This window comes from Megalops cyprinoides, chromosome 12 (assembly GCF_013368585.1).
Source record: "Megalops cyprinoides isolate fMegCyp1 chromosome 12, fMegCyp1.pri, whole genome shotgun sequence".
Taxonomy (NCBI): Eukaryota; Metazoa; Chordata; class Actinopteri; order Elopiformes; family Megalopidae; genus Megalops; species Megalops cyprinoides.
The window spans coordinates 5,553,250-5,625,338 of NC_050594.1; the positions used below are offsets into that span (position 1 = coordinate 5,553,250).

The following is a 72,089-nucleotide window of genomic DNA, read 5'->3' on the forward strand; positions in this document are numbered from 1 at the left end:
ACTATGATCGGGAACCAAACGTTATCATCCAGTACGCTCCTACGGGAACGGGACGCTACATTTTTCCGTAACCAGACGGTATTTCGCGTGAAGAACTACAGGGCTGTCATCTCAGTAGGAAAAAAGAGCGCAAGGACAATCAAATGGCGCACAGCATCGCCTCTCCCACGTGTCACCAGTAAGGGCAACGACATGGCTTAGGTACTACAACACTAACAATGATACTAATATCACTTCAGTCATATTATCTGTTATTACACATAATGGTTTGTGTAATAACAATGATTACAATGACGCGTTATTACAATTATATCTTAATTTTAAAGTAAGTGCTAGTATTATGGATGTTTTGCTCAGTATATTTAATGACACAACTATTTTGCACTATTACCATTGTTACTATTAATGCTGCAAATATTGTTGTTACAGGTTTTAAAATATTCTTTGTTATTATGGTATAATAATAGCGTTATTATTATTAATAATAATAATAATAAAAATAATAATTATTATAATTGTTGCTGCTATTATTTTCAAAACTTTTAGAGCCAGTCTGGTTTGCTGTGTATCAGAATGGGGAACATGTCCTGTATTATTTCAATAGCTATTTACAGACTGTGGACTCTCTGGTCTGGGCTGCCCATCAGTGTCACTAACTGCAGGCACTAAATGGGTCCAGCCCACTGTTACATTTCCAGGCTCTTCTCACAGTGATGTATAAAAAAAAAAACTTAATAGAGTATGGCTTCACTCCTGGAATGTTGGCAAATAGATGTTATCTACAACAAGTGCTTCCTGATGCCCATGTAACATTCACTCAATGCCAGGAACTCAATTTTGCTGGTTTTCACACACCAGACGAGAGACGCAGCGCCTAATCGAGAGTTTGGAAGTACTTTCAAAACCCGGCTCGCACATTATGTAGAGATGAAGAAAACTTTTAAATGGACTCACAGTGGTACAATAAAGGTGAACAAACGTTGAATTTCAATGAGATGTTTTTTTTTTTTTTTTACCTGTATGTTATTTGTTCTGGGTTCAGCTTCCATGTAGCTTTTATCAGATAAACTACATATCGTGGCTGTATTTCAAGGAATCAAAGGGCAGGCAATATAATTACACAACACTAGGAAAAGAGAAGCTCAATGCTTTAACCTCTATTAATCTGATGGTGCAGTCACCAACATGCATTATCATATTTGTTGATTAAACAATGATGAAATACACCTTTGTAAAAAATGTTTCCTGGGGGATATTTTGGTGTTTTTGTATTATTCCGATGTCCCCAGTATGTTGCTAGATTCCTTTCACATAACAGAGACTGCATGAACTGTTTCCATAGCGGCTGCTAAAGGCAGAGCAGGAAATATCAACCAGAAATGTAGAAGCAGAAGACTTTGTGTTGTTATGGGTACATGTTTAGAATGAAATGGAATATTCTCAGCCTCCATTTTGTTTAAAGAGGGCATTTTCAACATATGCAGTATGGTATTGTGGTGTGAAATGTGAAACAAGCTTAGAAATGACTTAGAAATGACTTTAAACAAGTGTTGAAGTTTTTTGATTCATTTCGGTGACCTTTGGTGAACCGCTGTGATTGATTGACAAGGAATAGACACTAAAAGATGGTGAAATCAAAAGTTCAGCCAGAGAATATAAGTGATGTAACACTGGGAAAAGTCGTGATTAAAATAAATATGCAGATCAAGATTGTAGAGGTGAAAACAGGAACAAGTATGCTTCCACACTTAGGGGTTCACAGGACTGCGATCCCAAATGTTTACTAACAGACCAATGTGGTGCCCTAGGCAAGATTTTAGCTGGTGCCCCTTGCATCGCAGCCAATTCCACCACCACGGTTAATTGTGGTTTTAAACCATTCTTTATGGTCAGAACATGACAAACACTTGCCAAACAGCGGAACATTTCACAAATCTGAGGTAGAACATTCAAAACAATTACAATGATAAAATCTTTTTTCAACATCAAAATATGCATGAGTAAAATTAAGTAAAATCCTTTTCAGTCCCTTTTCCTCAACAAAACAAATATCTTAGAAAAATTAAGTACTGCAGTGTGATACAGAACACATGTAAGATGGCTCAGACTGCAAAGTTTAAAAAGTGTTTTAAAGGATAACGTCAATAAATAAATAGACAAAGAAATTTTAATTCTGGTCAGCATGTCAAACCCTTTGTACAGACGGGTTGAAACAGTCTGTAAGTGTTTTAGCTGACAATGTAAACAAAATAAATAGACAAAAGAAAAATCTCAACTATGGTCAGTATCTTCTGTACAAGTTATAAACAAGCAAAGCCATTATCCTACAAGTTACGGACAAGAAAGACACGTCTGTCTACAGTCTCAAGTTTTAAAGCTACCCTGTGACAGCTGACAGCTTCTTGAATCCCTCATTTTCGACAGTGCTAATGGGAAGCATGTCTTTTGCAATGCAATATGCAATTGCATTTGTGATGTCTTTGTGTCTTTTTGTTTTTTTGTCGTAAGGCACGGTGCTGGAAAATGCTGATACGATCATTTGCTGCTGGGTAGTCGCACTGGGTACTGGCCTGGTGCTTGTGGAGGGTCCACTAACAACACTCATTTGGGACTGTAATTTCTTACGTTCTAACGGGTGATATTGTTTGAAATGATGACACAGGTTTGTTGTATTGCCTGTCTGTGATGGCAGGTGTCTCCAGCACAGTTTGCAGTGCATGCGTTGCTCTGTTTTTTGTCAGATGTAAATAGCCAAAATATCTCCGAACTCCTGAAGTTGAGTGGCCTTTCTTGTCGACGATGTCTTCGTTCTTGGAGGTGGGCACGGGCACTGCTTTTTCTTCGGTGTCACTCATTTCACTTATTTTGCTTATTCCGCTGCTACTACAAGCCTGTCAGCCACTGTGTCTGTGAACAATACCACGTGCTGACCTGAATTTATACCTCTCACCGTGCAACCTAACGTGCACAATGCATACCTCTATTCCTGCGACATGATTGACAGTTCGTGATTCATTTCTGTGCATGCTATCTAAGCATGGAAATTAATTATATTGAACATATATTGGACGTTTGTTATATTTCTATCGAGTAAAATTATATCGCAATAATTATTGTTATCGTTTTATCGCCCAGCCCTACTTAGAACTATTAATTACAAAAGGGGATGGAAAAGGAAAAGCATTTTAATTGACTATCACAAGCAGGGCTAACGTTGGCTGACTAAATTAAGATGTCAGTAGAATGTATGCCTGGTTTTTTGAGGTGGATGGTTCATGCAGCACACTTAAAAAAAAGTGTATTTCTCAAAATTATGTTGTAGATTATTCTTGAAACACCTGAATAGTCTTTCCAGCTTTCCCTAATGAATTTAAGGTGGGAGTAACTTAGGTTAATTCTAGCTATTTATTAAATTAGCAAACGTTACTATCGTCCGAAGTAAGATAGTAACACTCTGCTCCAACGATTATTTATTATATAGTAGTTAAATATTCATTCATCACATTACCTCTGTCTGCTTTCTGGTTTTCCTCCTCTTTTCTTTTTTTTCTTCCCCGTGTGCACCAAAGGGCATTGCTGTTTTTGACATGATATACATATATATTTGAATTAGGCTACTGATGTTAATCGAATCACGTTTCATAGTCAGTGTCACTCATTAGTTCAGATAATTCGCCCATCCCCCACATTCAGGTAAGTCAGGTAACTAAGAGGTAACTAAGAGCGGGGGCCGGGTGGTGCTCCAGGGTGATGCTGCGGGCAACCCAGAAAATAGGCTGTGCAGTTATGTTGTTGTGGACTTTTTTGTAGTATTTCAAAGTACGAGTATTAGTAAAAAAAATAGTAAAAGTTAAAACTTTTTCATTTTTTTTCTTCCCTCATTTGGGGTGCCCCTATGGATGGACAGCACCTCTGGCATTTGCCCATACCACCTATGCCATGGCCTGGCTCTGTTTACTAATAATTAACGTGTACCCAGTTATAATGGGAATGTGTCATTAACATTTGCAAAAGAAACCCGCTTTCTGATGCTTGGACTGTCCATGCAAACACTTCCTCTGGGTTACCCTGTCCTATGTTACTGTTTGAAGTATGAAGTGTGACTGCGAGATTTAAAAACAATGTTTGAGATACTAATAATGGCACTGGAAGGAGGAAGGTGTTGAGGCATTCATGCACAAAACTATAGGGTTTAAAGGAAAAGGCTATGTTGTCATTGCACTTTTGGAAACACTGATTGTGGTTTTAGAATTGCATTCTGCATTTTACCTTTGGTTTTGGAATGTTTTTTGGACAAGATGTTGAACGTCATAATGCTATATCGTGTTTGGCCTCAGTAAATTTAAAAAATTATACATTAGTACAGTTCATTTTCTAATAAAATCATTTTAAAATACCTGAGTGGGATGTGCCACTCTAGAACAATTTAAATTTGTTCAAAAACAGGAACATTTCGATGGGTGATTTATACAGGTCTACATCGATAGATACTGAATGTACAACATCATCTTTATCATCATTACCAGACCAAAAAAAGTAAAGGGAACAAATTTATTCAGTTTTTTGGTTTGTCTGGGCAATTACACTTGGAAAAAAAGGGGAAAATGACCTGTTCTCTGTAAATTCTCAATAGGTATCATGCATGGGAAAATAGATATATTTATCCATTTAAATCAGTAATAAAGCAAACCTTAAAAATATAACAGCGGGACTGCACATAACTACTCATGGTAACACGGTCAGTTGTTTGGGTAACAGCTGTGTGATCTGTGGCACAGCCTCAGCCCGTGTCTGTAAGGTATGGGGGCGAAGCCCTCCGGCAACTGCTGCACCGAGATAGCCCTGCAGACAGATTGTGAGTCACTTTGAAGAGGTAGAGGCCTCAGAGACCTTATGAAAGAGTCAGGGGTCGTAATCTGGGATTGTAGGTGACATGTGGGTGTGGGTGAGAAGTGACATCACCAGTGTGCCTGTTCCCTATTGCCATAATTAGTCCCAAAGGCTATCTGGCTCCCTCATGTCAGACAGTCCCGCATGCTATCTGTCCTCAGGGAGGAATATTAAGACAATAATCCAAAACAATGTATGTTCTGAAGGCCCGCCTCAAGATATAAAATGCCAGAAAGTGATGTGATTTGTCGACTGGAAGGGCGTCGGCAGACTACGACTCCTGATGTTTAATCTGTCATTTGTGCTTTTTGCTTCCTCAGGTGGGAACAGTGTGCTTCTGTGTGATTGCACTCTGAACAGATACCCTCTCTAATAATCTTTTTACACCCCTTGTCTACCTGAAACGTTACGTAAGCATTGCACGCGCCTGAGCACTGCCATAGATCTAGCATGCGTGCCCTGTTCAGTGCTCGGAAAGGCTACTTAAAGCCCTGCCCTTTCTGGGCTGCCAGTAAAAGTTCACATCTGCAAGGTGAAGGATGATCCTTTTTTCAGTTCATCTTTGCTTTCCCAGTGTATGAGTCCATGTATCCATTACTTTCCCTCATCGCTGGCTATAGTGGGCATTTTCTGCATAACTGGGTGATCTCTCTCCTTCAGATACAGGGATGCAAAGAGCCGGCCCACCACTTCCAGCACCTCCCTCCGCTAACTAACACTGGCTCCTCTGGTGAGGAAGTGTCTCGGTTTGGTGCTTCAGGTTCTGTGAACCGGTCATTGGGTCACCTAGTCCTGCTGTATGTGCTCACTAGGTCCAGACACAGAAGAATGTCGGTTTTGAGCTAATGGAATTGGTTCTTTTCAGAGCATATATTTCAGAGCTGTATTTGTAGACCCCCCCCCACCCCCCTCATGGTTTCAAATATCCACCCCAGTAAGCAATCCCTGTTCCTGGCCGGCAGAGTGCTGCTCCATCCTCCTCCACCCACATATATACAGCATGTGTTCATAGCATCACTGCAGAACTACAAATATTATATCACTTTTTAATGCATTACCCCATTACATGACATTACATTAAATGTTGGTTTTCATTGCGTTGGGAACAAACAGCCCTTTGAGAAGAGAGCATCCTTCTAATTGCGAAGAGTGACCATTCATTGATTTTACAATTGGCATAAAGCTGGTGATCGCTTATGCAGCTCTCAAAAAATCAAACCATGCAGAGCACAGTGACTCAGCTTGTACCTCCCCTCAAGTAACCTGTCTGAGCACTACTTAAGCAATTTCCATAATTTTACAAATCTGCAGCAAACACTCTCCGGGCAGGAGGTCGTTGCAGTAGGAGAATTCATTGTTGTGATCCATGTTCCTAACATTAAGGAATAACTAAACAGGTTGTAGACTGCTTGCTGAGGCATATATGATTGTCAACACGTGGAGCAGAACACATGCAAAACATATTTTTTGCCTTTTTTGGGGGACAATGATTGGGGGTTAGGTGGTATAATGTTTTTAACACAGTCTGCCTGCAATAAGCTGGAGGCAGAAATCAAACAGTAAATGGAAAATGCCTCCATGGCCCTGTTCTGGTTTTTTCAGTTAGGCCTCTTCCCCAGGGCTGTTAGGTGGTCTAACCAACCTCCTCCATGAAAATTGCTGTCAGTCAAATCACCTCTGTGGCCACCGTTGTCAGAGGCACGCTGGCTGATGATTGGTAGACAAAATCACGTCAGTTAGTCCTCCAAAACCACCATATCAGAAGCACAGGCTTGGATTTGAGGTGGTTTTTACCTGTACTAGTGTAGCTGAGAGCGGTGTAACCACCCTAGCTTGAGCATCCTGTGGTGGGCACTCTCATGAGGCAGTCTGAAGAGAGGCGATTACACCTCATCTCCGTCCGGTCCTTCTGAGAGGTGTTGGGACAATAAGCTTTTGATCTTTTCATCTTTATAGATGTTGACTCAATTTCCACATCTTCTCTCTTAGGAATGGTGTGGTAGCCACCAGCTGGCCAACCTCCATCTCTTCCCTTAGTCCATTAGAGCTACAGAAGGCTACAGCTGGGTGGGCTGTTGTGTTGTAACCAGGCCCTATGCTCCCACTAGAGGCCTTGGCCCCACTTCAGCTGAGCCAGGCTGTTGACCTGCATATTTTTCATGTCTCCTTCCTCCTCTGGATATCAAATGCAGGTCACAGGCTCTAGCAGTCTTGTCGTGTCCAGGCTTCACTGAAGTCTGGCACACATAACATGATTCTGGAAATTCGCAAGTAATTGTGCTGTGAGTGAACCAGGAAAAAATATGAAATGAAAAGGTCCACTGTTTGATCAGTGGACATGGGAGTGACATACCACATGCATTTTGGGGATCGGCAATGACTTCAGACCCAGATGTTGCCACCAACTGGTCAGTGATGCTGCCTTACAAGATTGTGAGGCAGATGCTATATCCCTAGCACACATGAGGTCAGACTGTTCCTATGATGCTGTAAGGTTCTCTCTCTCCTTTTTTGGTTCTCTTTGTGCATAGATGAATAAAACCCTAATATTGAAAAGTTCTGTTTCTATCCCATGAGTATTTTTGATTTACTGTTGGCATATTTTCATTTTCTTATTCCATGGTTTGTATTTTTGCTGTGGTTATACAGTAAACACTGGCAGCTTATTGAAAACAGTGTTTTCCTGTTTATACATTTTTCTACAAAGATGTTAGTCTGCTACTAAGAGGTTAGTTTTCATTGGCTGTTTGCAGACTGTCACTGCTTGTGAAACCCAGACATGAAACAAAATGGATGAAAAACATAAGACTGCTTGATATTCACTGAAGGTGTTTGAAAGAGCAATTAATTTCACCACGAATTGTGACAAACTCATATCCAATGGCAATTAATAGGGTTAAAATCAGGGCTAAAATTGTATTCTGTGCACTAGGCCTTAGTGGACCTCCCTGCCCTCTTTTCTGAAGTGACACTCTACCAGGGGCTGGTAACCTCATACGCATGGCCGTGAGAGCATCCAGGGCTGGCGTTTTCACAGCTACATATGGGAAGAATGCCCTTGACTTTTCAGCGCTGACATCCATGAAGTTGAGACTGCAGTGACATTTAAATGGTAACTCTAGGTGAGAGTCCTCCAAGCACAGCTCTCGAGAAGGGAAAAAAGACTAGCGGACATCCCCAAGTTTCCACCGGCGACTTATCGTGTCGAGAGGGCTCAGAGCGTTCTTCCTCCCACCCGCTCATGTGGGGGAAGCCGGCGGACACTTCAGCGCATTACCTGCCTCAACATTCCTCACGTCTGCCTCTTCGAGCTGCCTTCACAAGACACCTCCAGGATGAGCCCCAGAGAGGCCTGCGTTCTGGCTGAAGCTGCAAATGGGAGCAGCTATCCAGGGCTTGTTCAGCGCTCCTGACCGTCGCTCGGCTCCACAGCCACCACTTTGACAGGCGAGTGGTGTGCACCTCCATCAGCAGCCTGTGATCTCTTCTCTCCCTTCATCCCCGATCAACATACCACAATTTGTGCTGCTGCTCCCTCTGGTGCTATACTGGCATTCTCTGACTCAGGATTCTTTCTAATTAATCTTTTTTTCCATTTTTAAAGGGGCGGGACGACTTTCTGATTTCTGGAAAATTTACCTATTGGGAAAACTTTTGACGTTCTATTATTTTATCTTCAAAAAACAGTTGCACTTTTCCAGTGTGGCTGGGGAATCCAGCTCTGCATTCTTACAGGCAGATACTAAGGAAGTGATTTAGGTACAGCGCCTTGCTTAAGCGAGCAACTGCCGAGCATCATCCAGGATTAGCTCCTGCCACCTTCTTGTGAAAGGGCCAGTTCATTAACCACTTCTGCTGCATGGTTATCATCCATGGAATAATGGTATGCCAATACCCAGGTGAGGCAGACACAGAGAAAACCAAGATTACTTTAAAAATACATTCAGTCTAAATCCTTTACAGGGGTAAGGTTTCATGCAGATATCCAAATAGGGAGCTTTTTGTACATTCCATCCCAATTAAATTGCTTAACCAGGTAATTTATATAAGCAGTGTTACCAGTGTTTCATTTGTGCATGCCTGTAAAAAAAAACAAAACCATGGTGTGTGTGTGTGTGTGTGGAGGAGGAGTAAGGGGGCATTTAACCAAATTCCACATTTGTTTCCACTCTACATGCTACGCTACAAAGGAACAGATGACACGGGTAAGTAAAATTTCCATTCAGTTTAATAACCTGTTAAGACAATCCAGAATGCTATTTTTTGTAAGACAAAACAAAGACAGAAAAACTAAAACAAATATAAGATCACACCAAAAATTAGAATACCCCAGGGGTGGATCCAGGGAAACTGGATTAGAAAGGAGAGGTAATATTAGTTTGGCCCAGCCACTGTTTAATCCAGGGATGCTGGATGCACAGTCCATGTCACATTTGGAGTGACACTTAAAAAGTCCGTCCCTGGGAATCAAAGAGAGGGGTCACGGCAGAGCACACACTCAGGGTCTGTCAGTGACTGCTGTTCAAAATGCACGTGCATGGACAGACAGAAGGAAAAAAAAAAAAAACTTCTCCTTTCCCGATTTCCTGTGGAGTCGGCCTTTTGATTGATGAAACCTCTAACAAATCGCTTTGTAAATAATGTGACCTGAAAAGTTTCACACTTGTCTCCTGCTTTAAAAAGTTGCATGAGTCCCATTGCAAAAACAGCTGGTGACAGGATTCTAGGGAAAATGAGTGATTAAGGCCTGCGACCTGTTGCGTCTTGACTAAAAATACTTGCAATCTGTAACTCAGCATGATCAACCACCAACAGGCCAATCTGCATCATGTGCTGTATGGAACCATCTGGGTAAGGAAAACAGAAAGACAGGAACAGATGCATGTATTCCTTACTCAAAATTCAGTGGAAATCCTGCAGCCTCGACATTAAAAAGCTATATTACAAAAGATGGTCACAGTGAAAACTCAGTCACACATTTAAGGCACCCAAAATATGTTAACAGATTCTGCCTGTATGTGTGTCCATAGCTGTCTCCAGTATTTCATGGCTGATGCTGAGCGGGAGCATCGGTGTATCATTTTGTGCAGCGTGTTGAGGGCGAATGTCTGTCTTCAACAGTACGTATGAGGATAGGATGGGTGGTAGATTGAAACAGACTCTGTTTGATTTGCTTGGCTGATGGAAGACCTCATTATCATTGACCGCAACAAAAGATGAATGCAGAAAGGAGCGGACCAGGTGTTCGATGGGCTACCCCGTTTAGGCTCGGGCGAGAGCGATGTCCCCCCACGCTCTCGTGAACCCCTGTCTCTCCCGAACAGTCGCCCATTGGTGGGGTGGGGAGGGACAGACGAGGGGCCTGGGGACTCAAAGCCCGAAAAACCTGAGTGGTCCCCGGGAGACGGCGATCAGGCTATTGTTGACGGCCCCCTCGATGGCTCCGCTTTGGCTGCAGCCCCCTGGCTTTGTCCTGATCCCAGGCGCCCCCCTCCCCTGGACAGGGGCCTCTCCAAAAGTGCTTCAAGAGTGTCACGGCGGACAAAGCGGCACGGCCGTCTGACTGACCACAGCAGCAGCACGAAAGCGTCTCCCAGGGGCCTTTGCTGCCGGGACGCATACCAAAAGGGAGACAAAAGTGGACACCTTCTCTTTTTCGGACAACTTCTCCTTCTGTGAATGCAGTTATGCAAAAGAACAGAAATATATTAATAGGCCTACAATATTCACAGCACATCAGATGTAGTACCAAAGTACCATTGTGAGGTATTTCAGGGGGACAGGTGTTTAAAAAGTCATCTCATTTTGCTGTGTGTTGGCCTCTGTAAATCTCTGCTTACATCTGAAAACAATGTTGAAAATGACAAAACAATATAGTACTTTATACCAGCTGTGCATTCACAACAGGCACAGATTTGTTTTATATAAGAAGATCACTGTCATGATTACACACACGCGCACGCACGCGCGCGCATACACACACACACACACACACACACACACACACCATTAACTTATTTCGTGTTCCAGGGCCCATATTCAAATGGGGAATGGTGAAATAAGCCACAGTGCAGACACCAAGGGGGCTGTTCAAACATGAGGAAAGTAAAGAGGTTTCCAGAATTTCATGTTATTATTTCAATCTTCCTCATCCTTGCCATCTTAACAAATGGTCATGATAGCTATATATATATATATATATATATTTTTTTTCCTTCCAGTGTCACAAGGTATTATTTCTTTTCATATTATACTGAATATCCCTAGGAGGACATAATGGATTGGATTCTCTGACAAAGATATCATGGGTCATTTTTGAGCAACTCCTTGTATAAACACAAAAACTGAATTTAATTTAATTCCCCTTGAGATGAGATGAAAACAATGTTATGGTCCTCCACAAAGGGGGGGCGAATACACTATACAGCTGCTAAAACGAGAAACTTCTGCACCTGCTGCGGTGAGAAACACACTCGTAAATGATCTTTAGGAAGCGTGACTGACCCCGTACTGCACCAAACGGAAGAACAATGTACAGCTCAATGCTAACAGACAAACGGCTGTTACTGGACGCGTAATGGGGAGGACCATATTTCCTTTGTGATTCAAATGTGGTCTCCAGATTAGCATTCAAAATATACACGCAAATAAAGAAATATTGTCATTGTATAGTTACTTTGTAGGAAATATGCACTTCGTTTTATTTCGAAATAAATTAGATTTTATTGAAAAGCTTCCTTAAAGGCAATTTAATTTCAAATAAACAATGCCCAGATAATTAGAGGCGCTTAGCTGAAGCTGTGCATATTTCCAGTATGATCGTGCTTTAATTTCCATTTAAACAAAGATGCAAATACATATATAGTATTTTTGCACTTCTCTTTCGAGAAAGAAACACCATTGAGGCTTTTATTACAAAGATGCACAGTGCAGCGGAATGTTTTAAAATTGTGGACAGTTTTAATCCATTTTATCGCAAAATGTACGTCATGGCAACACGAGCTCACAGAGAAATTAAGAGCACGACGGTTGTAAACTGTTCTCGTGTAAAATGTTCCGTGATTTTCAAATCAATACAAATCACAAGCAGGCATGCGTGAGGCGGATCTTGAAATTTTATAAATGGTAGATATAAATTTGTATAGGTTTGTAAATGATAAATAGAAAAGAATTGTGAGCATAAGGTAAACAAAAAGGGAAAAACTACTCACTGACTCCCACTGTCATTAAGAGAAGACAAACAAGAAATCAGACCGTGAATGGAGTAAATTGTTTCTCCTGGTGGAGTATTACCTCTAAAAATATTGCACCTTGTTTCTCTTGATCTGGCGTTGTCCTAGAGGAGTAGCTATGTGGAGCAGTAGCCTATTTATTTATCAGATGATTCATAAAGCTCTGTATTTCTGTTTGCGTTTTTCTGACATATTATGGGATTTCTCTACAGAGGAAGCCTTCTCCGGAATTCATAGTTCTTACTTTATTTGTAGTGACTCAGCTGTTAGTCATACTGCAAAATACGTTTATTTGGTCCTAGACAGATTATTACCAGTGACACTTCGTCATAACCTCACGGGCAGATTAACCGACTGCGGCCAGCTTTAAGTATGAATATATTCAATCCGTCCATGCTACCATTCTCATATTATTTGCATTTCCACATTCATTTAGTGGACATTGCTTCCTGTGTGTTTGTAATTATTGAAGCGAGGGTATTGTTCAGCTAAAACAAGGTAATCAAATAGCACAATTCCGTGTGTCTAGGTAATATCGTGGCCTGCCTTTGACACCATCAGCAACATTAGAACAGTACATGAAAATACAAACATACAGAACAATATAAGATTGGTATAAAATAAGCTTTTATATCTGCTTCCTCAACAGGAATAATAGAAAGGCGGATGTAAGGAACATATCAGACGGGCTCCTCCTCCTCCGCAGGGTTCGAGACAGGTCACTATTTAAATTTGGTTTACAATATGATAATCGTAGAACTGTGTTTAGTTTGGTTCACAGTTGAAATCTGTGTACTTAACACTTGGTCTAAACCGGTCCTATATGTAGCAGCGCGCTATCCGGACTAGCTATAAGATTTAAATGTCCGTGAGGAGAGCGCTGCACTTGTCCTCATTCAGCGGGGCGCTGTACTATTTACAGGGATGCTATCAAGGCAAGTAAAAATTGAGCTTTAATAATAATAATAAAAAAGTGGAATTAACCAAATACATATAGGCTACACGATCGCAATTCAGTGGCAGACATCACCAACGGACTGAGTGAAAAACACATTTTAACCTGGTCACGACCCCTCTGTGCAACTGAGTAGTAGGCTAATTCTCCAGTAAGCGAAATGCGCAGGTACCCTGAAACTTAAAAGGACACGAGTGCACCCTTACGCCTCCCAAAACAGCCTTTCCGTTGTAAATGAAAACAAGACAACATGCACAAACTGGAATGACCTTCACATAACCTAATCTACAAGCAACAAGTGCACGGCGAAAATCAATACCCACCGATAAAGCAAGTTATTTTCCACTGGTTACCGTGCTCACTTCCTAGAAGACAAGACAGGTAAGAAAACACTGTACAAAATAGGCATATTAAATTCTCTGCATAGCATTGCATCCACCAGAGTTTATATTCATATTATATATACTTTTGTGAAGTACATTTACTTTTGTGAAGAAAAATGTACTTATATCAGTTTGTATTTTTGTGATATACACAAGCCTTCTTGCCAGTAAAATCCAAGCATATGTAAAAGGAAGAGGGAAAATGGTACAATTCTGTTTTTATGTTTCAAGCTGATTGCTTTCTGCACGTCTCAATGAATCTATTCTTGTCACTTGGTAAGTCTCACTAGGCATCATGATTCACAGGTAAGGACAGAGTAAAAGAAAAAGATACAACAAAAAAATGCACTGAAGCCAAATGCATTTATTGCTCTTTGTTGGTTTTTGTTTGTCTCAGTAATGATCAAGACACTGCGGTTACTACAGATGCAGAACGTTATTTGTACCCACTCTCACTGCCTCAGGACTCTTAGGGTTGCTCTTCCATTATATGTAGTGTATATATTACGAAGCTGACACCAATCACAAAAAATGAGGCGGACACAGGATGTAATAATAAATGTCATTTCTCAAAAGGTATGCCATCTGCAGCTTCTCTAAGCACACACTTAATACAGAGAATTAAGTGATTAGAATTTAATGATAAAATTAAAATCTGAGAAATCAGACAGGCTTGCAGTGTAATGGTCTGATATAGTTTTACAATTGTAATCTAAGATGCCTGTTACATTTAATGCATGAAGGTTTCCAATTGCTTTCATGTGTTGTAAAAGTAAACGTTTCAGTTGACCTAGCACTTCTGTGTTGCAGAATATGCTCTAAGCAAATGTTACTTTTCCCAATATTTGCAGAACATCATGAGTTCAGCAGTCCCTGAAATTAATCAAAGCTGTATGAGCGAAGGACAAGTCACGTTCGCACACATTGTCTTCTACATTTGCCTTTTAGCCAATGAAAATCTGGAGAGGTTGACATGTGCACATCAAAATGGTGCTAATGCTGGAAATTATATTTATTCAAGATGTTGTTCCTCCAATTTATACGTATAACATTACATGTGTACACTGTCACGAAGTAGAGCAGTGTTTCTCAGTCCTACTCCTGGAGCCCCCCTGTCCTGCAGATCTTCTATCCATCCTTGCTCCAAACACACCTGATTGAAATTAGTGTGAGCTCTTGATTAAATCAGGTGTGTCCAGCTAAACAAAAGTGCCACTCATGAGTTCATTCAGGTAGGTAGAGCAGGGAAAGATGGAAAACGTGCAGGGCAGGGGGCCCCCAGGAGCAGGATTGAGAATCAGTGAAGTAGAGGATTAGTAGAAACATTCATCTGGTCATGTGAGGCCATTCTAAACTAGGTCCTGGGGTATGCCCATGAATGTTGGTTTTTGTTCCAGTCTTATGATTGAAGTTAATAAAAACATGCATGTGAAATGAAATGCTTCTGTGATATTTTTGTTCGCCTTAATTCAATCATTTAGAAATCCATTGCAATTTCACTAGCAAGCAAATACAACCTTAACGACGTTATTGGGCACAGTGCACATTAAGGAAAAACGAAAGCTTCAGGTGTTACTTGTCAGAGCTAATATTGATTAGCTAGTCCTTAAATCACATTTATGGTTGGTAGTACACATCTCCCTTTGATATATTGCGGCCTTAGAACAGAATTATTCTCATTCAGATCAGGCAGCTCAATACATTTGTGGGACTGCAATTGCAGGTGACTGAAAAATAACCCAGAGATAGAGCAGGACCAGAGTTTTACAAAGGCCTGAGCTACACTTACATGGGCTGCAAAGAGAGTACAACACTGTCCAGTACTGATGTGAGCTCCAACCTAAAGCACCCAGAGAATGTGCTGGTGGAGGTAACCAATGACATACAGAATAGAAGGATGTCCTGTGGCTGTGAATTCACAATCTAATAGCCACTGAGGAAGCCGCTCAGATGCCTATTTGGTGAAATAAAAAATAAAAGGTCATTTTATGTTTCTCAGTACATATTTTCTTGAGTCCAATAATAATAATAATAATAATAATAATAATAATAATAAAAATCTTTACACTTTGCCGAACCAAAGCTCTACTCTGTGCCACAAAACAAAGAAATTTAAAATGACTATAAACTGGTTTCAAATCAATCTTTGCATTTCTTTCAACGGGTTCATTTTAAAGGAAAATAAAAACACACTTTGCCCACTTATTTGCATTTTTGCATTTTCATGCTAATCCTGTCATTATCTAGTATTGATTAAAAAAAACTGGCATGAAATATGCCAAACGCATATTTTTTAAAGCCAACTAGTCAAGGGAAAGTGCCAAAACATCAAATTTGGCTGAAAATGCCAAATGGGCAACCATAGTTGGAACTGGCCATTGCCCTTGTCACAGAAGCAGCTTAAGATCCTGAACTGGCATCTATTCAAATATAACTCAAGTTTTTAAAAAGTCAGCAAACACATTCCCTGCAAGCAATCACAACATACAGCACACAACCTGGCTCCTCTCTCCCACTAGGCCTGACACACCTGCATATAAAGGTAGCTATGATTGTGCACAGGTTATTCAAATTACCTCATTGCCTTTATGCCTTCAATTGTCCAACATAAAGACATTCATCTGCTAATTATGAAAATGACCAAAGACTTGGATGAATGTGTAAATGACACAAACTAAAGAATTGCAAATAAGAAGCAATCTTATGTAAAAAAAATATCCAGACTTGAACAGTTCATGCCATACTTGCAGGCCCATGCATTTCATTCATATGAAGGCTCCTACACAGTCAAATTTAACATCTAATACTAAGTGAGACAACCATACTGAATGTGATGGCAGCACATGGAACAACAGGTGAATCAAGTTCACATCCAATTAACTGCACTAATTGAACTAATCAACTGGGACAAAGTCCAGAATCCCAGAAGTCTCCACAAGGCACCACTGTTCCACATTGAATTGTATTATATACTTTTAATTATTTAACTTGTCAAATAACAGCTACGTCATAGATGCTTGGTAGATTTTCTATGTAACATTTTGTTGATATTATAGGTACACATATGTTTTAAAAGCCAGACGTCACACTGCAGACTTTGAGTGATGCCTGGAAGTGCCTCAGATTTAAATTTAGCACAGCGTGCAGCCGGAAGGCTACAGATGGTGTTATGGACACATTGGTCCTGTTTACAGACAGCGTTTAAGTTGTCATTTTTAGCACAAGGCCAACAATGCGTAAATGTGCACGCCATCTGCCCATGATCACATTTCATGCGTTCCTGCCGTCTGTTCTGTTGATCGCGGTGGTAGAGCAAACAGAACGCGGTTCTGAATCGTAGCAGGATTGCGCCGTGACAGCGGCGTGAAAACTATCTCAGGACTGCGCGTATTGTTAGCGCGCTCTCGAAGAGTGCAGCTACAGCGGATCCTGACTCCACTCGCCCGGTGGGAGTCAACACCAGGTGCCCTTCTCTGCCGTTGACTCCGTTGTCTTAAATCTTAGGAAGGCAACATATGTACTTGACACCACTGTCATCGGCGCGGCGAAAAGCATTGCGCGTTTTCATTTGGACTGAAGTGGCAGCTGGGCCAAAAGATAGAGGTGGTGAAAATATAAAGTATTATTCTAGCTGCGTTTAAACGCGCAGATGCGCTGGCGTATCTGCGCTCAAAATGGCTTAAGATCAAAGTGGACGCCTTCGTCAATGAAGTCGGCGTTGCAGCAAACCACCATATCTTCACTTCCAAATTAAGATTGTTCTCCGTTGCAGTGAAACATTGGTAGCTACGATAACAATCTACAGGTTATAAACAGCACATCCCATGAACCTAGGACGACATTATGTCGCCACTGGGTTACTCAAAGTTCACCTCTGTTTTAAAATTGACCTCTTCCCGTATGCAAAGTTGTCTGATGTTAGTCTCAAGAACTGTATTTATTGCAACCTATGAAATAGTGTAATTCCTCTGTTTTAATAATAGCATAGCGGTATAATAGCAGTGTAAGCTACAGCTCATTAGAAATTGACACTTAAATATGGTACATCTTTAGTGATCGTCTGACAACCTCGCATGTTTGCAGATTGCAGTGTTGATTGTTTCGTGTTATTACCTAGCCCGCCTTGTTCCATAACGGTTCAGTTACATTTTGAATAAAACATTCTTTTTAGAGCATGTTGAATATAATATCTATTATAGATGTTTTCTCACTTAAACACCACTTTTAACATCATGTATTTGTTGTCGATACCACATATTGTGCTGCTTTCAGCACACGCTTATTGAGACAGTTCTGAAGGAGCACAGAATTTGTGGTGGTTTTTTAAATTGCAAGCGATTACTGAATGCGTCTCTTGGCTTGTCAAGAATACACGTTGCCTTATATGTGTTATATTGTATTGCGTTGTATTGTGTTAAATAATAGTTCTACACAATGCTCCAGTGTGTTTTAATGTTCTTCCTTGGTTTTTCATTCCGGGAACCAGACTCGGAGTGTATGATGACTCATTGTTATCGAAGAGTGAAGCCAAATAGCGGCTGTCAGCATCTCGAACACCGTGCGCAACGTCGTCGTCGTCTCAAGCATTGTGCGCTCATTTCGTGAAGAATATGTCGCAATCCATTTAGCAAACCACATAAACACTTGGCTCCCAGAATACGACATCTGGAGTTTTCTTTAATGCTCGTCTTTCTGTAGAGGCAAACCTTGAGAAGATTGCCTTCATTATTTCAGACAACCCGAGTCCAGAGGTGAAACACACAGACATGAACTAAATGATAATGTCTCACCTTAGCTCGGCTTTTGTTTAATATTAAAGCGTGCTTATGTGATGAGAAGAGGGTAATGCCTACCAGGCCGCTTCGAGAAAATGGAGACATGAACTGATTTGGTACTCCCAATGGAAATAACTCTTGATTACCTTAAATATCGATAAACCAGATCACTCGCGTGGTAAAGTGAACAGGTGAACGTATTTTCACTTTTGTGCTGAAATAACATGTCACCACTATAACAATGCAGGTGGGCACATAAGTAAGTAGCTATGTACTAAAACACACTTATATAGCAATATATATATATATATATATATATATATAGCAATAGCCCTTGTTTTAAGAAAAATATTAAAAGTAAAGCTTAGTACCATGGCCAAAAAGTTTATTCATTGCAAATGATTGTGTTTTGCGGTAATGACAATTTGCCTTCTGTGTGAAACCAGAAATGACCAGGCCTTAGATTTTAATGGGAGTGCTATGTGGAAATGTGCAGTGTCCTTTTATACATAATTTTAATGACATGGGAAACCGTAATGGGGCATTTTGTTTGGTGATGGCCTTCTGAAATGCTTTTCCTCCTTCATGCAACCCCATTTTTTTGGAATCATGAATTGTGCATACTGTACTTGTGCTTGTCTGTACACTACAACCCCTGTACTAACAGAATAGTGCTGAGGCCAAACAAATGCAATCCTCCAATACACTCACACACAGCCGACGGCCATTTTCCACACAGCAGGCTGCAGTGCAGTGGTGGATAGGCTCTGTGCCGCCAATGTCATCCAAGCAACTCGCCTGGCACGTGCCTGAGAGCGGTCAGATGAGGAAACCCCCATCCCCCCTAGTCACCCCATCCCGGGCGGAGTAAAGCCAGTTTGTTCAGCCACTGTGGGATTTTGGTCATTGTAGGCAAATGACACAGCCAGGAAGTCACAGCAGGTGATCATTGAGGGTTCCTTCACTGGGAAATATTATCATACAATGAAAAAAATGTTACCCTCTTATTTACCAGCAACAGTGCACAGGTACACGTGACTACATTTTTCAAGCTTTTCTGCCACGGAGCGCCGTGTGAAGAAATGGCAACGCTGGTCGACTCTGACACGAGCTCCTATGCAATGCTGTGGTATCTGGGTTGGCACAAGCATGTAGTGGCCACAACCACATTTCCTCCCGGAGTCACGTGTCACAGTTGCTTTGTGGAATGTGATTCACAAGAGAGAATTTCATTCACTTGTAACGTAGATGCCACACCGGGCAGGGGCAGTTTTAAATCCCGGTGCATTGAGGAGATAGCATTTCACTTGCTTTTATTTGAGTGTGGGGTGAAAACTTGTAATGCTGTAAGTAGCCCATGGTTGAAAGCATGCCATATCTTAAACAAGAAATAAATCACACTGTGTGTCATTTATTGTGTTTTTAATGCCACTCGGTGTGTGTGTGTGTGTGTGTGTGTGTGTGTGTGTGTGTGTGTGTGTGTGTGTGTATATGTTTGTATACATATAGTATATTCTCCTCAGGTTTTGTATAATATATGTAAGAGTTAGGAGGTCACTTCAATTTCAGGTCAGTCAATTCAGGGAATAACTCAAAAATCAATTCATAAATTGAAAATTGCCCATCTTTTGCCATGAGGATTTCTCAAATAATGAATTGAATTTCAGTTCATTTCTGGAATTGACTGAAGTGAAATGGAATTGATGCCAGCTCTGATATATTTCTCTCACCGCCTGTCTGTCCCTGGCCTCGGTGTCTCCCCTTGAATCCACAGAATTAGAACAAAACCCTCCAAAAGCTGAAAGTGTTCCTTGTGTAGGGTCGTCTAGTTTGGCTTGCCTCTTTGTTTTGGAGAGGACACAGAACATACATCTGGGTTTCTGAGGAGCTGGGAGGCTGAGGGGGAGGAGCCCAGACGCAGAGTCTCCAGGACCGTGAGTCTTGGTTCCCGTCGCCAGGCAGGGCCACCACTGCTCCAGACCCAGGCTGGGTCCGCAACCCCTTGACCTTCGACCTGTGAGGCGCGTCCTGGAGCCTTTCCCACCGCTGAGGTCACGTAGGTGTCCATTTAACATAAGCCCTCGTAAAGACAGAGGAGTCCACTGTTTTTCTGGCTAAATTGTGCCGGCCCGATTCCATCAGCTGGTTATGTTAGTTGTGTTAGCAAGGCCAGTCTCTGAGGCCAAGTACTGTTGTTCAGATGGCAGTGATATGGGGAGATCTATCTGAGTGTTGCAGTGGACACAATGAGGTGTAGAGGTAAGGAGCAGGCCTTGTAACCAAAAGGTTGCAGGTTTGAGCCCCTGCTTGGGCACTTCTTCTGTACTGTTGGGCAAGGTACTGAACCCAGAATTGCCCCAGTAAATATCCAGCTGTATAAATGGGTAACACGTAAAGTTGTAACCTGTGAAAGTCGCTTGGGATGAGAGCGTCTGCTAAATGACATTAATGTAATGCTGCGGTTGCATTGAGAGTTTTTCTGTACCCTTAAGTGGTCCCTCTTCACTTCCTCTTCCTGTGCTGTGCTTTCACTGAGCAGAAGGAGTGGCAGCTGTTCTGCCTCCCAGTCCGGGCACCATGCTGACGTCAAGAGAAGAAGGTCCTACTGAGGGGCGGAGCCAAAGACCAGGACTGGACTCTTCATTCACCAACATTTGTCCCCGGTTTTCTTACTCAAATAGCATGCAATCCTGACAGGAATACAAACAAATGTAATAATACTTGTATTTGATTGTGGCTCAGAATTGAGGATTTGGGGACTCGAAGATATCTGTAGATGTACATCACAACGAGATTTGACCACTCCTGACCGTGCTTGACTGTGTATATATCTGTCCCACCGAATTGCTTTCCTGTGAATTGAAAAGAACTACAGATATAACATGCCATTCGAATATAATAAAAAGACAGCATGAGCAATGAGATCAGATACTGTCTTCATCAACCAATGAGGCATCAGTCATGTGATCAGGCTAAATGTCATGTTATTAGGCAACAATGCTGTGCAGTGGTAAGGAACAGTAACCCAGTGGTTGCTGGTTCAGTTCCCAGGTGGGACACAGCTGTTGTATTCTTTGTGCATAACCTGAACTGCAAATATTCAGCTGGATAAAGTGATAACATGTAAAAATGCAGGCTGTGTAAGTCACTCTGGATAGGAGTTCCTTCAGCAAGTGTAATGTAGTACAGCTCTTCATTTGGATAGGATTGATGTCATTCACAAAATGAAACAAGTGCCAGTGCATAAACATGTCATGTGACCTCTTGCGACTGTTTAAGCTGGAGCATGATAAAAAATTATCCAAGTCTTATGTCAGTGACATGGATTGCAATGGTGTGAGGGTGAAAAGGACACAGTAACTGTGAACTTTGACTTGGAACCAGAATGTTGCTGTAAGTTTACTAATCACAGTTGCTTCAGTGCGTGTTCTACTCTGTAAGTGGATATAATTTCATTTTTGATAAGGGTGTCTGCTTGCAAGCAAATGACATTAAAGGTTGATTTATTTCCGTATATATTTATTACAATTATTATTCACAGCAATCATCATTATCGTCATTTTCATCATCCACGTCATTATCAATAATTACAATCATCATCAATAAACAGCATTCAATAAACAATTGAGTTACTATTAATAATATGTCATGGTGTGTAAAACTGTATCCCCATGTGAGTAGGAGTCTTCAACTGTCACACCCTGATTTCCAGTCCTACTACCTCGCTGCCCTGCCCGTCAAGCCAACTGCGTGCCAAGAACCGGACATTATAGGATAGATTTTATAATTATGTCTATGTCGTTAATTACTGCTGTCTATCAAACTCAAAAGTCTTAAAGTACATTGTACAACTTTAAGACTCTCTCTAATTCTATCTGCCCAGTGCTGGCCAGAAGCAGATGGGCTCCCCTTCTGAGCTGGATTCTGCTCAAGGTTTCTTCCTGTTAATTGGGGAGTTTTTCCTTGCCACCGTTGCCTTGGGCTTGCTCTCGGGGGGTCTCAGGCCTGGGATCAATGTAAAGCTTTTGTGACAACTTGTGTTGTAAAAAGCGCTATACAAATAAAATTGAAAAAAAAAAAATTGAAACTGTGTTGATGAGTAAGACACACAAAAGGGAAATCTCAGAATATTCCCTGGCTCTCTGCCTCAGTGACTGAACAGCTTTGTACTCTTCATTACAGAATGAAACTTAAGTTGAGTGGAGCCTTGAAAATGATAAATTGTTAGAGTAAAATGCCATCCATGTTGTAAGCTGTATCGTAGATCCCCTGTTTTCATGGGAAAATAAAACTATTAAATGACATCAAACAATTAATTATGGATGTTAATTATGTATTGTTGATGTCTAATTAACTATGCATACAAGTTCATTACAATATAAAAAATACACTTGGGTTTATATAAATACATTCCTGCACTTAGAAACATCCACTTACACAAAAAGAGCCTTGTATTCAATAAAACAGACATTTCTATTTAATGTACCTTTACATTTAGAAGTTTTTTTTTCCTTGTCTTTAACTCAAGATATGTTGTCCTCAAACGAAAATAATAATAATGAAACTTAGTTAAAATAATCACATAAGAACAGTTTTCTCACGTTCATAAACTGTTTAATAACATAATCAGAACAGGAACATCATTCCTGCTATAAGATAAATATTTACAATGATCCACGTTTTATTGCAGGAACATTCTGTTCTGTCTGAGGGGTGTTTTTGTGTGCAGTGTTCCGAAAAGGACTGAATGGAGCAGCAATGGTAAACGCCGATGTTGTGTCCGGTCAGCCTCTGTGCAGATTCGGTGAAGAACTCTTGAGAAAGCACGCGAGGGCGGTCAGGTGTATCCTTGGACTGCAGGTTCCGCGGAATGCCGGCTCCGGGATAAACAGCCCCTCAGAGGGGACCGCGGTCGCCTCAGACTCGTAAAGAAATGCCAGGAGACTAAGTGAGCATAGAATCAACACTGGGCTTGGAAGGCTGAATCGCTGCATTGTGACGCCGTGTCATGGTTAACGAGACGGGGGCCAAGTCTCGGAATAGACGCGTCCTCAAGAGCGGCTGAGATTGAGGTCGCCGAGTCACAAAGCCCGCGGAACAGCCCCAAGAACGCCGTGCGCGGGAACAGGACAGACCCGCTCTTTGATGGTAGCCTTGCGCGACCAATGGCATGTTCATTTTCTGCGATGAAAGAGATGCGAAGGGGAGAGCTTGCAAAGCATCCCTGAGAATCTGGTTTTCATTTCCATGGCTCACTTTGAAGAGATCAATAGCGCGGATGCAAACCTTTGGTTTTGACCGTGCCGCCCTCCGAACCTTCTTCACTTCCACGACTCCGGCGGAGTTAATGCAAGCACCGAACAATTTCTCCTGCCTCTGGAAAACTTTATCGTTAGTAATATCAACAGTTTAGTCAAAATGCATTTACAGACAAATAACTTGCATTTATGGTATTCATTATTTTCAAATAATGTGGGAGCAGGTACATGGAAAGACAGGAATTGTAATCATCTTGAATTACGCCTGGGTATCAGGATGAGGTTTTTAGACCTGCTGTAGGCAACAGAACATTACATTACACGCATTTAGCAGACACTCTTACCCAGAGCAACTTCCATTCCATTAGAGCATAAAAGAACATGAAAGTATACATTAGAGAGGTTGAGGTCTAGTGGAGGACACTTCACAACAGTGCATCAGATACATGCATCCATTTTGGAGTAAATGCATGTATGTATGTATGTATGTATGTATGTATGTATGTACGTATAAGGAGTATATGTCACATACAGGAGTGGCTATCATCATGCCTGGCCTACAATCTGAACAGGCAGCATTGTGGCTCAGTGATAAGGAGCTGGGCTGGTAACCAAATGGTAGTTTTTTTGATCCCCCACTGTGGCACTACTGGTGTACCCTTGGGCAAGGTAATTAACCCACAACTGCCTCAGTAAATATCCAGCTGTATAAACCTATGTAAGCCGCTCTGGATGGGAGCGTCTTCTAAACGACAGTAATGTAATGTAAGGTATGGCACCTTGCCAGTTGGAATGATTAGGGTGGGGCAGTAGTAGCATGGTTGCCATAGCTACAGGAAAAGCATAGTATGGAGAGCAGAGTAAGGTGAGACAGAAACTAAAAAAAAAACACAAGCAGATAACAACAACAAAATAACCAAGGCAGGAGTAAGTAAAAAGAATACTGGGAGTGACCACAAAACAATGATGTTATCTGGCCGTGCCTAAGCACCCCCAGATGGTCCTCAGTGCACCCCCAGTTGTCTCTTTACATCCCGATGTCTACATAGTATTTATTACGGGTTTTTGAAAGATATGACTTTTGAGGACCCCCGTGGATTGCAGTTGCACCACTCTGTATTTTCTGTTAGTGCCCAGCCTGGATGGAAAGTAGAGTTAAGGGAAGTCATGATTGACAGAAAACAGCTACGTCACGAACCATGTCACGAACAATATCAGTCTAAAAGTAATGCGCCACAACCAAGGAGAATGGATACCTAGAGATGACAAGCGGTGATACGGACAGCAGTGAGTCACCAAGGCAACATGGAGGTGACAGAGTGACAAAAGTCAGTCGTTTCCAAAGGTGACAGAGAGGTGGGGAGAGCTCAGTGCTTTTGTTTTTTGCTGCCACCACAGTCTCGAGGCTACAGGATGTGGAGAGCTCTCAGTTGACCACTTCCCTTTTTCAGAAAAACCCGGGACTTCCAGTGGACTCCGAAGTTGCATGATGCAAAAGTGAACATTTTCCCTGATCTGAAAAAAAAAACTTTGAAAGAAATTAGTGCTATCACAGGTTAGCCAGCTATATGAATCACATATTGAATTAATGTCACAGATCCATCTGTCCAAGGCTGTACCAGCTGTTCTAGCTGATTGAGGTTGCTAACTACATAATTTTACACTTCTCAGTTTTGTGAAATAACAATGGCTGCCAATGTTCATTTATCCTGGTTGGCAAGAAAGGAATTTTTTTTTTTTACTTTTTTACTTTTTGACTAGGTTGCTGGATATTTTTTCATTGATTCATTTCATTCAAGAACAAAAGCAGAAACGACTGTAACAGTTAATGCTGTAGGCAGGATGAGTGAGCCTGCTTCAAATTCTCACTTGTGCTGTTACCACTGCCTTTCACTGCTTTGGTTCTGCAATACCAGCAACAACCTGTTGATTGCGTGCTGCCTTCAGTGTATTCTAACCATGAGAAGTTCCCTAGTAGTCTGGTAGCTGCATGATCCAATATGGTAGTTACCACAATATGAGCAGCAGCAAGTCCAGCAGTCTAGCTGGTGGCTGGTGTGGTAGCCTCACTTACCAGCTGTCTGGTCTGAGAACAAGTCTGATGACAGTTATGCTCTAACCTGAGATAATGTATGGACAAATGCCAAGCTGTGGATAATTTACCCATTCATTCATCCCACGGTAGATTCCCATTGCACAAGGTGGGCAATGCTCCTCCCTGTAAACCAGCGAGGTCTGTGCACACTTACCTCAGTTAAGTGTGTGGTTGTCAACAGATATAAGCAGTTTGGTTGAATTGGTTGCTTGTAGTAGGTGGGGTACACAGCAGGTAAAATAGACTAACGCCAAGAGGGCTTTGTGACCAAGGCAGAATGATACCAATGGCCTCTCCTAGGAGACCTCAGAACTTTACACTTGAAAACACAGAGTTTGATGCAACAATACCCTCCTGGAGTAGAGCAAAAAGGCCAAATTCAGTGGTACAAATGCTTGTGTTCGCAGGGCAACAAGGAGCCAGAGGCAGGAACTCCATGAAAAATGCCATTGGATGGGAACAGCATGAATCCCTGAGGGAACATATGTAAGTATGACAGATACTTACAATAACTGTTTGAGAAAAACTCTAGCTGAAAAAAATGGGGTGGGGGAGCCGAGTGGCTCAGACAGTAAAAGTTGCAAGCACAAGATGAGCCACACAGCCCAGATCTAAGTACAGCTGTGTCATCTGCCGACTGTCACCGGGAGCCCATAGGGACAGAGTGCGCTGGCTTCACTCCACTGTGGTAGAGGTGGGTATGGTGGCCAGGGTTCCCTGGTCATGCTGCTGTCAGCACCCTGCAATTTATTTGGGCAACTATGAGTTTCTCAAATGAGGCCACAGAGATTCATCTATCCTCCAGATGGTGTCTGCTACCTAGTGCACTTTGGGACTAGTGGTGTGATTCCCACTGCAAGTGGAGACAAGCCTAATGTATAATGCTGATCACTGAAAGCGGGGGAAAAAAAAGGTGAAAATTAAAATGCAAATGCAAAGAAACATGGAATCTGATTCATTATAAAGTTTACTAATAGGAAGTTCTGTAAATACTTTAAAACTGACGTTGTGATTTGAAAATAGGCCACATTTTTGATACACAAGTAGAATCTTACCAGTTGTTTTTAACAGCAATTGTTTCACTTACTTCTTCACTGCAGGGCAAAATCACAAACATTTTAAAAGTAATATATAATTTAACAACTGAAATGTGTAACACTAAATATAATAACTAAGACAGATAATAGAGAATTCTATCTATGAACTGTATCTGAATAAGACATAAGTGAATGTAATAAATAAAATATGCAATAGCGAGTTTAATAACTAAAATATGCAGCAGAGGCTGTAATAGCTGAAATATACTATACTTGCAATAACTAGACTAGACTAAATAGACTGCAATAACAGGAATATGCCATACACTGCTAAAAGCACAGTGTATCAGTGAATGTAATAACTCTGTAATGCATGTTGCTGAAGCTTAGCACCTGATGTATGGCTGAACGGATGAGTTTCATCATGTAGCCACAGAAGCGTATTTATTGCGGCATGTGGATGATGGTGGTACAGTGGTGAGCACCCTTGTGCTTTTGATTTGAACCAACCAAAGAGACGCTGTACGTCATAGCAACATGTGCTGATTGGTTCAAATCATTGAGCTGCCAATGACACACGATAGCTCCACACAGGGACATGGCTCAGCCCGGGACCCTGGTTCTGAGCGGAACCTCCTGTATGGATGCCGAGGCAAAGCCTCCCAGCTGTTCGGTGAGGGTGCTGCTTTCCGCAGAGGGATCCTGTTGGTGGTGATTTAAGCCTCAGAAGAACAAACATGTACACTGCTTCCATTGCTGATAAAAAGTGTAACACCTTTACAAACTGTTTGATTGTGCAAGATGCTGGGGAGGAGAGAGGAAGATAGAGGAGGTGGAGCGTGCACCTTTGGTTTTGGACACCCCCCACCCCCCACCATGTTCGGACAGGCGAGCCTCCATGCTTTTATACCCGAGCTTCAACAGCTGACATACTGCCATGTTCCTCGGGAGCCACTCTCTGACTGCATGATGGTATTGGACTCCACTGAGCATGCTCCTGGGCAGCTCCAATCTAGCCATCCAATGCAGTCATGACTGAACAGTGGCTCTGTGTGCCCATCTGCCTGATACAAAACGAGAGGAAAATTTGGGATCGTATCCAAAACGCTGTACTGATTAGGGATGCAAAGGCTGGGGGGGGGGGGGTATGTGCTCAATGACTCCTATTTTAAGTCACATCTGCCTGTGTGAACTGTTGAATCCATGTGAAATGTGAAACTGCCCATGAAATGGCAGGCAAAACATAAAGATTTAGAATCAACTGTAAAATCTGTGCATTGATGATGGAAGGAATGTATGTAAAAATGACATTGAACAAATGCTACTAAAAAAAACCTTAAAAACAAACTGGAAAAACAAAACAAAATGCACATATATATTATTAACAGCATTTATGTCTGTAAGAGAAATATTCACAGTGCAAGAAACATCATACTAAAATATCATGTCTAACTTTAAACTCTACATTTTGCAAATAATCAAATAAAGACATATTTTATGTTCTTCAAATGTGTCTACTGTTGCTAGCTGGGACACACTTAAAACATGAGTTCCTCAAAAGAACAATGAGTTATTCTGTGTGTGTGTGTGTGTGTGTGTGTGTGTGTGTGTGTGTGTGTGTTTGTATGGGCACCTCCACATCTCCCCCCTTCAGTGTAAATATTGTTGTCTTCATCCGACCCCTGCTGCTTTCCAGCTCAGCTCTGTCGCTGTCTTTTAGGCATGGCTTCCGATATTGAGAAATAAAAACAAATAGCCGTCACCTGGAATTTCCATGTCATTACTCTTCCTGTCACCTATCAACATTATGAGCTCCACAGTACATTTTAGGAGGTGAACTGAATGCTGATTTAAATGTGTTTGCATGATCACCTACAGAAAATAACTGCACAATAGTTTGTAGATGTATTGTCATTTTTTTGTGAAACACGTGATTTTGTGTACACGTGATTTATACTGTACATGTAAATGTATTTATTGCAAAGTTATTGTTTATGTCTGTTATATTCAGCTGTCACACATTTACTGCTGTTTAATAGCATTGTTTATCTCTCCACCCATACAGAACAGCTAAAAACATCAACTTATGCACACATGTTTTTTGGGAGAATAAAGCATGCAGATGTGGGGTATTATTTTTTAAAAGTGTGACTGACTGATCATTCATAACTGACTGATATACTCATGTGGCTGACTTGCATAAGCAAATCAGCATTGCCTCAGTTGTCAAAAGTCAAGACAGAAATATACAATGAAAGCAGCCAACAGGTCCTCCTAATAATGCCTTCATGCCACAGGTATGTCCAAGAGAGGTGCATCCAAGTGCACTGTCGATCGCTGAGAGCCAGCAATTCCAGGTAAAATGTCACAGGCCAGCAGAGTCAGTTAATAAATGGACACAAGAAATAAAAAACATTATCGGAGCCCGTCTATATCATCCTTTAGCCACTACTGCTGCTATTGCGTGAGCAATCGCATGACATTTTTGCTTTGCGGACACTCTTATCCAGGGCAGTTTGCATAACTTAACTCATTTACACAGCTAGACATTTATTCAAGTGATTCGGGTTAAATATCTTGCCCAAAAGTACAATGGCAGTGCCCCACCAGGGAATCAAACTGGCAACCTTTGGGCTCCAAACCCTGCTGCTTACCCACTACAGTCCACCCACTGCCCGGTACTGGCCTCAACAACACACACGTCAATATTTACTTGTCAAGACACAGCTAAGCGGTCCTTGTTTGAGACTGGTTGACCACGCAGGGGTCAAGTGCTCACCGACGTTCATCGACGGGACAAGGACACAGCGTCAGCGACACCTGGCGTGGACTCGCCAGCAATCGAGCAAAGTCCTCTTTAGCCATGAGTCATCGTTTCGCGCCCACAACCCCCAGGGGTGTCGGCGAGAGTGGCGGGGACGCCCACAGCAACGCGCTAATTGTCGCTCCCCTGCAGACCAATGTGGGCCAACTGCTGGTTAGATCCAAGTGTGACTGTCTGGAGAGGAGTGTCTAGTTTCTATGGGGGCCCCACTTGTGGTGATGGCAACCTGTTAGCACGCTGCTATGCTAATGAAGTCCTGGGACATCATACGCAAGCTCGTCCCAACATGACAGCGTTGAGGAGGGACACGGCGAACCCTGTCACGCTGCCTGTGTAACAAAATCTTGCCACGAAGGTGACAACGTAACCAGAATTGTGCCCTACCAAGCATTTGCGGAATGTGCTGGGGTGATGTCTGGCATCTCAAGCTTAGATACTAGCAATTGGTAACATGCTTGTCTGGACTCCACAAGAAGACCACAGCTGAGCCTCCCAAAAGACGTTAACAGCACCAAGCTGGTGCAAGGCAGGTGTCACATATGTACAGCTTGTTTTGCTCCCAGTGATGACAGTAGACTGCCCACCACAGAAGGTCGCTTCTTGACTGACAATGTCGATGACAGGTGATAATCAGCAAAATGAAGTTAGCTTTAGTCGCATTAAGTAGCCAAGCAGGAGTGTAATTTGATTTAATCTGATACAGACAACATGATGCAAAGCTCAGAATGGGCAGCGCATGGAGGGGACAGCAGCTTCACACGCACCGAGAGTCACGGTGAACACCTCTGAGTGACTGTTTTTGTGAGTGTAGAACACCCAGGGAGTTAAGCAAGCCCGAAACAGCACTCTTGCCTGCATGTGCAGGTATAAGAGAACAAATAGTCACAGCGAAATAGTCACAGTTATTCCTCTCACGGTTTGCTCTCATGAATTCTTCAGTATACAAATGGAAGCAATTTACTGTTAACTATTATTGTGAGGATTTCTTTGGATTTTCAACATGCCCCTAAAAGATTAAACTGAGAAACTTTTTGAGGGTGACAGGAAGGCACTGTTTTTCTTGATATGGAAGAAATGTTGTTTTTCCATGTTCTTTTCTTTTGATTTTGACCAGGCTTGACATGCAACAGGTTAGGTTTACACCCTCACCTGTGCTCAACCACCTCTACAGGTAATGAGGTGATATAATGTTTTTTTTTTTTTTTGCAACAGTCACAACCACCCCAGCACGCGGACACTCAGAAATAAGCTATGCAATGAATTAGCGTTTTTATATATAAATATCAAAAATATGCATTGTTATACAAAAAAAAAAATAATAAATAAAAACGCAAATATACTTGGATTAATTAAACATGACGCTAATCTGTCTATTTATCTATATATGCTACGGCTTCTCTTTTCTCTCTGTGATGGCGGCTGTGGCGGCTTCTCTCTGTGATGGGTTTCTGCAGTGAGAAGCCATGCGGTGAGTAGTAGTTGTGTAAAATGGTTACATTGGAGGTGCATTTCCTCTGAAGGTGAGTACGCTATTTCAAGATCGGATGATATCTTGACATTACGGTTCCTGTAAGCAGCAATCATCGCATGAGGGGTTTCAACCTTTACCGGCGGTCTCTCACTCGAAAAAATAGGCCTGTCTATTCCCTTTCTATACACAATGCGCTTCTCTTTCTATGCATCAATTCGGTCTGTGCTTGACACGATCAGATGAAAGCGACCGTAAATCAGAGTTCTATTTACAACAGCAACTTCACTGGCTTGTTGCCACAAGCTTCAAACGCATAACAAATGGATGATGTAAATCAAGGTCCTCTGGGTTGAATAAATAGCTCGTTGAAACTATATCGAGATATATAGCGAGAGTGATTACAATAAAAACAACCTAGGGTAGACATATTGATAAACACGTGCTTTAGCAACGTTCCTGTCTCCTCGTATAGGGCCTCCTCGCCCAGGGTGCTTCCATTCGTGTTACTAGGGCGCCATCTCGTTTATTAGCGTCCAATTTCCTCGTCTTGAGCCTACCTATCAAGAGTGGAACAGTGGCCATAGCCTCCTACAAACTTTGAAAACGTCAACATTTCCATACCCAATTTTCTTGTCCTTACTTTCTTTACCATAGCATGCTTAATTGTGATAGTACTTCCGATATAACTTGTTACTGTTTATATCTGAGCGATATTTGCAATATATGGCGTATATTTTACTATAAAGTATGCCTACTAGGATTAACAACAACAACAACAATAATAATAATAATAATAATAATAATAGGTTAATACCGTTACTATGGCCTTCGGTCACAGATTTTTGAAATAAATTCGTAAAAATTGCAATGTCTCCAGACGTAAAACACTTGCGTATGTAGTCTCCTTTACACCAGTTCCTTTACAAAAATACAAATGTGTAACTGAGCTCCAAACTCTGCAAGGCATAACATAACTAATAGCACTCGCCCTTTATAAGGTTGGATGAATAATAATTGTTAGAAATGCTAAATGGCTTAGCCAATAAAGACCGACACATGTTCCTGTATGTAGTGACAGGTGATTTATCCAACAGTCGGGAACACTATACTGTTCGTAGCCTATTAAGGCGTGTCATTAGTTATTCTTTTAATTCAGTTCAATAAATAAAACTTATGACGGGCATGTCCTTCGCGTGCCATGGATTCGGTTTCACTCCAGCTCTTGCGTTGGCCAATTGCGCCCCTCTGCGGATCTGACTGACCGTTTTCCCGTTTTCGTCCGCGACCTTTTCCCTTGCGGTGCACCGCAGTATGTGTCTGTGTGCTTCAGTTTAATTGGTTTTACAGAATGTATTGCACGATTATTTTAAAGATCACTCTCTTCGTTTTGGTTATATTTGTGTAGAATCTAAATAATTACACTAACGATGATTAAAAATCATAATCCTTGTGCGTTAAATCAGGCTTACATTGTGGTATGTCCGGTTAGGTACTACAGGCTGTTACAGTGCAATAATATAAAATGCTTTGCCCATGAAACAAATCTAGTGTTAAAGGTAAATATAACTAAATGAGGTAAATAGATGGATTATGCTCAATAAAACGTATCACATACAAATGGTAACTTTCTGTATTAGTAAAAGTGCATCAATAGATAAAACCATTCATCTTGAGGACAGACACATATCTGAAGTGCGAATCCCATTAGAAGACCTCTGCCGCCATCTTGTGGCAGAGAAGCGCAAAGAGACATGATTTCCTTCTCATTTCGCTTAAGTCTTGCACTCTAATATCTGTGCCAAAGAGGTAGGCGAATCTAATCTGGATCTTATATAAGGCAATAAAAACTAGATTGCTTCCTTTAAATGAAAGCCCTGCTTATTATAGCTCAGAGATCCTCGTTTATTTGGAGATATACATGATAAGGAATGATTTATATAGAGGTTCAGAGGGTCACCACTGCGAAGCTCCATGGAGTCATGAGTGCATATTTCCTGAAATATTCTATTTTAAGGCGTGCCATACAATTACCCACTCAGGGCGTGCTCGAATACTCTATAAGCTGTTTGTTTTGCCTCTTTTTTTTCTCAAACACATTTTGCAACAGAAACCAATTTCAGATAAACAACGACGCGCGACTGCAGGAGTTGTGTCGAATCTTAAAACGTCTAGGCTGACATTTCTTCTCCGCAGTAATATTCACGCGTTCCCTCCATGGCCCCCTCATCACATATCATAATAAAGTAGCGTAATGAGAAAGGGCTGTAAATTATCATGTGCTTAATACGATTCACCAAAAATACTTTCTTTTCTTTCAAAAATAGGATTGGTAGCACCGATTTTGTTGTACAGTCTATTTTCTAGGCGCAGTAGTGTACATAAAAACGACATTTCCAACAAACGTGCTAATACAGACTCGACTTAAAATGAAACATTTCGTTCAATTTAAACACAATATAAGAACATGGGCTCAGATAAAATGGAAATTAATCTGAAGAGGTTATGAGTCAACAAATCGAGATTATTCAAGCAGCTATAATCCCGCGGCAAGAATCCCTAATTTAAGAAATAAATTTGCTGTGACGAATAAACACTAAAAAATCTGAAAGGCGACTAAAAAGCGTGACGAAGTCGTAATTCGGCCACAACTTTTCGGTTGTATGAATTACATGGTGTGATTACTGTTGTTGACATAAGGTCTGACATGCACATAGGTCTACATATTAGACGCGCATCAGCCTGTCGGACTGACAGTTTACGCCTCGGAAATTATTGTTTTTGCGGACGTTAAAATATGTCGCATGCTTGGCTTTTTAGGCCTGTGCGTTGCAATGTCAATAATTTCGTCAATCAAACACCGTGATGGGCGAAGAAAAATAAACACATACACACTAAAAAGTTCTTAAAAGATCAATGACTATGAGTGTCGTCTAACTGAAGCCAATATACGTTTATCTTTCATCAGATCGAAAAACACACCATTAACACAATAAAACCAATGTTTTCGGAACGCTGGAGACACTAGGGTTAAATTATTTTAAACAAAACTCGTAGGTATTATTTACATTATTTATATTTTTATAATACTTACTATTTGGCACACATTTTGTAAACCACGAATTACCAAGACAGTTAAAACAGGAAGCAAGACAGCATGAAATGACCCGTTCTAAAATAGTTCATATAACATAGCGGCACAGTGGACGCAGCCGTTCGAGAAGAGACAACAATCTTTCTCTTTCAGCGTGGAAAGAAGAGCGAGAGAGAGTAAGAAAAAAATGGAACAACTGTTATTAGCATAGCTATATCAAGGAAGAAGGACTCCCTGTTATCAGTGAATGGGTTTTATTTTTTTCCAGAATATATATAGCGTGAATTTTTAATTCGTTTTTTTTTTCTGAGAGCGAGAGACAACAATGCCGTGTTTGAAAGCTGGGCACAATTTGCGTTTTGTGAGGGATCCTTTTCTCTTTCCCAGAGCCCAGCTGTCCATATGGAATAAAACGTGTACAACAACGATCACAATGGCAGCAACTGACAAGCACGACAAAACCCAAGGATACCTCTTTCCCCCCTGACTCGGAGATGCACTGCCCCAGATAAAAGAACTGAATAGCACCAAGAAAGTGTGACAGTCTCTGTCTCCCCTCTCTCTCCCTCTCTGTCTCTCTCTCTCGGCACTCCCACTTCGCGTCTCGTTAATATGCACGCCTCTAACATCCACGACTACCAGCCCCTGGCCTTTGTGTGTTTATTATGCTGTGCACTGTATATTGTGTAGCAATAGACTACACAAAACGGTTCCGTCAGAGTGTTAAATATGATGGCGGCGGGGTTAGGGCCCCCATGAAGGAATCAACAGATTTTTATTGACTTGAGTGGAATTTGAACGGTGCCACTACTGATGCGGCAATTCGTCCGTTTCGCGCGTCAGAATCACCCGCAGCAAGGAGAAAGGAAAACGTGCCTAAACGCAATGAAATCGAACTTAAGCTCTCGATTTCTCTTTTGGGTTCGGTTGAATCGTCCAGATGTTTAACGCTTACATTTTATACATCTGTTATGCCCGCAAAGTGGGTGGCATGGCCGATGTCACAATTGTCTAAATTCAGATATATTGGAAGATTGTTTAGCAGTTTAAAAATTCTGCCTTGAAACGAACCTTTTTTCGAATAAAATGTTAATTCCAATTTCCGATTGCGAACCCTGTAGGCTAGCTGGTAATACACGCGTTTTCTCAGCCTTTGTCGTTTTCGTTCACAACACAAACACTGTTTGTTATATATGGTATTACTCAATATAATGCGGATTAAGACTAGGTCGATAACTACAGAAAAGTTGTATTTTAAATTCACCGAACGGGAGATCCAGGGTTAGGTTTAAGGACTATATGTTGACATGCAAATTGAAACGGGAAAAACGGACAGGGGGAATTCAGGGATTTTTTAGTACATATTTTTGGTAGAAGAAAGAAACAAGGCAAAAAAAAAACATTCGCAATAAGTAAAATTTGAAATTAAATATGTATCGATTGTCAGCGTTTTAACAGCGTCTATAGTTCACGTCCCTTGCATGTACAAAATGAATTGTTTTACTACAATGACCAAAAAAGCACAGGCCCCTAGAAATAGAATTCTGTAAATAATTAGCAATGCGTGTCAATTTAGCAGTTTGCTCAGTGATAGCGAGAATGACAGGTGACATCTGTTACACTAAGACTTCTCTGCCGGGACAAACACAGTTCAGTTAAGTTTTCACGGAGGATAATAATTATTTACTCTAGATATTGATTTAAATCTGATAATACGCCAATACGTGCAAATCTCAAGGGAAACCCAGCGTTGCCATTTGTTATTTGTTTCCTTTTTGGGATGTGTTTACAGATATTATTCCATTAACATAAGAAACTGCTGGGTTGCTCAAAAAAAGTTTCGATCAGTGTATATATGTATACAGTATATAGAATATATATACGTGTGTGCTTAAAAAGAAACATGCACACGATGTGTTGAATCGTTTTTCTGTTTGTTTCTTATTGCCTCGCAATCATTTCCGAAGTCTGTGGTCGATTACATAACCCTCGCATTCGGAAAGAAATCGGAAGGGCAAAAACAACGACGCAATAACGCCCAGCAATGAATTAAACTTTTTTTTAAATGGGTCTCTTAAACACCGGAATTGTTGAGCGCCTCGCGTTCTTGAAAGGCTGAGCTTTTGGAATACCCGTGGAGTGTGAAGCCCCTCAGTTGGAGAAGCACTCTTGTATTAAGTGAGTGGATTTTTTACCCCCATTTCACGAGTGACTTTATCCTTCTTAGCTCTGAAGTATCCAAATAGTTAAAATAAGAAACGATAACGGATTTATTTCGATTTGAAGTGACCATCCTAAGCGCGTCGGAAAAGCCAGTCACTGCGCCATACTAATATATATTATATAACAGCTTTCAACTTATTCAAATTTCACTCCGAATAGCAAGCAAAAACGAATTTGTTTCTTTTTTTTGTTATTGTTCTTATAATAATAGTAAGCACATAACAGCCGACGAAGGCGCTCTTTCGCGCTGTAGACATATTTATAATAAGACGCAGTTAAGACACGCAACCAAAACGTGATTTCTGAAACACAGCATTTTATTAAAATTCTTATAAAAACCGGGAATTCCCCCATCAGCGCGCGCTTAAACTGCTATTCACATAATTATAAGGGATCTATACCGACAGTCTTGACAGTTCTTTCACCAGCTTGTTTTTTTTCAGTCGGGGAATATTTTGCATCCAACTAACCGCCCTGAAAAGTGATCTGCATCGCAAACAGTTACCACAAAAATATTTACAAAGATCATAAACAAAATAATAAAATAAGCTAATAGTTGCCAGGGTTTTATTCATGGCCATAAATATTTTAGGTTCAATGTAAAAAGGAACAGGAAATAAAAATCTCTATAATTTTAAAGTGGTTTTCTGTACGTGCTTATTACACGAGTGACAAAAACAACGAAAAAAAACAAACAAAAAATAATATTAATAAAAAAAATATTTCTACAACACACAAACATACTATACAAAATTTCACAAGAGCATTGACATTCTTAGTTCTAGGGAGAGGCTGGACCCGGTTTTCATGACGAAAACGTGTAAACATGGCGCACATATCAGTCCCAAATAAAATGGTAGATATGGGTCAAGCTGCAAAATGCTTTAAAAGTCTTTATTGTTGTTTTTCTTTTTTACTCCCTATTATGGTCTTTAAAACGGCAGCTCCCACAAGTCTCTAGTTGTTCACCAAGTCCACTGTTGCGTTTGCACCAAGTGATGTGCTGTGGGGAACTGTGGCGTAGTGGCGGCCGTGTACTGCGCATTGTATTGCATATGCTGTAGAGACTGGGCGCTATATGCCGAGAATGGAATTCCAGCCTGAAAAGTAGCCGCCAAGTCCTGAGCTTTAAGAGTATGGCATGGCTTGCCATCCCTGACTAAGACAGGTACTGCCACCCGCCGAGGAGAGGGGAGATGTGTCACTTCCATACCTTTCTCGGCGCGGGCTCTCTTCATTTTGTACCGGTGGTTCTGGAACCAGATTTTCACTTGGGTCGGCGTTAGGCGGATCAAGCTAGCAAGGTGTTCCCTCTCGGGCGCCGAGAGGTATCTCTGTTGCCTAAATCGACGCTCGAGCTCGTACGTCTGCGCCTTGGAAAACAAAACTCTCCTTTTTCTCTTCTTACCGGAGTCACTGCCGTTGCTTGAAGTTTCCTTGTCATTGTCTTGCGATTCGTCGGCGGAAGGTTCTGGGGATTTGGCGGAGGAGTCTTGTTGGGAATTAGCCGACAGACCATGCACTGCGTGGGGAAACAGATACATTTTCAGAGTAAACATTTGTGTATTTGCATATCTACATTCATTTTATGCGGTCGAATCTAACCATGGTTTAACGCCGCTGCAAACCCCCAAGGATATGCAAACCCTGAACATATAACAATTTGTTTTCACGCGACAGCTTTATCATTCCTCCTACGACACGGTATTAATGTACCGTCTTTAAGAAAATGATTCACAGTGATACCGATGTCTGCAAATTACTCACAGATATAAAATGTAAATAAAATAACATAGCCCACAAATGCAAATTACACAACTGAGTATAAATTATACGTGTAGCCAATAAATCTAGTTGTGTAAATAGTATTTTAATCGAATAATTCGCATTTATTGCCATTTTATGCGCGTTATTATTTTCGATGTTCATTTCTGACAGTGCGAAGCAACGTTAAGCGATGCGTTTCAGACATCTAATCGACCGGGAAGGTCAAACACATTCGACATTTTTGTGCATGAAAATCTACATTTTCCGCAGATGTAGACGGCTATTCTTACGGAACTGCGCACCACAACGAATGCAGATAAGTAGTCAGTATTATTTAGCCACCTACCGATCTTGCCTTCTTACAGATACAATAGAACTATCCTTTAACATTCCTGCAATAATGACAAAAGGTAAAATGCATTGGGCGTCCAGTTATTTGCAGATAAAGAGAAGAAACCATTTCGAGACCATCGGGAGATTAATAAGAAAATAATCTAGGATACTTAAACGGTACTTACATGAATATTGAATGCTGTCCGTAGTGGCAAGCCATCTTGTGTAAGGATTATCACTATTATCGTAAAACGGGTTCTTTAAAGGCAGGTTTTGAACATTTTCTAAGGGACTTTGCACCAAAACTCCAGTCGTTTTTGTCGTCTCCGATCCCTCCGTATCTTCCTCCGCTCCTGTGATAGATCCTTCTTCATCATTTGTGTCAGGGAGGTCCAAAATGTCCTTTACAGAAAAGCCCGTCTTTGTGTTGGTCAACGACATGTTCTGTGGAAATTTATGCAGGAAAGTTGCTGCACCAGTTTGGCAATCCGCTGTGTCGAAAACACACAAAACAAGACGGAGGTGGGGGGGAAAAAAGAGATCAGTTAATACCGTCTGAGGTTTAACTAGCGTTAAAGCAAATCGTGAAGTGCGGCTGATAACCATAGGTTAGTAAAGTAGCGAAGGAATCAGTTCTGTAAGTCCAGGAAGAATGCGAAAGTGTCTGAAGTACTGTATCAGGCTCGTGGACGCTGCGCTACTGCCGGGTGCAGGGGGGAAATAAGCCATTACCGGTCTGATCAGTCCATATAAGGTTGGTCTCAGCACATGAACCTGCAGTGAAAAAGCATTAAAAACGCAAAAGGTTGGCCACGTGTGGGCGGGTCTTCGGAGTCAAGTGGATGAAGACAGTGTTTGCAGATGTGAAATTGTGGGTTTTGGGGAGATCCGAGCCTCTACCATTGGTGCTTCAGAACATGATGAGTGGTATAACGTGTCAATTAATTACTAAGATGGGGAGGGCCTTTTTTATACCCTATTTACATACAAAGGACCTCCAAGTAGCTTTATACTCCGCATACTTGAAAGCGCGTTTTAACAAATTGCGCCTGAAAAGGGTTTGCGTTAATATTCTCCTCGTATGCAGAAATATTAAAGCAATAAGCTGGAAAATTGCTTGTTGGCAGTTGGGGGGCTAAACTGTGGTCTGAACGCCCGTTTTAAACTCTGCTTATTTCAATAATAGTTTCTAGTCTAAACGAAATGCTGTTGTTTAAAATGGCAAGAGACCAATTTATGTAAACCTTTTAGGTCAATATTTTGGCTGAGGCTTAAGGACAAGGGCCAGACATTAAACACGGAGTCATCGACTTTTGTTTGTTTCGAAAGAACCCCAAGTGCCTTATCAAGAAATTATTTTAGACTCGTTGTTCCTCTCCTATTGCGGACTGTGAGCTATAAGCTCCGACTTAGGATCGGATATACAAATAAATCAATTTGTGCAACAATCCGTTAACACCAGTTTAGGAAAATAAACAGGAAATCTAGGTATTTACATAGACCACTAACAACAACATCAATAATAATAATAATAATAATAATAATAATAATAATAATAATTTTTAAATTATGCAAATAATTTTTCTTGTTGAAAACTTTTCTTTTTGGAGAGGTCGAACGGCTATATAGTAGCCGCCCTTATATTGCATGAATGTATGAATGCAATAAATGGACCGCGAATAATTAGTAATAATTGTTCAAGAATTGAAATAATGCAACTATTTTAAAATGTAATGACTTTTTTTGCTAATTTAATTTTATTTCGTCAGCTGTTCAGTAGTAAACAGCCTTTCTCAAATCAGGACCTCAGGGACATTCGTGGCGTTATTGTTCAATTTCTTTATTTTTCTTGAACGTTATCCTTCAAAGAATAAAAGAATACCTCTATTAAACTTCGGAGCTTGCAATGTTTGATTTTTGTCCATTTGCCGTTCTTTTATACGTTTTTCACTGCCTTCGGGCTAGTCAGAAAGCGATGTATTATTGTTGATCAGTTTATTTCCCTTTCTTGGATTTTTTTCCTCTCTCACTCTTTTTCTCTTTGCGTCGTATCTAGTATGTGATGTGGGTGACAATGTTGCACGTTTTTAGCCAGTCCTCTGCGCATCCTGGGTGGTCGGACCCGGGCAAACACAAATACAAACCGATCGCTAAGCTGCGGACAATGGGGGAAATGTAGACAAATGTCCGGCTCCTGTTGGAAGCCTTTGTCCCGGCTCAGTTTTTGCATTTATTTCAGGGGCGAAATAATAGATGATTGACGCCCCTGTACAATGTGTTCTAACTGTTTGGAATAAATCTGAGGTTGTTCCTAGTTGTCATGGCATTCAACTGCTTTCAATGGACTATCTCTTCATTCATTTCTGAATCCTTCCACAATATTAAGGAAAGTCCTTCATCTTCAGTCCCGCTCGCTCGCCCGCTCGCATGCGCGCGCGCACGCCCAAGCAAACACACACACACACACACACAAAACACTTTTACTGAAAAGATGAAATTTGTGTCAAATTGTCTTTTCCAGTGTTTGAAATGGCTCTCTCTAAACAAATCTACTGCTTTCCTAAAAGGGCGAAACATTAACTCTTCACAAGAATAAACACGACCCAGGGCCAAAAAAATGCACATCGACGTCGGTTATATTCCTAAGAGGTGTGACTATTTCAGAATGCGCTAACAATGCCAAAGACGTACCAAAAATAAAAACAAAAAACTCAAACCAAGAAGTGTATGTTTAAATACGGTTGACGCTTAAAAATGATTACTATTACAAACTGTCATATATATTTATATATATATATATATACATACCTTTTTTTACCGTCGACGAACCTAACTGAACAACTGCTAACAGACACCTGAGAGGTAAATATTTTACTAGTCTGGGCTGAGAGTTCTGCCGTGGAATTAATCACGCAGCAGAGTAACCCGCGTTGACAATGGGTCCATTGAACTCAACGGCGAGTAAGCACAGTCGCACTGTGACACCAATGTGGCAGGGTTACCGCCTGACCTTCTACCAAGCACTGCTTCAAATACCGATATTTAGGGACACTTAAGGAGGAATATATTCTGAAATATATGAGCGACGAGAAAAAGGTATATATATATATATATATACATACATACATACATACATACATACATACATATACACACACACACACATTGGTTTTACACAGCTTTGACCATGCGTAAAAACACAGTACGTTCACTCAAGTGTATTTTGTGTGCGTGGGTTATTTTATTTATTTATAAAAACATCTGTGACCGATTCTGAAACAATAGGCCTACTAACTACATGTCAAATATTAAGCTTAACGAGTATACAGCTGCGAGAAAGGGGAGACCTGCTGGTATTGACGACGGTGCGACCGCGTGAGTATAGCCTGCGGTCTGTGTGCAGTTATTGGGGATATATTTGAACAATTGAACTGAGGGGTTTGGGAAGAAGAGGTAAACGTGCACAGGCTAAGTGGCTGTACTTCAGTTGAAGAGCCCTCTCCTTGTGTTTACCTGTTTACTTTCACAGGTAGCTCAAATAGGCCGTTTGCCTTTTCGCACCGGCAGCGGGAAATCGAATTCTTCTGGCGACGCAGTTGCAGAACTGCCTCTTTAGAAACTCCATTTTGAGCAAATTCAAAAATAACACGCTAAAAAAAGTCGAGGGACGAAATAGAGAGCGGAGAAAAGAATGCAGTCCAAAGTAACAGACGATATTCGACGTGAAAGACTTCGGTCAAGCGGCATTCGGAGCACGTCTAAGCATTTGCGACTTATAAACACTGTGGAAAATAACGGGGACCGAGTGGGGTTGAGGATTAGGGGGTAGGGGGGCGGTATTTATTCTGGAGTTCTACGAAAGAACTCTGGCTATTACTCGAGCACCAACGTGACACTGAAATAACCACAGCACTGCAGTGTAGCAGGGAGACGTAATCCCCGTGTTAAATTTAGTTGTAATTTACCATTTCTGCGACTGGTTTTCACGAGGCAAATCCACTGAGCTGCAGCGCAGCAGGAATATCAAAAATAAACTTAATAATAAACATGCAGCAGCTGCTGCAACTACTACTACTACAACAAATAATAATCATAATAATAATAATAATAATAATAATAATAATAATAATAATAATAATAATGAGAACAAGAGCAGGGTTATTTCCTTTTTGTCTGCGCTTAAAATGGATAATCCCATGTTTAACACTTAATGCAAGTTTAGCACTTGTTCTGTAGTGGCGCTTCCTGGTTTTAGACCTGATCACAGGAGATGGAGTAAGATGGACGATCTGTGGGAAATCATGTCACTCTGTAAAGATCACAGCACACCCAAGAAACAACTCCAAATGAATGAGGTGTCTGCTTGAGCTGGGCGAACCGCTGCATTGGTCCAGAACATCCGAACTGCGGACACTGTGCTTCAACGCTCTAGTGAGAGCGATTGAAGCCTACATTGTCTGTATCTCACGGTTAATTTTATCAATTGCTGACGGCTCGGATACACTTTCAGGAGTAAATGACTTGAGCAGTCCAAATTCACATGGGGGGATGACTAATTGTCACATCGGTATTATGAAAATGAAACCGAAGCACACCTACACATTCACGTGGTTGTGTGGGGCACGTTCAGAAGCGCCGTGATTTTGAAACGTTTTTTTTTAAATGACACAGCCCGTATATTGTAGAATACTAAATATGCGTTGGTGCAAGTGGATCATTACTGTTTGCTGTTCAATAACTCTGACGTCTCGGAAATGGTTCAGTACAGCGCAGGAGAAAACAGAAATAAGAGCAAGTCTTACATAATAAGAGGTTTAACACAAGTTTTTAATTAATTTGTTTTTAATAATGAAAAACGTCATGCGAGCATGACGATAATACCCACATCTCCCTGAATGAAGAATGGTCTTTTACTCACTTGATTAAATAAGGCAATAATCCCATTTAATAAGAATGCCAGGGAAGGATTTTATAATAACATTGAACATTCTCCTCTTTAATCGCTGAATTTCAGTGTGTTCGGATGCCTCGGGCTAGCAGTTGGGCTTTGATAGAGGTAACCTCTTTTTCCTCGAGGTGCTCGTGATAAAAAGCATGAACTGACTGAAAAAGGATTTTTCGTGATTGTAAGCTTATACATAATATGCAGGTAAAAGTATGTTCATCTCATTTATGGGACTTACTGGTCGCCCGAGGGGGTCACCCGCGGCACAAATCATTTGCAGCGGTTTGATTCCAGAAATCTAACCGTATTTCGCTCGGGGGCGAACGCCATCCTTTATTCGTTCCCTTTCCTTTAATGATTAAACATGTCACAATACGATTACCGCGGTGCCTGTGCCCTGAGGATCTGCCTTTATTTGTTAAACAACCAGTTTATTTGTAACGGTGAATTTCATGCAGCAGTGTGTTAAACTTGGCGTTACAGCCCTTTATCCGATTTTCTGAAACAAATTGCTAAATGGCTTATTATTTTTAATCACTCACAATGTTATATCACACAGAGACTAAGGGACCATTGATAAGTGCGACTTGCTTGAAATTAATTATATAATAATCCACTATGCAATTTTTATGCATACATTCATTTCATTCATCCCTAATAATTAAAAGGGATATCTCCCAAAATAATTTGAATTACTTTGGTATAAAAATAAGAAATAAAAAAAACATCCAGTTTCTGCTTCACAGATATATAGACACCATAGCGTCCGACAAGGAGTCTCCTCCGTGGAGAATGAATGCAGTGTGCTGGGAGATGGCAGCTGGTGTCACAGTTGCACTCTTAAAACATTTGTAATACTCTAGCGAACTCTACTGACATAGCGGCGTATTGTCGAGGGAAAATCTCATCACGCGCACAAAAGATTGCGTATATATAGGAACATGCATCAAATGATGGCACACGGAAACTATACACAAGCGAGCGCAAAATGAACCGAACTGACCAAGTCTCTGAAAGAAAGAAACAAACAGGAAACCGAGTCACGAATTAAAGCTGAGAGAATAAATTCAAACAAACCCGAATAACATCATTCTTTACAAAGATGGACTTTGTATCAACCCGGGCGTTTCTTACTTTCTTCCACATTTAAAAGCTTTGGCCCGGAGCTTGGAATTATTTGTTTAAAGATACTCAAACTGCTGCTGGTCTTTCGGAACAGAAGAACTATGGGGGAAAAATCTGCACTGAGGCAGTCGAGGTCCAGTCTGATCAGCGCGCCAGGTCCTGTTCTGAAGTGTGCCCAAATATGTCTGTCTATCTCACTCATTTCCTTTTATTGTTTAAAAGACATAAAAGCACACCCACGCAAACGCGCTACCGGGTCAACGTTTAACATGCAGAAAGTGGAAAGCACTTCATTCGGTTTTAATTGTTTCTGTGATGTTAGAGTACAGTACAATAGGCACCACATATTAAACAGGTATTTAATCTATATGTAAAAAGAGATACTTCCGTCATATATGCTCCTACGAAAACACTTTGGCTAAATCTGAAGTGAATGCTGAAGCATTAACAGTGGTTGTTTCCCTTTATCGTCCGGTGGTAAAACTTAAATTCAGTATTCTTTTTTGTATTCATGCTCATTTTGTATTTTTCATCTCATAAATGACATGCGTACCTGGGTGAAATTGTCGCCGGATGGCTTTTTATCTATTTTAAAAATAGCTTACGTGTTTTCTTCGCGCTTCTGGTTGATTATTATTGATAATTTATATAAAAGTTACATAGATGCAAATATCTGAGAGAAACCGATCGCCTCTAGTCAACATTACACTCAACACGGAAGCGGTGAAGCCTCCTGAAAATCTAAGTATGGAAATAAATGTCAGAACATCAACACCCGTGACAAACATGTCACAACCCGTAGTCAGATCCGACAAGCCGGAATGAATTGCATCAACAAAATGACCGTTGAAGGTCTCAGTCAACGCTTCAACGCCGCGGTGGTTCTCCGTGAAAAAAATATAACCACGCGCTCTCCTCGCGGAAATCTCACAGTACATCGCGTCTTAAGGGGTTAAATAATAAAGGCATATATCGTGCTCACCTGGTGACTGATGAAAGGGGGTGAGTGGTGTAGCCAGCGTTAAGACAGCTTGGAGTTAATGAAATATCTCCAAATGGAAGTCAGGAGTGCGCGCAGAGATAAGCCTGATGTGCTTTATATACCCAGTAAGCAAGAGCTCCTCTTCTGATATTGTCCAAGTGCGTTTGCATAGCTGCCGAAGTGGCTCTGCTCCCTCTCTCCCGCTAACATTGCATGGTGTTTGTTTTCCCCAGCTATGACGTGAGACAAAATATTGGCCATATGTTCGTGGGCAATAAATTGGTCATAAGTGCAAACAAGACTCCTCTCGATAGTGCTTTTAGCTGATTCGACGCAACTTTCGTATTCATTTTTTTTCTGATGGCCAAAATCCTTTTTGTGCGTGTGTGTGTGTGTGTGTATGTGTGTGTTCTTTTGATACAAATCGTTATCTAGGTGTGCTTTATTTTCATTCGTGGTGCTTATAGTAAAAGTAAACTGTCAGACAGCCCTTCAGCCCGCACTGAGTAAAATAGGGGCTTTCGGTTGAATCTTATCGTTCACGACTGGCCCCGGAGAAGGATGTTACTAATAAATCGTTTGGTAACTAAGAAGACTGAAGGCAGAGAGAACAGATGTGGAATGTTATTTATGTGAGATATTCCCCGTTTACACAAGATACACTGATGTAAGTTGACAACTAAAGTTAGAACGATTCATTTTGGTCTCGTTGCATTATCCACTGCAGATCATTTTTTTTTCCTCCAGAATTTTATGGTCATAAATAAAAATATGGTGACTAATGAATCTATTTACGTTAAGCACAGATTATCTATCCTCAAGTTTTCCAGTGTTCCATAATGTAGAAGACTCTCATGCATATATGGATACAAAGTGTAACTTGTGATGAAAGCTGCTGTAATAAATGTAGAAATTTAAATACTATGATAAAATATATGTAGATATATGTAATGATTATAATCAACAACCACATAAATAATAAAATAATAATAATAATGATAATAATAGTGCGATCTCATAGCGCGCGGATATTAAGGCATCCTAACACCTCAAATAGAGCGTTGACACGATACCTTTTTGCAGAGATTTGTCGACCCACCCAAAGCATTGATTATGTACACAAAGGCTCTGTACACAGTGACGCGCATCCTCCCTGACTAGCACTTTCGCTCCGTCGTTAATCAATGTGTAACCTCGCTCAATTTCGGTGTGCGCCGTTCAACAGAGGCAATCAAACACACACATTAGCCCCAATACAAAAAATCAAGTTCGCCGTGTCACAGGATAGTGTACAAAAATAAGTAAGTTCTCACTCAGGGCAGCAGCAGCGATACTGTTGACACGCACTTCCCACCCCGTACCCCTGCCATTTTAATTCACTTGCAGAACGTTTTTGTCATTATTTATTTTCTTGCCGCCAAATTATATACAAAAACATATAAACATGGATGTGGTCACGGTGTTTTCAGGTGATAAACTGCAATGGAAACTGAATTTATCGTCAAATTATTATAAATGCCAAGAATTTATTAAGTCAATCACTGTAGGTTCATCAGGTATAACAATGCGCTTGTAAATTTATTACACACGTTGCCACCATTTCGGCACAAAAAATAACAATAACAATAACAAAACCAAACACTCGTAAAGGACTATTGGGGATGCAGGTGAATGACATCACCAACCGCCTTTTGAGGATGGCATACGAATTGACTGACATGACACTACGTCGGTAGAACATCAAATAGTACATAAATTCTCATATGATAATGGTATGATTTCGTAAGGCCTCAATTAATATGAGCTAAACCTGACGTTAAAACTTCACGAAGGACGGCCCACAGAGAGAGAAGATAAAAAAGATTCGCAATTGAGGTAGTTGCACTGAACGTACGTTTTCACTGACTTTTGGAAAATTAGAAGTATGGTACACATTCAGCTCAATTAGTACATGGGTAGTCCAGTGCTATTATTGCATTAAGGCGCTATTAATTACATGATATTACATGGATATTTTCTGTCATGGGAACCTTCTTGCAAATTCCAAGGCCACCCATGGCATTAATATTAACACTGAGGCATAGCACACATATTGTGGGTGTTTTATATTATATTATATTATATTATATTATATTATATTATATTATATTATATTATATTATATTATAATGAGAAGAACTTAAATTTATTTCTCCAATATTTTTAAAGCTTGTTTTGAATGAATACAATGTACATAAGTAAAACCTGTGGAAGTTACCAAAAAAGAAGAGTGAAAAATGAGAGAAACAAGCTGAATTTCTTCTGTTGACTGTCTTCTGTAAATTTAATGAAGTGTTGGTTTCTGCTCCTCAGCAGTGCTAGGGCACAGTTAGAATACATTCCAAATAGCCTCCAATTACGTATCAGAACTCTTGCAACAAAATGATCAATGTCTTCCTGAAAGCCACAATTGCAAACAACATCAGCGATTATGGGTTTTTTTTCCTCCATGTATATTACTTTTTTAATGTCAGAAACAAAGCTCAGAAGAAAATTACTGCTGAATATAAACTAATATGAAATAAATATACATCAGCTATGGTATTATGGCAGCTGCGAAAGGACAGCTGAAATCAGAGCACAATGATTTTATTGTGGGCAGTTTGGAATCTTTGCATGATAATAATGGTGTTGCCGAGTACCACAGGGCTATCAATCAATATGGAATACATTACTGATAGTTTGTGGACCGCCACTTTACTGATGAAAGAGGGCGATAATACCCCTGCTTCCATTGTGTTCAAGAGTATTGCCGAGATTTAGGGGAATACAAATAAATAAAACCGGCTCATCACGCCTTTTAGAATTTAACATTAACCTAAAGTAGTTTATTAGGGTTCAGATGTATTCATGCAGCCTTAGTGAGAGAAATGCCTACCTCTCACCCATTCTGCAAATCTCCTTGTGGTATTTGAATTTCATTACAGGCGTTTGCGAGGTCTGCCATCAGACCTCCCTGAACAAGGACGCGCAAGGCGGCCCCGCCGGTCAAGCTATTATCAGTCCCGGCCTAAACCCTGATGACTAGGACACTTAAGATGTAGTCGACACCTCATAAAGGCACTGATGACATGCTATCCTTAAATCAGTCGGTTCAAGTTTTAATATAACGCCTACTCCAGAAAGCCCTGCTCCTACTCCAGAAGAGCCGCGAGAGATGGCTTCTCCAAACACAAACGCCAGGGAGGGAAAAAAAAGGTGATTGTCATGGAAGATGCACTTGGAAGAAGAAAAAATGTTCAATTAACACAAGGGCACACTTGTGCGTTTTGTGTAAGCTGGGCAGAGTGGCCGCGGCTCCTGATCCGTGGGATTGTGATTGAGCATGCACTGTCTCGGGCTGTGTAACGGCGAGCGTTCCCCACCTGAAAGACGCGCTGATTTTTCCTCCGCCCCAGGCCCACTTTGGTGACGCCTTGGGAACTCCGGGCTCTGGTGAATGAGGATCGCTTTTTGGCCCGTTGAGAGCCACGGGAGGGAAAGATGCAGGAAAAACAAGAGAGGCCCGGTTTTGGTCGGCGGGAGGTAGCGGCATCGGGCCAGCCGCCCCTCGGCGGATATGGGGGTGGCGCGGGGTTTACCGTTGTGCACCCTCCGATCACCCCTCAGCGGAGAGGAGAGAGGGCCCCTCGCTGTGAAAAACGAGAGAAATGCTGGCAAAGAGGGGAGATCAGTGTGTCTTCTGGGGGGGTGGAGGGGCCCCAGCATTTTTTGCCCTTGTCCACGCCACAACACCACATCACTTTTAGGAGGATGTGTTTAGCCCACTCTGCCAAAAGACCCTGGTCACCAGCACTGGAGAGTTAGTAGGCTCTTCCCCCACTGATTCCAGAAGGCGGTCGTAAATGTCACAAACTGGTCCCATCCCACCCTTTGTGTTGTCACAGTCTGATGATTCTGCTGGTGTTTGTTAATCTGTGGAAGAACTGCAGTAAAACAGTCAGTAAAAAGGTAATAGCATTTACATTTTGGATGCTAGTGTACTGATTTGGCTGGGAAGTGGCTAAACTGTATTTCATTCAAATACCTTAAAATCAAATCAAATTAAAACAACAAACATGAACCATGAAAAGTTTTTTTCATACAAAATCAGTAACACTTTAACTGCATCTTCATAAAGCATACATTACATATTCATATGCACTACATAACAGCTGTATGCAATACTCACCATGCACTGTGACACTGTAAACAGTGATTGATAAATTTAAGATGATTTCAGCACACTGCATAGTGAGAATGTGCCAATTTAAACAGCGTTTCTGCCACAAGGCGCCCACTGAAGCAAAAAGCTTTGTGGCAGTAGTCACAACTTTGTGCATGACATCCACACACTCATCAACAGTAATGATGTGTTTATTATATAATTTCACTTTTCGTACAATGTAGAGCTTTCAGCCTGTGAAATGTTCGGCCTTAATGCACAATACACAGCTGGAGTGAAGTTCTGCCCAGTTCTGTGCCCTTTTGCAGACGCAATGTATGGCTCCATCCGGAGAGACAGCAGTCATCTTCGAAGCTGGGAAGCTGTGGTGCAGGTTCAGGGAGATGGTTTGACCAGGGCAGAATTGCACAGCACTGTATGGATGCTCTGACCCTGGAGGGCCGCCGTTCCAGCTTTTGAAAAGAGGCACATAGAGGGCACAAGGACTGCGGAGGCGGCCCACGGCGTCCGGTTTTCGGTCCATTGTGGTCCACTTGGTCCATTCTTCGAAAACAAGCGCATCCAGGCAGTCAATGCTGGATATGGCTTGGCTGGCTCTATAGCCTGTCCCCTGAGTCTCTGAGGACAAAAAGCCTTACAGGGTCGCTCTCACAGGGTCAAAGCTCGGCCTGAAGAAGAAGAAGAAGAAGAAGAATGACAGCGAAGAAGAATACACGCCTGACACAAAGCCCCATTCTGCCCCCTCATATGGTGCGGAGGGCCAGTGGAAGCTTTTTTATTCTGAAATCACATAAATCAGACCTGTATCGAGACTAGCAGAGACACTTAACCTTGAGCGGCACAGCGCTTTACTCTTAACAGTGCTGGAGTGTCCAAAAGAGGAGATGGACTCGCTTGTATCAGAGGGGCTATTGTGGGCAGTGAGATTCATCAGAGAAAGCCAACAGCTTCTTTCAGGTAGCTGATGGGATGCATTCAATAAAAAGTTCATCAAGCTGCAATCTAGTTCTCTGAGCCCTGGTTTTGTCACATAGAAGTATACAGAAGCATGTAGTAGAGGTCTTCAGGTTTTGTCTGTATTGTCTGTATTGCCCTCAGTCTTGATTGATAGAGGAACCAGTGTTTGTTGGCTGGACTTCTCTCATGTGAGTGGTCATGTGATCACATGTTCTCCTGCTTACGTCTCAAAGCTCCTCTTTGAAGCTGCACCCCTTGGTGCCGCTTCATTGTACCCCTGCGGCTGAACCAGAACAGGAGGCCAGAATGCATTTCAGAATCAATGCTCTTTCCTGGCACTAATTACAGTAGAGTAAAAAATGAGAGAAGCAAGCAAAGTAGACTCAGTAGCATCTGCTGCAGATCATTATTTAGCAACTATTATTTAATAAATAAATAAATAATCATTGATTCTTAAAGATGAAAAGAAACAATACATCTGTAATGTTCTTTTGTTGTCATCACTGTGCTTTTGGAAGTTTCTAGAAGGTTAAAGTCTTTCGCTTGACGGAAGTTGCCGCATCAGTTCCCGTTAGGCGATGCTGCCACAGGGGCTCAGTGCCATGGCAACGGACCGAGCCTCCATAACCATGGCCACCACGCCCAGACCGGACTCTTGTGGTTCCAGTCATACTTTCTGGACCGCTGTGACATGTGACCCCTCACGGTGTTGTCAAAATGAGCTCTCCTGATCTGCGAAGGAGACCACCAAAATGTTACTGAGATGCATGGCTGAAGCAGCCATTTCAGGTTGGAGAACGGACAGACACCAGCACATTTCTTTCATTACATTACATTATTGTCATTTAGCAGGCGCTCTTATCCAGAGTGACGTACACAGGTTACAACTTTTACAGCTGGAAATTTACTGAGGCAATTCTTAGTTAAGTACCTTTCCCAAGGGTACAGCAGCAGTGCCCCAGCGGGGAATTGAATCAGTGACTTGGTGGTTATGAGTCCTGCTCCTTACCACTATGTTACACTGCCGCCCCTAGAACGAGTCTCATGCTGTACCAACTGGGCAGCTACTAACCAGGCAGCTTCTTTCGTGTTTCCTGTTGACTCCTGACCATTTTTTTCCTCTTTTTGGGATAAACGAAAAATCACAACAAGAGGATGGTTAAACCTAATGAACGAGCTGCTGTGCTTTTGCTCCCTTTGTGGCTGATGAAAGACCTATCTTTGGTTTCCTGTTCTATACAAATACATACATTTGATAAATGGACACTTTACGCTCAATGATACACAATTAGTTTTTATGTCCAGGAACACTTTGGCTAAATATTGAGATAGGGCATAAGAGCAACAAGAGAAACAGGATAATGACCCTGTGCACCTCTCAAGGGTTCACCTGAGTTTTTGGGTGGTGCTAATCATTCTTTCACAGGATCCAATTACACCGGTAGACCTGTGGAACTTTTAAGAGTGGCCAGAACTAATTACACTCTAGAAAATACTTCTTTGCTGCTTGTGATTGATTTACACTTAGCCATTACATTACCTTTGAGTTTAGGTTTGAAACATAGTGGCTTCAAACGAAAGATGAAAATCTTATTCTGTCTGGGAGCTTCAAAAGGCATTAAGCAATATGTGCCTTGCCTCAGCGGCATTTTCAAAACCACCTGTTGAAAACGTCTGGGGAAATTTGTATATTTTAATGGTATCATAAGGGTTGAGAAAGAGCCAGAGCTCCACAGTAAATTCACTCTCACCAGTGATAGCTTCAGTTCTCTACTTGAAGATGGCTTATTACATTACATTACATGCATTTAGCAGACACTCTTATCCAGAATGACTTCCATCACAATGGAAAATGAGTGTATCCATTCAATTTAACTGAGCAACAGTGTCAGATCAAGCTAACAACACTCCCAGACCAATGAGTGTGAGCATAATACTATTCAAGCCCTATCACAAGTTAACTTGTATAAGCTTGGCTTTTGTCAGAATGCACAATAACTAACATGCATACAAGAGTTAAAATCTTGTTGAGGGCCAGGTTTGAAGGAAGGCTCATGTGAAAGCACAAAGGCAGTTGTTTCATTGTGCCGTGCCATAAAATGCTCTTGAAAGATCATTGCAGCCGCATTGTGGTGCACCGGTGCCGAGTGGCTCGGCCACCGCTGAATGTTGCAGTGGAGCATGGCTGGAGAGGGCCACCGTCCCTCTGCCCCCGTTCCGGGGAATATTACACTCAGAGGGTCGAGTGCCAGTCCCTGGTCAAATGCGCTTGGGCGGAAGAGCGCCTAGCATTCCTCCGTCCCCCGGGGGGGTGGAGGATTTGCACTGCAATTCGCTGCCATTCCAAGGCGTGCGGAACCAGAATTGGTCTGCGGGCCGAGCTCGGGGCCTGCCGTTTAACTCCATGTGCTGCCCCATGGGAAAAGGCAGAGAGCAAGGAAGAGAGACGAGAGGGAAGAGGGAGACAGAGAGGGAGACGAGATTCGCTGTACTCATCGAGAGTGTTTCGCATTGTCCTCCTTTGTGCTGGCAACCTCCAAAATGATTGGCGCGTCCGCATGGGCCCAGATGGGGTCATCACCACGGCAAGGCCCTTCAAGAGTTCTGGCCTGTTTGTCATTAAAACTATAAATAGAGAGCAATGGAAAACTCATTGTGGGCTGGTTATGAATTGCCGTGTGTGGGTTTCACTGCGGGGCTGAAAAACAGCCCCTTTCTGGGCACGGCTGAGAATTCACTTGCTCTCCAGGTAGGGAGGGCCCATTCAGAGAGGTTGCAATAGGAAAGACGGGGGCTATACCGCTCACCTTGAACCCGATTGCTCTCTGAAGAAGCAAGCGTTGCCCATCTGCACAGTTCAGGGGCTTTTTAATTAACAATGTCTACAAAATAAAAGCTGAGGGTTGGGGAGCGGCGGGGGGGAGGGGGGGGACGCAATTTAAAATTTCAATGTGGGTTCTACAGATGGGTGGCCAAAATATCAGGATAATTAAGTTGTAAATATACTCTTTATGGAACCTATAATGGCAATTAACACAATTTGTGAAGAGGTGAAAACTTTTCTCAAAGGCGGTCAAGAAGATGATTCTGAATGTTGGATGGAAACCCATTAGAAGAGGTAATCAAATGTGTTTTCTATTCCTGGATGTTGAAAGGATGCTTTTATAAGGTTATATCAATTGAAGGGAAAAAAAATGCCAAGGGCAAATTAATGACTAAGAACTCATCTTAAAATGGCCTTAATTGGCCATCATTTCCCAATACAAATAAATACAGCACCATAATGAAGGGAATTTCCCATCCAAACTGTTCTTTCAAGACATAGCAGGCCTTTCAGTGGTTGGGATGGAGGGGGGTGTGAGGGGTGAACCAATTTCCAAATGTGATGACAGCGGCAATGTCAAAAAAACTACTTTGGCCTTCGACATCCGGATTTGGTTTGTGACTTTACCAGAAATCTGAAAGACAGGGGAAGTCTTCAGCCATCTTCTCGTGCCATGTGACGCGATGTGATGCATTTCCCACCAAATGAAGCATCAGCCATCACCTCTCCTCCCCTTCCCTTGCGATCTCTGCTCAGGCAGTAACTGTGAGGACTTCAGGGGCCTGTTGAAATCCTCTGGCCTCATTGACATGGTTGGCTTGCTGTCAGAGCTCCCTGATTCCCACTCCTCCCTTCAACTCTCCCACAGGGTGTGGCAGCACCAGCATCGGCCGCAACGATGGGTCCGGCCGCCATTAACTTCCCCCCAGTCGAGAGTTAAACGGAGTCTCGTTTGGAGACGGTAATGACGGCTGCTGCTCTCAGCTCCGAAACAGAACTGCAGCTCCAGTGGGCCCCGTGCCTTTCGAAGGCACGAGCGTGGTTTTCAATCACGCGGCTTCTTGCTGCATACACATCCGAGTTTTAAAGGTGGCTCTGTTATAAGGCAGCTGGATGATGGTGCGGAAACAGTCTTGGGTTGCATCAGCTTCCGTGTCCCCGCCTCAGCGTGTGTGAGGTTAAGTACGGCCCTATCACACAGTGAGGTGCCAACTGTTTCAGCTGGCTGAGCTTTGAGCGGCTTCAAGTGTGAGGGCCTGGTGATAGCTCTGACGTGGCTCCATCGAGGACGATGGGGTGCAATGTCAGGTATTCGGGGGACCCCTAAACTTGAAGAGGGCCACGATTATTCCCGACCTTCCTTTTTGCCTTAGCCAGGAGAGCCCTGTTGTCCTCCCACGCTGAGCAGCAGATAAGCTCCCGATTCACATTCGCGTTCTGAGTGGAGTGGGATGGAGCACGGCATGACGGGTCATATCAGCGTTCAGGCGCATCTCAGGCGGGTGGAGTGTAGGAGTGTTTCTGGTGCCGAGTGGACTCCAGCCTGACACTGTGGTCCAAGCGCACTTGCTTACACCTCTTCGTTTTGGGTGGGGCTTCCTGAGCCCGCCCCCCCTGTCAGCTGTAGAGATCCGACAGGTGTGACTGTGAACATACAGCAGTGCTGGTGCTATGGGCGATTGAAGACGACTCACACAGTCCTCACAGAGCATCCAGTCACTGCTTTATATAAGCCTGCCACGGCAGTTACTATGGCTGATCACGGTGTATCTGAATGGGTCCATTGAGAAAAATGGTGGGAAAAAGTCCAGGTTGAGTGAGGGCACAGCCAAGCAATATGTGATGAGTGTTACATGTTTCACACCCTGCTTGGCAACGCTTTGGGTTGCACCTGCCCCTCTCACAGAAAGTAGGCCTGCTCTGGCGTAGCTGTATCAACCACGACCAGACAGGCCCTGGCCTCTGCCTGGCCTGCTCATTGTCTCCCCCTAGTGGTGCTCCCTGCAATGCAGTCCCCAAAGGCCAGAACAGGAAGAGTGGCACCACACAATCTCCTCTCAGGTAATTACCGTCTTTTATCCGGGGAGCCACAAAACTGCTACTTTTTCATTGGACGCCCACCCTCCTAATGGCCTGTTATTTAAATAAATGGGGGTAAGAGCGCTGGGTTGGTGACCCCATAGTGCGTTGGGGCTCTCAATCCCGGCACACCTGCTGAGACAAGGTAACATTTAGTACTGACACCTTCACAGGAAAAAAAAATGGTTGTCGGGGTCATGGCTGAAGGGCCATATTGGGTTTGTTGTATTACAAATATATCCATTTACCAAAGCTTTGCTCTTGTGGTTGCCAGGCTACAAACTAATAAAGGTAACAGAGCATGCATCAGGAAAACAGCAGTAAGATGTTGACTTTGAGATAAGTACCTCTTCAAATTAAACAGCACCATCACATTGCATTCAAAATAACATTTCCAGAGGTTAACTTTAAATGGCCCCCAGTTGGAAAAAAAAAATCCTTGTGTTCAGTATAACTCACTGAACCGCTCGATTTGCATACCAGTTACGTTAGTCGGGAGCAATTAATTATTAATGTTTTAATTGCACAGCTTTGAGGGGGTGATATTACTCTTGCCATTTTTTTTTGTACGTGCACATGTTGTGGGAGCACTCGGATGTCTCCTTATTAAAGCAAACAAAAAGATAATTGTGCGTTCTCCCCCTGTCTAAACATTGGCGCAAGGTGGACCGGGGAGACCAGCACTGAATTGGACACGAGAGATGGGAGAGCTCCCGGCGGCTAATGTGATTGGTCGACATGCTTGCATAAGCGTTTATGGAAAGAGAATTCCCCCCCCCCCCTTCCGCCGGCAGTCAAGGTTCAAGAAAACTGTTTTGACGGCCTTGATTGCGACTCTAATGGCACTCGGCGCGGGGGGGCCCCACTTGCCCGTGAGCCGTCAGACGGCGGGCGAGCTCCAGGCAGGTGGAGAGCGTCGCCTCATTACACAAAACGGCCGCCTCTGTCAGCAGGGCCGAGGGTGCGTATCAGGGCCCACGACAGGCAAAGCAGCCAGCGGGCTGTCGCCCCAATTGATGCCCGTTCACAGGCAGCAGGGTGGCGTAGCCGCACAGGGCGGGGCTCGTAGCCTGGCGGTTGTTGGTTCAATTGCCGGGTGTGACGCTGCCACTGTGCCGTTGAGCCAGGGGCTTAAACTACATTACACCAGAAAATATTCAGCTGTGTAAATGCAAGGTACACAGGATTTGAGCTCTGCATGCTGCTGGGGATAAGGGTCTCTGCCAAACAAACAGTTTAATAATGTAAAGACACACAGTTTGAATTTCAGTGACACTGAACTTCTCTTAGGAAGTACTACCTGCACCCAGAGGTTAAGCTCGCTCAAAGAGTCCAACATCTGTCAGCTGGTGGAAAACTCTGGGACCCAACCTGACTGACTGGGTGGTATTCACAGGTATAGAAGTAACAGTAGAAGCACACTGCTGCCAGTGGTCTCAGGTGGTCATCTCTCCTGCTTTCGCATCTCCCCCCCGGTGACCTGCAGGTGGGAGAGACGTGAGGAAACCCCTGCGAATGCCCCCTCGTCACCTGGCGAGAGCACGGCGAATAGGTGCACAGCGAGGAGCTGCCTGACCGAAGCGTGGGAGATGCAATTAAGAGGAAGAAAGCGCACAGAGGAGGAAGCAGCGTACATAAAGAGATGCGGAATCGGGGAGGGGGGGGGGGACAATGACCTATTCAGGACCTTGTTGTTCACGATTGGCCCCGGGGCTTCACGAAGGACAGGAGTGGGGTGGGGTGGGGGGGGGCACAGCGTCCGGGGAAGAGGACACTCAGTGTTTCAGGGATGTCCCTGAGTGCTTGGAGAGGGCCGGACTCTTGTTGTTGGCGACAAAGCCGGGTGTCAGGTAATTACCGATGACGAGATCTCGAGGGCCTGCTGACAAAGGTGACCATGGACACTGCCTAACCAAGGCTGACACACATCCTGGGGTCAGGCTTTTGGGAGGGGGGGTTACAGAAGGGCAGATGTACAAGACAGACATTTGAAGCCCCCAAAGACACCCATCTCATGTTGCTTCATTGAGATGTGACTTCTGCCGATGCAGAAATCATAAAGTGCATTACATAAGGGACAGGGGTGTCTAAACCTTTTACAGATCAATCCATCACCATTCACTGACACCCTTAGTAAGCTCAGGACTTGAATTTAATGCTGCTGTTTAACAATAGGGAACTTTGCATGGTACTCTGTATGGACACTTAGAGCTTCTTCACCAAGGTGACAATGGCCCTTTTTATAAGAAGTGACAAAAGGGTAAACATAAAGAGGAGCATGGGGAATTCCTTGAGGAGGAACGAACCTGCATCAAATTAAAACCTGCTCAGTGAATGCAAGCGCTGAAGTGCTTTACCCAAACCTGACGTTAAGGATATAGCGTACCTTCCCAGAGCTAGAAGTTGCCATGGCATCACCCAGGATTTTAGAACCAGCGTATAGAACGTACACTTGGACTCATCTTCCTTTTTTACAGACAGATCAAACCCAAGCCCGGCACTTTCCAAGTCACATGACAATGTCGTCTGCTGATGACTAAGAATCCTGATGTAACATGCCTACTCTCCACTGCTTCAGAATCATAGTTAAGAATGCTGTTGTAAGAAAGATGCTCTCCGCTGCTTCAGAATCATAGTTAAGAATGCTGTTGTAAGAAAGATGCTCTCCGCTGCTTCAGTATATAACGTGGTGCACAGAAAGAAGCATGGCCCTTGCTTTTCACACTTAACTCAAGCTCACTGCAGAAGCACCATCAACAGCGTTGAAACAGTGTGGAAAGATTTTAAAAATTGCTTCTGATCATGCAAATAAGATCCAGTCTGGCATATTTGTGGTTCATGAGATTTCATAAACCCTAAAATGGGTGGGGCTACCACATAGAATAGAATAGACTTTATTGTCATTGCACGGTGGGGGTGCAATGAAATTGTGGGAGTAGAGAGCCTTGAGCCGCTGCGTCCGTACACGCCGCCATCTTAGGTAATGCACATGCACATGCAATGGGTGACTCTTCGGTTTGGATGAGCCATAATGTTTTACTGTGGAGAGCAAGGATGTGTGAAGAGTTCATAAAAATCTGTGATTACAGAGAGGTAGGGGAAGCTTGATGTTACCATTACAAATAAACCACCCTGGGCACTCAGTTGTAGGTCTGCACATTTGAGAAAGGCTCGTTGCAAATTCTGAAAGAGCAGGTAACTACTGGGGGTTCTTCTGAAACACTCTTCCCAATGTAGGAGTCAACTGTGAATCTATTGGCATGGCCATGTAGACATGGTTCTGAGCTCACAATAGTTGAACGAATTAGGAACTGAGAAAGTGAAAAAAAAAATTAAGAAAGATCTTTTACGTTCATTGATTTTTCCTCCACTCTGTCCTGTTGGAGTGGCAGGTGGATTGGCAGAACAACCTCCCACAACTCAACATTTTGTGTGAAGATGTCTGTGCATGGCATTTGGAGATCTGGATTGGGTTGAATGTTTATCCGAATATTAATTGTATGTCACCGATATTCTCATCTAGTATGTAACTACAAGCTGCTGTTTCTCACCAGAGTGAAGTGGTTGAGCGTTAGTAGTGATCAGTGATTCATCATAGAGGCAACTGTAAGTTCAAGCCTTGTTCTACAGGCGCACAAAGGATGCGGTTACCGCCTATGCAAAATGCAAAGGGGGCCGCTTAAACTGCGACCGCGCCAAGGAGAAGCACCCTCTACAGCCTCTCTCTGAGGAGCAGGTCGACCGTGACCCGTCGCCCCCACCCCCGCCGAGCCCTGCTTTTTATCCGCCACTTCTTCAGGTGACAGGGTGGCCCCTTCACTTCAGGTGGGGTCACCTGCCCGCCGGCTTCCCCCGACCGCCCTCCCGGTGTCTGCTGCTCGGGGGGACAATGGCGGTGCAAACGCCCGCCGCCCGGGTGTCAAGCTGAAAGCGATCCGATTCTAATATTTCCTCATTTCTTTATCAAACGGAGGCTAATGCCTGCCTGAAACCCCCCCCCCCCCCACACCCCCGCCTCCCATCCCTCTGTTCATTTGCATTTTCTCATTAACCGAACACTTTTATCATTCAAATTCCGCGTTTGCCGCTGTCCGCCTTTCTCGCACCGATCACAAACAACAAAGAGGGGACGTTGCCTCCGCCTCAGAAGCCACCTGACGGTGCCTGAATATCCAGCGTGCGCCTCGTCCCCAGCCTGGGGGGGGGGGCTGGGGGGGTGACCGGCTCGCTACCCTGCCGTTTCGAGAAAGCAGAACGAGCAGAGGGGTTCAAAAGCACCTGCAGATGTAAAGTGAAGCCTGCTCCACCCCCCGCCAATTCTCCCCGCACCCAGGCGTGCAGTGGGGTGTGCCACACATTCCCCTCCCCGCCCAACACCCCAGCACCTCCCACTCCTGTAAAGCTCTACGGTAGACACGTATTTTTTGAGGTAGACTCTCAGAAAGTATGTTGAGACGCAGGGAGAACTTATGCTGAACATACACTTATGCATGTTTCATAGCATTGCCGGGGTGGGGGGGGGGGGGGTCAGTTTCCCTATCACCCCAAACTATAACAATGAACCTCACTTACGGGCGGCACCACTGAAAATCACTGTTCGCCGTTCACCTGGACAACTGAGCAGGTCTGTCCGAGCCTCTCTCTCTTTAACCATACAGGGGTGTACCTGTATCCCAGCATAGGGGGTGAGAAAGTATTGGTTCTTTCTTTTACACTCTTCCCCTCAAGTTCTGCTCCTGCTCACTACGGCCGTGTCGGCTCCCCCCCAGTAATCTGCCACTGGACTGCAAATCGCCATGCACCGCAGGACACCAGCCGATCTGCAACACCGAAATGCACCTCAGCAGAAATCAGGCCAGCAACGCAGCGCAGCGCGGCGCGGCGCGGCGGTCAGGGAGTCAAAGCTCCTGTTCCCAGGTGGGGCCCAGCTTTTACATCCCAGATCAAGGGACTAGCAGCGTTTTAATAAATATCCGCTGTCACAAATACAGCTTTAACTAAAAATCCAGCCCATTGCCCAGCTGCATATATTTCGTGCAGGAAATGTATGCTGTGGAAGTGCCAGTGGTTTAGGGCAAACAGCGCAAATAATGACAAGCAGAATAATGGTGTAGGTACTAATGTGTCCCGCGGGACCCGTGGCGTGGTGTCACCGGCGGCACTGCTCCTGCACCGTGGCATGGGGTGGTCACGTGCACTGCCCCTAGTGGCTCGGCAGACCATCGCGATGCAAGTGACATCCGCGCACTTGGAGCTGATGTGGAGCCTTGGGAAAGCACAGATGCATGCTGGGTGGAAAATCGCAGACTCTTGAAATATACCCCCCCCCCCCACACCCCCCAGTGCCAGCAGCAGCGGGGGCACTGAACCTTGCTGTTAGTCATGAGCAGAGGGGGGTAAAAAAGAAAGCTAATGACTCCTGGTCTGAACTGGGGTTGGGGGGGGGGGGGGGGGGGGGGGGTGGCGGCGGAGGGGGAGGGGCAAAATGGCAAGTAACCGTGCCAGTGTCTTTTTCCAAATATATATATATTTTTAATTTGTGCTCTTTTATTAACCAGCAATAATCACTTCAAAATGAATAGCACATTATTAAGTCTTCTAGTGGCTCTTACTAAGCTTTATCATGGGTTTGTATCAGTGTGCAATTCATCTCCAGCTATTCTTCACTCTCAATGTGTTTTTTATGAGCCCCCATTTATCATGGGCTGTCAGCTCTCAAATGTATCATTATTCGGTGTAGAGTTATAAATTGGAGTCATTAAACAGTTTTTCATATAATCTGATGCAATAACTGCTCCTCTTTTATTAGCTGGTGAAAAGAAAATAGTAAATACGATTGTCTGTCAAGATGGCGGAGATAGCGGTCCCCCGCTGAAATGAAATTAGCCTGGGAGAGGCTCCGGGGATCTGTGTTGTGAGATTTGTTCGACTTTCAAAAGTGAAGGGGGATGAGGGTTGAGTGAAAGGGAAAGGGAAAAAAAACAAACAGAAAAAAACCACAAATGCTGGAATGAAAATCAGCACCACATTAGCAAACCTAAGCGGAAATCTACCTTTGTGAGACCACGTTTTTTTTTTTTTTTCCCCTGTGCAGTTAATGTAAGCAATGGTGTCCATTTCCCTGCCTGGTCTCTGCTGAACGCGGGGATACCCCTGGCTTGAGTTCTGTCGCACTCAGCCTATTACATTTGAGCTGAGCCCAGGAAAACACATTACTGTTGACTGATCCAGTTTGAAATCAAATCATTTGCTGTAAGTTGTTATTATTACATGATTGCAAGGTAAGCTTGATACAGAGCTGTCAATAATCATATTTCTGGATTCATAAATTGGCATTACTGGTGACTTGAAAATGAGTTGTACAAAGTACATTTGAGGAGGTTTTCTTAAGCAGTGTGACTGCTGACTATTTTATGTAAAGCAATAAAAATTTTACAATTTGTCCTTAACTTTCAGTAATGAATTTTAGCAAACCTTACTTCTTCTTATGCTCTAATTTCAGTGACTGCCAAGCTCCTGGTGATAAGGAATGAAAAAATGTAATACAAGCTGAAACATGGTACTCAAAGTAACAGAAGAAGCTATAGGGTGGTTACATGTAATGGACCATCTGCTGACATGTAATGCTGGAATGGTAAACATCCCACACAGTCGCACGATTAACCACTGTCCACTGCCTAAATGTGTGTACCCACCCTGTCAGATACACACTGGATTTTGGACGGGACTAAATATTGTGGTACCCATCTGAGAAACTGTGCCGATTTATAAATAATACCAATAACCAATAGGTACATTTTTAATAACACGTATAAAATTATATTTTTATGGGATTGATCTAAAAACATCCTAAAGCTTTGCTTGATTAATCCATTAATTTGCTACCTCTGTGATAAGTGGCTAAGCCAGCATTAAGGAATAGGTGGTCTCAGGCGCGTTTTCAAAATGGCCACATTCTTCCCTCAGAAAGAGGGTCAGTTATACACAGCCCTCCAAAGAAGCAAGAGTGTAATGGTTCATGCCTAATATGTTCTTGAGAAACAGCTGCCTGCACTTCCAGAACTCTTCTAATCTTTTCCAATTAAACCGCACGCAGTGTTGTTGATTTTGAGGGCAGAAACACTCAACGGGAAAACGTTAGGTAAAGACTGCCACCCTCTGGTGGAACGTGGAATTGACGCCATTCGACGCCCCTTCACTGAGCCACAGAAATAACAAGGGCAAATTCGTATGGGGAATCCGTTGGTAGACATTGCGGTGTGTGCATTGTTCTTTTGATGAAAACTGATGCTTTAATCCACATTATTTCATAGGGTCGCTTATTTGCATGTGCTTGTATACTTTCAACGACAATCAACGTTTTGAAAGGAACGGATTGCTTAATTTTTAGCTCCACAGATACTGTTACAGAATTTAGACGTGTGTGTTTATGTTGCAGTGAAAACCTCTTGATTACATGCTTGCTGCCAGACAGTGCATAAATGTGATTTAAGTGATGTTCCTTGATGAAAACCAGACTAAGTCACCTTGAATGACCTTGGATATGAAGGTCTACATTTAGCCATTTAGCGGTGGTCTCCAGGCCTCGTCCCAGCAAACACACCACCTTCTCACTGCACTTCTCCAGCACTGAAGCAGCCGTCACGTCACAGCAATGTGCTGACAAAGTTATAGGTTAGCCAGGAACACAGCAAATATTTGCTCAGTAGGTCGGACATCTGTACACTCCATCTTCACAGTGTCCAGCAGTGCTGCTTTAAAGAAAAAAAAAAAAAAAAAGTGGGTGTGTTGGGGGGGGGGGGGGGGGGGGGGGGGAATCAAATCAGTGTTGAACGGAGCAGCAGATTTCCCTCAGTGAACTCCCAGCTAACCGAAAGTCCTTTTACCACCGGAGTATTAAAAAGCCAAAGGAATTCAAATCATTCGAGTTCCGGAGGATTGCTCTAACATGAATAAATCAATTAGTTTAACAGCCCATAGTCTGAAGAGAACTCTGTTATGCAATGCGCAATTATTGGAATATGCGCTGATTGCACTTTTACCCACCTTCAGAACTAGGATCAGTGAACTAATTACAAAGAGGCATCCAAGCAGAGACAATCCCAAATTTCAGCCTATTGCGCCATCTGCTGGGGAGTCCAAAATAAACAAATAAATGCAGTAGAGGATGGGACTTCATACTTCTGCGTGAGTACTACCTCAAGCTCAAAGCTACCACAATTACATAAACTCATTAATAATTACATATATTGAAATCAATATTTTCAATATTATTTCAATACGTTTTTTTATGAACTTATTTCTTTCATTTTTGCAGGGTATTGCCATAATAGGCATAACATCAGTCAAAGCCAGATGATAGGACTGAGTGTACTAATCAATGACCCTTGAGAAGGATAATTTTATTGGTGACAGATTGATGCTGCTGATTGATCTCTGAGCAAATATGGATTACTTGAACATGGATTAGTTTAAGTAAAGGTTTTTGGTTGATATTCATTGTATGGTTGTACTTGCAAAGCTTGCAAGGTTTGAGTTTAGGAGGCTGGCTGACTCTGGGATTTATTTGGATGGGGCTCCAACCATTAAGGGGATCTGTATGGGACAACAGAGAACCCACATGATTTTGCCACAGGAAGTATGTGGTCAACAGTCTGTACCTCCTCAGAGATGCCCCTTTAGAGAGGAGTCCTTACAAAGAGAAGATATTATAAAAATCCATCTCATATCATGAAAACTGGGGGGAAAAAGGACGGCCCTGAAGAACTACTGAACCCAGCCAAGGCTAATACCTATAAAAGGTCAGCGGTGACTTTAAAAATCAGATTAGGAAGATAAAACCAAGATTAAATCCTGTAATCTTTCCCCTTACCTTCCTGCCTTCCACTCCATTTCTCTCAGCCTCTACCTAAGCAACATGTGGACCAGCAGCTCAGACCCCAGCTACGAAGAGGAGACCCTGAAAAGCATCCGCCCTGTGTTACTGACCCAGCCCCAACCGTTGGATTGGAGGACCACCCGTATCCCAGCCCTCCCGGCTCCCCGGCCACTGTTGGGAAGAAACTACATTACACAACATGCATTTAACAGAAGCTCTTATCCAGAGCGACTGTTTTCGCAATAGAACGTAAATGCGTCTATTCAATGTAAACAAGCAACAGTGTCACACCAGGCTCACAACACTCCCAGACCAGTGGGTGTAAGCATAACAAGAGCCACGCCACAAGTTAACTTGTGCACCTGTAGCCTGCCAACTTGTGGACCTGTACCCCACCTGTAGCCTGGCATGTCTGACTAACGGCCATGCCTCCAGAATGAACAGCCTCCTCATTGGTGCAGTGAAGCGTTTCATGCATTGAATTCCTTTACAAGATTTGCAGCATCAAGATCCATTTGTTTTTTAGGAGTGTCTCTCAGCCAGATTTTCTTGGAACCAGGGAATCATTTCCCATTTTTTAAAAATTTGATAACTCCATTTGTGGTTCAGTTGTGCGTTTGAATGCCTTGTCTCTTTTTTTGGTCTCACTCCAGTTTCAGACATGGCTGTTCTGTGTGAGATCCTGAGTGCATGAGTATTAAACAAAACATATGGTTTATTAGTATGTGTTTTCATGATTTATCATATTTAAGTGTGTTGCTGCTCGCTATCAATTCTTCCATGCGTGCAGGGTGTTTCTGGCTAACCCCAGGTGGTGGTGTGGGGGTGACTGGGATAGATGGGGATTTGGCGGGTGTATGTTCTCTTGTATTTAGCGCAGGGCCCCTGGCTAATGCCCCAGGCATTGTTCTCGCCCCATTCAGGACAGCGTTTGTGTTTTCGATCGCCCTCAGCCTTTCACCCCTTGACCAGCTGTGTCCTCTCCTGTCTGTCCTCCTCTCCCCAGGGTGGGCAGTAAAGCCTGAGGCTGGCCACTGTGCAGGAGAGAACCTGTCACTAATCTCTGCGCGCTAAACAATAGACTAAGATAGCAGCTAACTTCAAATGGGTCTGTGGTATTCTCTCCATTCAGGCAGACAGCACTCACAGTCTACTAAAAATAAAATAAAAAAACACCTTGACTTATGATTGCAAAATAAATAAATAAATACAAACACATATCACAAAAAGCAAAGGCATACTGAAGTCACTTTAAACTCTTCAATTCCCCATAGGATGTTGGTTACAATGTCTTAGTCTGCTGAGATTAAACTAAGGATACAATGCGCACACACCCTTTCACTCCCTTTCCTCTACCCAGCTAACTCCTTGTGTTCGTCTTGAATGCCTGTTATACAGAGCTGCCTAATAGGGCCTAAAAGGTAATTGCTGTCACCTGTTGGCGATTAGGTGACTGACACAGGTGGTGGAGAACTACACTTGTTGTCCGCTAGGTGGCGCCAAAATCACACTGATACCATGGCGTAACACACTTTAAATGAATGGGACACCAGGTATATAAATATATCATTTGTGCAGCTTTGGTTGCAACAGGGGTGCTTATCTTTGACAGTCAGCCTTTGTGCAAAGTGCCACAGACAATTTTACATAGTATTTTGTGTGCACAAAACTTCCTATGTGTATTTAAATTTAGTTCAGGAGAGTTATTTAAGGTGTGGCATAAAAAATACCAGACTTGCTGCTGGCTTATATGTCGTTCGTGTTGTTTTCTTTTCACAAGGCTTTTATTATATTATTATTTTCAGTTACTTTTATGTCTCATAATTCAATGGTTTGTATATTTGACATCCTTGCATGAATCAGCACGACCTGCAGCCCTAAACTGTTGGCTCATTAACAGCAGAAATACCATGCTCATATCTCTGCATATATTCTTGTGTGCATTGGTAACTGTCACACAGATAATAAGCCCCAAGAAATGCCAAGCAGATAAGCCTGTCCCAGGGAGGGCTGCCAGATCTCCAAGCCTATTTATGCCAAATTTACCACTGAGAAAGTCAGATGAAGCCAAAATAAATGTCTCCAATGCCAAAGTACAATGCCAAATTTTTTCCCCCCAACAACGTATTTTTGTCTGGAATTATCTAGCTGTTCTCATGGAAACTGAGTCAGTTTTATTGTTTTTTGTTGTGTGTTTGTTTTGTTGTAGTTTTTTGAAAGCTAAACATAAGGCCTAACCCTTGAAAGGAAAGGATCCTAGCATGTTAAAAGACAAAGGAATAATGTACCAGACAGCCTCTCTTGACTTTATTAACTCCTTTCAAAATGAAAGCTTCATTTTGTGCCACAGAACAAATGAAAAAAAGGACATTACCACGAACTTGATTTCATGCATTCTGTTCAACATGTTCATTTAAAAAGTAAAATAACAGTACAACACTGTGTACACTTAGCGTTAGTTTGCGTTTTGTACGAACCTTGGCATGGTTTAATTTCAATACCTTGAATCATAAAGTTTTTCTTGCACTTTTTCTTGACTGAGTGGCTTAGAAAAGTTTGGCATAAAAACAATGGCAACCCTGGTCCCAGATTATGTGATATATCAGTATAGCAGTATAGCTGTCATCAACAAAATGGAGAGTAACCACAATGGAGTTCATGAATACCAAATTTTATAATCAATTGGTGATCAATATCTACCTTGTCATGCTTGTGCAAAAGGTGGTCATAGGGTAAGCACAGGATGTTTATCAAATAAATTTTAATTCTCTGATGCCACTAAGAGCTCAGTATACCACCAGCCCATTCAGCATGCTTAAAGCTTTTATAGAGGTCAATGTGTTATTTCATTCAGTGGTGTTGGGGACGGCATGGATGTTCCAAAGCAGGGGAGCAGCCTGAGTGTTAAGAGTGAGGGGTTAGGGGCTTTCTGAGAGTTATGGAACATTCATACTGAGTCGTGTCAATACATGCCCTAATGCAAGCAGATCCACTCCTGTCATAGTTGGGAGGAGTTGAACCTGAACCAGAAAAAGAGGCTTTGTCTGTTGCAAGATGGCTAAAAGATTTAGGGCAAAGATTAAACTAAGACTTAGACTCAGAATAGATTGTTATGTCTGTTGCAAGACATTACAAATATATTTTGGAATATTTGAATTAATATACACTCCATGCATGGATGCAGAGTGAAAATCATTTTAAATGGCAATAATTAAACCCCGCCTCCACCACCGCCTGGTAGGTTGGTTTGTGTTGCCAATTCCAGTCACAAAAGTGTGTGAATGTAGTGTAAAAAAATACATCTATAGTATATTTCATTTTTATTTTTTTTGTAAAAGGAAGCCCCTGTTTTGAGGGGAAGCAGCACAGACTGTCCTGCGTTGGGGGTCCTTGCCCGCTCTCCTCTGGGTATTTCGTGCTGCCGTGTGTTTCTCTCCCCTTCCGCAGGTCTGCTGGCTCCACGGGGCCACGGGACGGGCTGGGTGTTTTGCTGTGTTTGCCTCCTTATAGCTCTGGATATGCCTTGAGCAGAGAGAGGGGGCTAAGGTAGATGGGAATGGAGGTGTTGCAAACTGAACAGCTTGTCTTGTGGGTGGTGTAGTAGTCACACCTACCTGAAGGTGGTGCTATTGCATTGGACCTGGGATGGCAAGCCAATGGGTCAACAGGACAGGAAAGACAGGTAAGGAACTGTACTATCCTGTGTGACGTGACAGGATAGTTGTGTGAGAGATGTGTTTATTTTTTACACTCAGTAAAATGGACAGTAACATCCTATCCACCTGGGAGTGACAGCTTGCATATTCAATGACAATCACAGTCTGCAGTGTATTGGTTTTGTGGTTACCTGTTTTTGTAACCTTTTTACCAGCTGCCTTTTGCTCATCCATATGATTTAACAGTTTATTTTTACTTTCCAAACAAAAATAAATACAGGTGTAGGAAATCTTTTTGTAAATGGTAATTAAAAAAAACACAACAGAGCCCTTTACATATTATTAGTAGTAGTAGTAGTAGTACTACTAGTAGTAGTAGTAATTTTACAGCAATCCCATATGAATATCATTTATTATTTTTCATAAGATTTGGCATTGAGGGGTGCTTTCCAGCTCTGTGTATAAAGAACAAGCAATTAAGGAAACTGCATTTTTCTGATAATTAATGAACAATTAACAGCTGGAGAACTAGTGGACAAACTAGTGAATAGGAGTTTATCCATTTTCTGCTGCCGACGTCTTGTGGAGGGCCCACTTGTGCTGCCATCAGATCAAAGCTGGTGATGCCTGACCTATCAGTTTGCCCCTGTGGAAAGTGCCTATACATCTCCAAGAAGAAGTGAGGCTAGAAGTGGACGAGATGCTGAAAAATGGGATCGCTGGCCCCCAGGTGGCCCTGGAGGCTGTGGTATGGCGGTGAGATAGGAGCCTGAGATTTTGTGCAGATTATCTCCGTCTGAACGAGGTCACTCTGAAGGACGCCTGCCCCCTCTGAGAAACTGATGATGCACTGTACTCTCTGACTGCCTTTTTCCACCTTGGACTCAGAAATACGGCATTGCCAAACTGAGACTGAACTGAGGGGAATGGGGAAAGGGCTGTGTTTTCACAACCATAACCGGTCTGTATACATTTAACCGTCATCCCTTTGGTCTCTGTGACGCCCCAGGGACTTTCCAGCGCTGAGTGGACTTAATTCTGGCTGACTAACAATGGACATCCTCCCTGATTTATTTAGATGACATCACCATGCCCAGGAGGGCATCTCGGTTAGCTCCAGGCAACGCCAACAGAGTTGAAAATGGAGAATCTCAGGATGGAACCAGGCAAGTGCCAAATTTTTGGGCTGGACGTGGAGGGTCTGGGACACATTATAGCCTGGGAATGGATGTCAGCCAGTAAAGTAAATAATCGCACATCCTTAAATTAGTGGTAGTTGCAGGACTGAAACAAGAAAAGGAGTCTGCACACTGCTCTTATGTTCCTGTTGCTAACTTTGCTCTAATGTCCCCTTGTGTGGCGAGTAGAGATTCCCATGTGTTGATTTCACATACAATTAACACAGATTATGTCCCAAACCCTAGTGATCTTCAATGGTCCAGCTTTGTAACACCCTTTGTAAGGACAGTGACTATTATGAAGGAGGGCAAAGATCCCTAAGTTCCAGACAGACATTTCCTGTTTCCCTGGATCTTGCCATTGCAAATTTGTGGAACATATATTTGGTATTTCTCAGTAGTATTATTTCACCTGTGAAGTATGTCAATATTTTACTTAAGTTCATGGGAAAGTACAAAAGTGCCGTTTCTGAAAAGTCATGGCATTTTTTTTTCAAAAAATTGGGTGGAGATGATTGGGCTTAACTGTTTCCCAATATTAAATAATGAGAATTATTCTGTTTATTACATTTCCATATGTATATAGCTTTAAGGCTCAAAAACCGTAATAAAGATATTTCAAATGCAGGTAAAGTAAATGTAGAGTACATATGATTTCCATACCTTTGTGGAATTATACTAACTTAGTCCCTTGGTATCTGACATTCTGCGATGTGTTAGAAGCCATCAGAGGAAGATATTAATTACTGTTGCCTCGTTCTGTAGAGGGCAGCACTGTTGAAAAGAGCTTGAGTTACCAGCATACTGACAGCAAAACAAAAGAAAACCTCTCCAGCTCAAACACTCAACAGAATGTTGAATAGCAGTGTCATTCAAATTGCCTGCTTTTGAGCTGGAATCAAACTGCATTTTCCACTTGCACACCAGAAGGTGGCGGCTTTGTACTTGTACTTGGAGCGTACTTGGCTTGCCTGTTAGGAGATGGCCCAATTCCTCTCCCACATCCAGCATAGTAACTTCACTGGAAACAGAAATGAACAAAGTATGATTAAATATAACATTGAAGTGCTCTTTTCTATAGTTGTCACATATATTTGTAGAACACCTCTAATACACCAGACCCAGGCTTGCATTATTAAAAAAATTGCCTCATCCAGAACTTACAGATGTATCACAGACACCAATTTATTTTTCCAGAGGTTAACCTCTAATTTGTGGAGTCATTTGTTCTGGGTGAATATCTTGTTGTCAGGATAGAAGTTAAAATCTAATTACAGATTACAGCTAAGTACAGACTACAAGCAAGCAATGAAAATAGTCTCTGTATATTATTTTATGTGTGGTTTGTATTTTAAAAACATATTTTTTTCCAACATATTCGTCCTATCTAATTTACAATCACAATACATACAGATTAGTAGTTTTCACAGCAGTGATTTTGCAAGTTTTCCCAATCCCTGTTGTCCCTCATATCTCATAATTCGTGATCATATTTCATTTTTCATCGAGTCATCCAATATTCAATGACCAAGTTCAAATGTTTTCAGTAATAACTGATTCATAACCCATTAGCGTAACTAAGAAACTGGGGTCATGTGACTGAACACCACATTTGGTACAGAAGTCATGTTTTCATATCCATATACGTCTAAAATTCCATTGTTTATGTATCGGTCGGTAGTGTATTTATTTAGCCTTATTCGCCCGTATTTCCATCTACATGTTCACTGTGTTTATGGGTAAACTGCTCACCAGAGGAGCAGGAAAAAGTCCTGTCCAGGACTTTTCTTTTGTTCAAGGGGCATGTCCTGGTCATGTTCTCTCCCGCCTTTTGCCGTACGAGGTGGCGATGAATCTGGAATGTTCAGACGACTGAAAACAATCCACACTAGGCCTTCCCAGTCACGGGGGATTAGGACCAAGAGTCCAGCCGCTTGTTATTTAACATGTGTCAGCTGTGATAGCAAGTTATAACAAAATATGTAATATCATATAACAGCGGTCAATAACACTGTTCGACGAAATTGACATTTTTAAGGGAGCATAATGTCTGACGTCATCGGTGTTCTTTTTTGTTCAAAGTCCCCAGCAAATATGAATAAGTTAGATAAAGGTGTCAGAGCTGAAGTAACCAAAAACAATGCAAAAAAGGAAAAGGGCACAACTGCTAAGAGCTAAACTTTCCGGACACCCGGGGTTAATTAATCTGACTGTCAGCAGTTTAGCATTTCAAAATCAGTCAAGAGCCAGAACATCCAGGTTAAAGCTGACATAAACAAATGCATCAAAACATGATATACACTGTTCACGCAGTTGCAGCTTTTCAGGATTACGTTTTCAATCTCTCTGCTTCGAATTTGCATGACCAGGACCCATATTAACATAATAACTACATGCTTACCCTTACTTTGAGGGATAAATTCCTAAATTTTCTTTTTCTTCTTCTTTTTATTGTTAATATTTTCCTGTAAATTAAAGGCAAGGTTGATTGTGCGTATTTGGTCTGAACCTCCTTACCACCACTGCCGTTGCCTATTCAAAAGCTGCTCGCAGTTATTCTTCAGAGGTTTTTGGAGGGGAGAGCAGGAGTGACTGTGAGAATCAGAAGGGCTCCCAACCCCGAGGAATGGGGTCAAGCCATGTACTTGCATTCAATCACACAGGTTCCTTGTCCACAGTAAGAGGCAGTTGAAGGGGCATTGCACATATAAAAGTACCACTTTTAGATTTTAAATGTGGATTTTAGAGGCGCTGGGAAACCTTTCTAAAAGACACATCCTAACTAACCACCCCCCCCCACACACACACACACACACACACAACACACCCCATGCTCCATGTTTTGTTAGAAACTGATTCCACAATCGTGTCATCACTTAGCACCACGTTATCACCGGGATCTCTGCTCTCCGCGTTCGCGAGAACTT

General features: G+C 42.4%; 1 protein-coding gene across 2 annotated transcripts; it reads right to left on the minus strand.

The window, feature by feature from the left end:
* Nucleotides 1-37,065: 37,065 nt before the first annotated feature.
* nkx2.2a (NK2 homeobox 2a) lies at nucleotides 37,066-45,463 on the minus strand. 2 transcript variants are annotated; one of them, XM_036543039.1, is made up of 3 exons: nucleotides 45,387-45,463; nucleotides 38,520-38,825; nucleotides 37,066-37,756 (listed from the first exon to the last, which is right to left on the minus strand). In XM_036543039.1, the coding sequence occupies exons 2-3, from the start codon at nucleotides 38,773-38,775 to the stop codon at nucleotides 37,200-37,202; spliced, it is 813 nt and encodes a 270-aa protein (XP_036398932.1). In that variant the 5' UTR covers nucleotides 38,776-38,825; nucleotides 45,387-45,463; the 3' UTR covers nucleotides 37,066-37,199. The 2 variants fall into 2 exon arrangements, with proteins under 2 accessions (XP_036398932.1, XP_036398931.1); XM_036543038.1 differs by lacking the exon at nucleotides 45,387-45,463 and having other exon boundaries at nucleotides 38,520-39,063.
* Nucleotides 45,464-72,089: the final 26,626 nt, after the last annotated feature.

Coding starts and splice junctions, on each gene's coding strand:
- nkx2.2a (XM_036543038.1), bottom strand. CDS start 38,940: ATGGTTATCAGCCGCACTTCACGATTTGCTTTAACGCTAGTTAAACCT. Junction 37,757..38,519: donor GGACAGCATTCAATATTCAT/GTAAGTACCGTT, acceptor TTCCCCACGCAG/TGCATGGTCTGTCGGCTAAT.